The sequence below is a fragment of the Nicotiana tabacum genome, chromosome 7 (genome assembly GCF_000715075.1).
Source record: "Nicotiana tabacum cultivar K326 chromosome 7, ASM71507v2, whole genome shotgun sequence".
NCBI lineage: Eukaryota > Viridiplantae > Streptophyta > Magnoliopsida > Solanales > Solanaceae > Nicotiana > Nicotiana tabacum.
Genome location: NC_134086.1, coordinates 27,923,678 through 27,995,766, shown reverse-complemented (window position 1 = coordinate 27,995,766; position 72,089 = coordinate 27,923,678). Strand labels below are relative to the sequence as shown.

The 72,089-nt window shown below is 37.0% G+C and overlaps 1 protein-coding gene, 1 long non-coding RNA gene and 1 pseudogene across 6 annotated transcripts in view; 1 reads left to right on the top strand and 2 right to left on the bottom strand.

Annotated features, from left to right (window-relative positions):
• The window catches only part of LOC107796307 (DNA mismatch repair protein MSH1, mitochondrial-like), an 18,454-nt gene extending 1,447 nt beyond the window's left edge, over window positions 1-17,007 (bottom strand). For 2 of the 3 annotated variants that reach the window (XR_012711539.1, XM_075257020.1), the window contains exons 1-21: window positions 16,730-17,007; window positions 13,932-14,061; window positions 13,693-13,790; window positions 12,819-12,894; window positions 12,570-12,689; window positions 11,853-11,900; window positions 11,321-11,385; window positions 10,876-10,961; window positions 10,163-10,327; window positions 9,309-9,418; window positions 9,123-9,228; window positions 8,951-9,026; window positions 7,064-7,122; window positions 5,385-5,452; window positions 4,385-4,558; window positions 3,454-3,660; window positions 2,631-2,887; window positions 2,396-2,539; window positions 1,759-1,816; window positions 1,166-1,465; window positions 1-463 (exon numbers count right to left, since the gene is read on the bottom strand). The exon at window positions 1-463 is cut by the window's left edge and continues 263 nt beyond it. Coding sequence is in view for 2 of the 3 variants with exons in the window: in XM_075257020.1 (XP_075113121.1) it covers window positions 1-463; window positions 1,166-1,465; window positions 1,759-1,816; window positions 2,396-2,539; window positions 2,631-2,887; window positions 3,454-3,660; window positions 4,385-4,558; window positions 5,385-5,452; window positions 7,064-7,122; window positions 8,951-9,026; window positions 9,123-9,228; window positions 9,309-9,418; window positions 10,163-10,327; window positions 10,876-10,961; window positions 11,321-11,385; window positions 11,853-11,900; window positions 12,570-12,689; window positions 12,819-12,894; window positions 13,693-13,790; window positions 13,932-14,061; window positions 16,730-16,851 (2,932 nt within the window). In the remaining variant the exon portion in view is untranslated. The remainder of the gene's footprint in view (window positions 464-1,165; window positions 1,466-1,758; window positions 1,817-2,395; window positions 2,540-2,630; window positions 2,888-3,453; window positions 3,661-4,384; window positions 4,559-5,384; window positions 5,453-7,063; window positions 7,123-8,950; window positions 9,027-9,122; window positions 9,229-9,308; window positions 9,419-10,162; window positions 10,328-10,875; window positions 10,962-11,320; window positions 11,386-11,852; window positions 11,901-12,569; window positions 12,690-12,818; window positions 12,895-13,692; window positions 13,791-13,931; window positions 14,062-16,729) is intronic. The other variant, XM_075257021.1, reaches the window with a different exon arrangement.
• A 14,805-nt stretch (window positions 17,008-31,812) lies between these two features.
• LOC107796306 (3-isopropylmalate dehydratase large subunit, chloroplastic-like) lies at window positions 31,813-41,659 on the top strand (annotated as a pseudogene).
• An 11,620-nt stretch (window positions 41,660-53,279) lies between these two features.
• On the bottom strand, window positions 53,280-65,467 carry LOC107796309 (uncharacterized). Of its 3 annotated transcripts, none has more exons than XR_012711537.1 (11): window positions 64,945-65,467; window positions 64,330-64,393; window positions 63,494-63,554; window positions 62,779-62,893; window positions 57,094-58,128; window positions 55,211-56,367; window positions 54,952-55,125; window positions 54,443-54,870; window positions 53,793-54,369; window positions 53,631-53,720; window positions 53,280-53,552 (listed from the first exon to the last, which is right to left on the bottom strand). It is a non-coding gene; the product is annotated as an uncharacterized LOC107796309 (long non-coding RNA). The 3 variants fall into 3 exon arrangements; XR_012711538.1 differs by having other exon boundaries at window positions 53,631-53,708; XR_001650364.2 differs by lacking the exon at window positions 57,094-58,128 and having other exon boundaries at window positions 64,945-65,463.
• Window positions 65,468-72,089: the final 6,622 nt, after the last annotated feature.

Here is a 72,089-nt window from a genome sequence, read left to right as displayed (position 1 = left end):
ATTGGTCAGAGATTTTATCTGTGCTATTGAGGTCAAAATCTGAACAAACAGGTCTTATTTGGTCTTTCTTCTTTGATATCTGATTCACATAAGCTGAATTATACAATTCTTCTGCTCTTCGAATCAATATTTCTGGAATTCCTTCTCTCTGAGCTGTTTCAAATGCTAGACTCTCTTTACAGACCCCATCAATAAGTTTCCAAGTTGGTATTGTTTGATCGTCAACATACTCAGTTCCCATTGCTTTATACACAGTCCTCTTGGTTTTCAGGGGTAAATCAAAAATCCCATGCAAGTGGGTTGATACAATTCCCAAACAACCAATTGCGTCCAGGGTTTCTATAACACTTCCAGCAATACATGTCCCTTTGGCCGTTTCTGTTCCTCGACATATTTCATCTATAAGCACAAGACTTCTTAAAGTGGCACCAGTAACCAGAGAACGAATTTCAGACATTTCAATCTGGGACATGTTAGACAGCTGAGAGTCAGAATATTGCCTTCAGAAAAGCCATGAGACTCTATTATTTCAGTAAGAAAAAGTGAAAACTGATGAACAAAAATACCGACACCTAGAGTCAAGATTATCCACACAAAAGACTGAAATAGCTTCTCTCAGAAAGAACATGTCATAAATGAAACTAACTCCGTTATCACCTATAGATTAATCAAAGAGACATGCAAAAGAAGGTGACTCCATAATTAGGACCAATAAAATAACTAGAAGAGAAATATTACCTTTTTGTATCATAAGAAAACTATAGTTGAAAACCAGAACTGCTATGTACTAAAGATTTTTCTGCCAAGATGACCACAAAAAGTTCTTGTCATACATCCACTATACCAATCAATCTACTCTTCAGGCTGGAGAGGATAAGGAGATAAGCCGCACCGAAAAGTCTAACTAAATAATTCCAGGAATTATCCATCCCTCTTGACCATGGATTACAATCAAATACAACTATTCTTAACAAGCTAAAATCATCAGGAGCAAGCAAATGCATGCAAAGAGTGAAACGCCTAGTTGCTACAATCGCGGGATGCATCATGATACAGCACCTATGTTTTTGTTCTGTTTCCTAATAAAGAACTAGGCCTCTAGCAAATAGGACAAGAAGAAAACCGTCTATGCTATAAATTCAAGAATATGGAACATACAATGTACCTGAAATGAACTTTTTCCATCAGCAGGACTATCATATGATTTCATATGCAGCATAATTGAATCAAAATGAGGAATGACAGCTGATTCAGCTGGAACCATGAATCCACACATTCCTAACAATGCAGCTGCACACAATGATCGCAGCAAGCTTGATTTGCCCCCACCATTTGGACCTGTCAAAAGAAACATTGACTGCATATCTACTGTATTCTGTACACCAGTACCTCGCGTTGCATCAAACCAATAAGGGGATAGACCAATTATCTTCATTCCCATAGTTCCATCAAGTGCCTTTATGTCCTGTATTTTGATGTCATGTAATTGGAATAACACATAAATATACGAATACTTGCCCAAAGAATGAGACCAGTTAGATTTATATTTTTCTCTTTATGCAGTCTTCCACAAAAAGTACCACAGAGCACCAATGCATCAGTCAACACAACCAAATTCTGAAAATGTATTCTCCTGCAACTAGTTCTAGTTGTGAAATTTTTCAAATTCATCTGGTGGATATGTGATGTGTTAATTTTATTCCAACCTTTGGAGGTACTAATATTTAAACACGTCAAAGAAGTACAGATTCTGAGTACCTGACATTTGTTAAATTGTGTAATTGTTGGGAAAACCCAATTCCTTCTTCTCCCTTCGCTGATAAGAAACCAAGATTAAGATTATGAGCTCAATTCAGGGTAAAGGTAAATAAGAAACGTGAAAAAGCGATGCAAAGTTCAAAACACATTCATATTCAGCTCTTCAAAATAAAAGCCTTTCGCCATTGGCAATTGATGAGAAAATTTCAGAAATTTAACAACTTTACTACTTGAACTGGAGTTTATAATTATAATCAAAAATCCATGACGGAATTTATGGATCTTAAGTAAGCATGATAACAAAAATTTAAAATATCTGGAGATGGGACAAATGGCGACTAGCAGCATCACTATGATTCTTTGTGTAGAGAAGTATTAAGTTGTTCATCAGTGCAAAGTCATATTTCTGAAAAGGAACCTTCCACATTATAGACTCATGATCCAGTTGCAAATACAAATGCAAATATCAGAAATAAAGTGAATATAAAATAGATTAGTACACTCTTTAGGGAATTTTAGCCAACAAAAACTAGAAATTGCAGGACCCCACCCCCAAAGGTGTGGAGGGGCAGAGAAGCAGCCCCTAAAGGAAGGGATGAAGAAACTGCTTTTTGATCAGTAGGATGGTGCCACTAACCTCACATGAGAAAATAATGCCTTTGTTATCACAATCAAGACGGACGCAAAGATAAGTATATTGATCTTAGATTGTAATTCAGAAGAAAGTCCCCTTAGCAATTCCAAGACCCTTGATTTTGCCTTAGCACTTGCGTCATGGTACCTGCGAAAGAGATCCAAACAATTATTTAGCGAAGAAAAAGAATTTCATTGTAAGACACAAATCAGCTTCAATGTAAATGTAACATAGGAACCTCGCTATTGCATCTTCCACCCTCATTGTAGTGAACCATTCTTCTCCAACCTTCTTCCCCTTTGAATCTATAGCAGGTCTGAGATGCTTAATTTGTTCTTCACCAGGCGTTCCAGCCCAAACAGTTGGAATAAATCGCTTCCCCTTAAACCATACAGCTTCATGCTCTCGAGCATACAGAATCTCCCCTTTGATTCCTCCAAGGGGGGCCGTAGTGGCCCTTATTCTTGAAACAATAGGCAGGAAATCTTCTGTTATCTAGAAAGAGAATGAAAGCCCACTTAAATATTTGTGAATTTGGTTGTCAAGTTCATTAGTATAAGATTCTTGTGTGCCCCTTTTTCCTTTTTCTTTTCTTTTTTCCTTTTTTTTTTTTTTTGCTTGGCTGGGAGTCTTGGATCCGACATCCACGGTTGCAGCTGCTATAAAGTACAAACTTCTATAGTGTCAAGATCTATTTGGCTGGAGCAATTAAAACTGTTTTTTTTCTGAAAACTTAAATTTTACAGATCACTTGTTTCAGACTCATGATTTCAATCTGGTTAGAACCAACCAGATCAACAATATCTCAGTTAATTCCGCGTCACTATTAAAATGTTACTACCTTGTTTTATTTGTCTATCGATTACCCCAAAATTGTTCATCGATCAGTAAATTCCTAGATAATATTACTGGATTTATCAAAAAGGCTTTTACTTGACGTTGAAAAGCTGACTGCCTTTACAGCAATGTATATCTTAGCTAATGAAAGAGTATTAAAGCGCACACAGATGCACAACTTGTAAATCATTAGGATTGTTGAAGATAAATAAAAAGAGACTCACAGCCAAAGATAAAGCATCTGCAGCCTTGTCTACTTCTGCATATGCTTCCTCCAAATGGATCCTCTTGACACGACCTTTCCATGGCGACTCCATATCTTCAAAAAAATCATTTGGGATGATAGGATAGGAACTTATCTTTTGATCACTTTCACCATGTACAGATATTATTTCACTGATTCTACCAGAAATCTCTCCGCATTCATTCACCTGAAGTAACAACGGGTTAACCTTAATCAGATCTAATATCAAAGCGCCTTTTGCAAGAATGGCAAAAACAAAATCTAAGTCAAATTTGTCAATACCGGAGAAGCTACGAAGAGCACACGGGGCACGTACCTAACTAAAGAGGCAAAAAGTAAAATTGGCATAAACCCTACTTGAGTAGAAAGACTAACAGAAAAAGCAAGAGGCCTGTGCATGTCTCTTACCAGGAAGCTAAACTATGATCAACAAAGTTTACAATTCTAGTATATTCAAGGATTACTACAAACCTCTAATTGCTATTAAACCTATGTATACGCTATGATCCATTGGGTATGTCCCCCAAAAGAAGTATCACGATTTAGTATTCCTTCAATTCTTTTGATGATCTTCATACATTTAAGCTTTCTACCAATCACCTAGAGTTGTAATAGAGTTGACATAAAAGGTTCTTGCCAGGTATAAAAAGTAGACGAGCTATTACAATGTTAAAAGAATTTAAAACCTAATGCAAGAGTCGTTTAAATGACAAGATACATTCTTGCGAGAAAGTTACTAAGCTCATACAATGCAAAAAGCAACAAAAGAAAGGCTGAATGATTCCTGTTCATCTATCCCAAACTGGAATAAACAAGACTATTGCTCTTAAAACATCACTCAATAATTTATATACTGCACAGGAACTCTACATGAGAATTGGATGTGGAATAGAAGCCCCAACATCACTTACTAGAGTATCAAAATCGACTTTTAACCCGGTTGCCACCCAAGTAGGATCCATCAGTGACTCTAAAATAGCACGAAGCTCTGAATTTCTGTACATCTGCAGTATTTCATCGACCACATTCTTTATTTTGCAGAACTCTACATGATTTGCCTCCCTCAACTCAAGCAACTTGACCAGCTGTAAATAGACAACAAAAAATCTCAACAGTAGCATTTACAAACTGAAGCATAGAAGGCTAAGAATTGTTTGAGAAGGAAAAGCAGGAAGAGAAGTTTTTTTTTTTTTTTTTTTTGCTTCTTCTTTTTACACTCTGTTGAAGTTTCCTACCTAGCACAAGGTTTGAAACTCCAAACACATAACATAATGCCAGATCCAACTGCTTATGGAATGAATAGTAGACAGAAGTATCAATGCTGCTATTCTGATGACAAGTTCAGAATAAGTAGACAGAATTAATGGACTTAACATATCTCCTAAAAGCATGGTACATCCAAAAAATTCATTGCAATCATCAGTTTTATTGCATTATTCATAAGGGAAAAGTTTCACACCAATCAAAGTAAAGAGGGTACAACAAGGAAAAGCTCGTCCAGAGATAATAACTCAACAAGAGAAACCAATCTTATTCTGAATCTCAAAGACGAATAAGCAACAAGAAACATGTGATGAATTCAGACGAAATAATCTTGGCGCACAAAGGGCCTCGGAAACTCCAACATTAAGCTCTAACCAGCTACCAATTCATTCCCTTTTAAACTGGGAAAAGAGAGGGCTGAGCAGTCATTGAAATCATAGAGCCTCGGACTTTAATCAAAAGGCATCAGCATTTTATGTAGGCTCTTATTTCATGCAAGAAATCTTACCAAAATAAAACCCAAGTTTACTAGTTAAGATGCAAGATCTTGTTACAGCAAATGAACACAACATCATTGCGAAATATCTGCATATCTACTGAAAATAAGTAAGTTGTGCAGAAGGAATAAATTGAATATTGAAGTACAACCTTTGCACATGAAATACAAGTAAAATCAGGAATTGAACATGTGACACCCATCATAAGTTTGCATGCCTCTGCAAAAGCAAATGAAAATATTAGTGTATAAAAATTAAATGCGCCAGTTATCGGCACTGAAGATAAAAAAAGAAGGCACGGACATATTATCCATATTTGACTCCTCTAGAAATTGCATTGACATTAACAAGTCTCTCTCCTGCCCTCCCCTCTCCACATCAGGGCAAAAGAAAACAATATTAATTATGCCTCAACCCCAAACTAATTGAGGTCGGCTCTATGAACCCTTCAACTTAGCTCCATTTGAAGCATTTCATTCTAATACTTAGTTTTTGTTTTTCACAAATAGGGATTTCTCTGTTACTAGAGGTTCTCTACACTTTTTCCTAACAAAGTTCTTAACAAACTAAAAAGACTTGTGGCAAACGCCAGACTTAGAGTAAGTGTACCGACATGACTAAGTCCTAATCTCAACAAGTTGGGCATTGCCCAAATTAGGGCAAATTAGCCATTGTTCAACCTCTGTGGTCTTAGCTGAAAGTCCGATACCCCTTGTGCTTTAAGAAAACTCGAGCTCAATGGGACCTCAAAGCTTACAGCTAGATCTTAGCTTCACTAAACTGCAAAACTATGGAGCTTCAATTGACTTTATTGAGTCAACTTTTATTTTTGAACTAGTAGTAATAGATTTTTATAAGTCAATAGAGAATATCAAAGAAAAGCATCCACGTGTTTGCTTTAAACATACATATGAGAACAATTTCAGCAAAATATGATCTTCAAAAAGTTTTCTACAAAATAGGACAAACTTTTTGTTTTATAAACTTTTGGTACACCCATAAGGCCCTTAAATTAGCATAAATGATTGAATGCTTTTTGTACAGAACCATGTTTTTATGTAAGTTTTCCACATTGAGTATACCACATGCATACAGGGACTTTCCCGCTGATCAATGAAGTAATGCTTCTCTTTTATAACAACAACAACCACCCAGTGAGTTCCCACAAGTGAGGTCTGGGGAGGGTAGAGTATATGCAAACCTTACCCCTACCCCGGAGAGTAGGGAGGCTGTAATGCTTCTCTTTTATAAAGTAATAAATTTCATTAAAGAAAGGGCAAAAGCGAGCCTGCATACAAGGAGTATACTGAAAAATAGGAAAACTTAGAAAAGTAACACTTTATAAAAGAAACAATTCTTCAAAATCCCAAAGCTTTATCAGTTGTTACAATTTGTGTTATTTGCACGTGAAAACTGAAAGGGGGGGGGGGGCAACTTCTTTAAGTATCATGGATTTAACGCACAAAAAAGAAGGATAAAAAACAATTAGTTAATTAAAACTCTCTTTTTAGAGAACATACTTGCAGAACCCCACTAGTAAGGTTCACCTGTTCAAGAGAAAAGAAGATTCTTATTCTTTGGTTAAGCAAGGAAATAGGAATTATTATAAAATGCAAGAATCATATAGAGCATTACAATCATTGAGACCTAAACAATGTGTGAGAGAAAGAGCACGGTGGGGGCTTCACTCACTATGATGTGACAACAAAACATAGTTAAAGCTGTAAATAAGACCTTAAATTGATCAAATCTATCATGCAGTAATTAGTGAAGTGATTGCCGCCATGAACAGGTGGGAATGCACGAATATCTACACAAGGCATTTCTCACCTTGAAGTTTTGAAGCAATCTCATAGGCCGGTGGATTTAAAAGAAGATCCCTAACATACCTGATAGAAACAATATCACAGACATCATGAATACCAGAACGACAATAAATTTAAAAAGGACATTATAAAAAGTAAATGAACCATCCAAAAAATGATACAAGTTAGACAAAAAAGATATATGTTAACTACTAGCAGGAATAAATAATCACTTCAACGTAGCATTCAAACAAAATTCAGTATTCGGCAGGTCGTAACCGCTGAAAGAAGAGGAGTTATTGACCTGAAAACTTTCTCTAAAGAAATACTAAGTGGGATGTACAGTTTAAAATGAGGCCTAATTGAAATTAGTCACATGTATTAAGCAACAAAAATCAGAAGGAATACTCCATTTCTGTCTGTGTTTGTTAGGGGTCGTTTGGTAGGAGGTATTAGAAAAAATAATGCAAGCATTAGTTGTGTGCATTACTAATACCTTGTTTGGTACATTTTTTCAACTTGTATATAACTAATGCTTGTATTAGTTATACATCATACTTGGTATTAACCTGTGTATAAGTAATGCATAGAAAACCATGACATTAGTAATACCAAGGGTGTTAATGCATGCATTAGCATAGTTGAAGACAAAATTGTCCTTGAAGTTCCTTAAAGCTAGATAATATGGAGAGCATTTTTTTTAAAAACTACTTTCCTTAAAATTATACAATGCATTAAAAATTTTAATTCATCACACCAAACAGTAGATAAGAAATAATATCTGCATAACTAATGCTTGCATTACTAACCCATGCATTACTAATACACCTTATTCCGCACTATTCTTATACACCCTACCAAACGACCCCTTAGGGGTTACATCTCTCTTGTAGCTTGGATAGAGTCTACTATATCGATGAAGTGGGGGATGTAACAAATATAAGTTTTACCTGTGTTCCTTGAAGTATTATCCTAACCACATAAAGAATAGAAACAATCTTTTGGGGCGATTCAAGGATGATGAGTATATAGCACTAACCCATATCCAATGTATGCAGTCTACAAAATCAGCTTACAGCAATGGAGTAAGCTACTCGTCAAGTGTTCACGTAATTTAAAAGCAGCTTACTAGAAATAGAAAGGATTGACTCGTCGCTATTACCATGGAGCAAGGAGGAAGAATTACAAGTGGGGGAACAGAGCTACACAAAACTAGGCAAAGAGCTATGTGGTATGACACAAGGCAATCTCTAGAATATATAGGAGATCACATCCATGTAAGTATGTAAAATTAAAATCATCAGTATTACTTTCGGCAGATTAAAGAAAAAACAGATTCCAAACTGAAAACAAAAAGGAACATTATTTCTTTATTCTTTTCTAACTAAAACACCCAGACCACAGATCAATTCTTTGAACCCCATGTACCCTTTTCCTCCTTAAACTTAACAGTTACCTCCCACTCTCTGACACCTCCCCCCCCAACCCCCCCCCCCCAAGTATCCTTCTGTCAAGCTAAACCATGAAAATAAGAGAACCTGTAAATTTTCAGAGATTGTGAAGTACCTATACATATGGACCTCTATACAACAAAAACATAAGTATCAGGTCGGATAAATAAATTTGAGTTCTTAAGGAGCTATAGGTTTTCAATGTCAAACAGAATCGGTCATTGTCTAATGCTGCTGTATAGAACAGTGATCCCAACACCTTTGCTGCTGACAGTTCTGTCGCTGAGACAAGGATATTGTTTGGAGCAAAAATTATAGCAGCACACATACAAAAATATTTCCTGCCGGTTTATGAGGGGTGGCCGGTGGGGGGCAGGGGGTGTAGGTTTCTAGAGAGAAACGAAGAGAACTCCATGCAGTAAGGCCAGGCAGTTGTTTGCTGAAAAATGATGCTCACTTACAGAACTGGTAGACCATTGCAGTGTGGAGGAAGCAACACCTTTAATAAACATGGAATTCCTTCGGTTGGAATAGCACCTAAAGTTAACAAACCCCAGAAAGTGATGTTTTAGCCTAGGGTGACACCACCAGACAGTGACAAAATGCAACTGAAATGAATAATTTAAGCATTACCAATTTGTGTGGCGGTTCCAAGGTGTAAAGGACGGGGCCTATTTTCTGAAACAACAGTGACATTTCTAAATGTAATGTCATCATCGAGACCATAAAGCTCTTTTACCTGAAATTTCATTACTTTTCATGTAGTTCAAACTGAAGTAACAGGTTGTGTCACAAAAAATGAAATGATCTGAAGCAAACCTTGAACAAAAGCTCATCGATAGGATTGCCATCCAACCATTCATGCTGTCTAGCATTACATTCTCCCCACAAAAGCCCACCTTCACCAAACTCCCCCCAACGTGATGTTCCTGAGAGGAAACCCTCCAGCAAAATGAAGGACTGAATAACAATTACATATATAAATAGAGTAAATTCTGAAATTTGAACTACTATATCTCCACCTCCATTTCACAAATTTTGCTAACACACATGAATATTTCTCGCTACTTCAAGTGCCCTAATTGTCTCTATAAGAAAAAGATTGAAAGTAATTACGCGGCAGTTGCTCCATTAAAATATATAAATAGAGTAAGTTCTGAAATTTGAACTACTATATCTCCACTTCCATTTCACAAATTTTGTTAACACCCATGAATACTTCTCCATACTTCAAGTGCCCCAATTGTTTGTATAAGAAAAAGATTGAAAGTAACCCATTCAGGTTTTCTGTGTCGATTAGCTAGTAGAATCAGTAGGGTAGGTTGTCATACATTGACAAGTAGGCAGTTGGAAGTGAAATTCTATAAAACTGGTGGGAAGAAGAAGTGGCTATATTTGTAAAAAAAATTGAACTGTGGCTAAATTTTAAGTACAGGCTAACAAAGTGGCGATAGCATATAAAAATGGCCAATCAAATTGTTCTCCTGCAGTGACACGGTGAACTGATCTCTCTATCTCAAAATTTAACCTCACCCACATTATATCCAAACAGATATATGCAGCTAAAATTAGAATGTCCGAGTATGTTGGTATTAGCCTATTAGATCCCTTACATAAGCCACTTTGCCCCCTAATTAGCAATGATAAAAAACAAAAAAGAGTGATCTGCAAACCTGAAGTATTGTTCCTCAATGAATTATGCAAAAACAAATGATGGCATCGACAAGTACGAAGCTTGGTAACTAAGGCTTCTTCAGTTAGGCCATCCTCCACAGAGTAAGTCTTCATAGTCTCATAAACTGAGATAACGCAATACCCCTTCGCTGAACGGGATATTCCTGTATCCACCAAATAAGAACTCTTAGTTTGTGATTTGCAAATGAAATTTCTTAATCTTTATAACTAATAACTATGAGATGCTAACAAGCCAAAAAAAATCTTTTTAACTTAAATGGTCAAGCAGCAGTCACTCGTCAGTAGAAATGTAGAGAACTTCTAGAGTAGGAAAGCTCTGAATTATCAAATTTTGGATTGAAATGGGTCCATATGGAGCAAAATAGATAGTGATGATTCATATAACCGACTCTAATTAGCTTGGAATTGAGAGTAGTAGTTGTTGTAGTGGTCAAGCAATAATGACAGGGAAAGCTGGAACTTATATTGGCAGGGAAGAAAATATTGATAAACACAAGGCCAACATTACGAATACTGGTAATGATAAGAAGTCAGGCCTGGAAGTAAACAATTTACGATTAGAATCAATGACTCTGTTCTTGCAAAATCATTTGTGTAAAAACATTGGTTCCATAAATGCACCCATTATTTAGCTTCAATACTAAATAGCAAGAGAAACCAATCTATGCAAGAATAATTTGCTTTGCCATACCAACAACAGGCATTGGTTCTGGAAAATCAAGATCTTGATCATCTCCAACAAGGCCAAAAACATAGGGACTGCCTGGATGCGCATGCCTGAAATATTGAAAACAAGTCAATTGTAAGTTGCCACAGGTTAGGACTGTCCAGCATCGTTTTCTAATAAATAAAAAAGTCAGTGCTGAGGGTCTTATGAATATTTAAGATACTTTGGTTTATGCTAGCATGCTGAAAAGCTTAACTTCTTTTTTCAGAAAAAGAGTTAAGCTATTCAGCATGCTAGCATAAATGCTTAACTTGCATTTCTCACAACTAATATTTTTGCATCATCGACATTTATTAGATTCACCTGTACATTGAAAGATCCAAGAGATATAAACGTTTAAAACTGTATAATATCACCCAGAAAGGAAATTGTACTTATCAGAAACCTTGAGCTATTCACAAGTAATTACCCTGATATAAATCTGCTTTTACGAGCACGAGCTTGAGTTGGACCCTGAACTTCCTCCACGACACACTACAAATATAAACATGCCACAGCTGTACAAATTATTATTTCTGTTTTAGTGCATGACTAAAAGGAAGTGATTGACAAAGAGGCTGCGGAAGTAATGTGTAGAAAAAAGATAGAGGGAATGAAGTAAGAAGATATCAAGACAAGTGGTAGAACATCATTAGAAATTAGTGCTTCAAGAAATTAATCAGTTTATAAGTTCACTAGTAAAAGACAACAGTTTTAAGAGAAAAGGCCAACTCTTACAACAACAACATATCTAGTATGATCCCACAAGTGGGATCCGGGGAGGATGGGGTGTACGCAGACCTTACCCCTACGTTGTGTGAGGTAGATACAAGCCAACTCTTACAAATTCATTAAACATATCAATAAAAATTACCATTCCATCCTCTCATGTATTAAAATATATAGAGGAACACAAAAAGGATAATGAAAGTTCCAACAGAATGTTTGGGGATGGCACAAACCACAGAGAAGCCATTACGTGTGAGGTCATCCAATGTCTGCCTTAGATTCTGCAGAAAGAACAAAAAAATGACAAAGTTTACCGACAAAGAGTGAAACTGAGAGAGTATGAACACAGAATAAGAGAAAACAAATAACAAAAAGTCTATCTTAAAAATACAACGTAAGGAATACAGGAGGAACTAGGCATACTCTACTGGCAGTTTTCTCGAGCATTATTATGTAGGAAGATAACAGAATAAGTAAAAGGGATTCTCCATCAACGAACTTCAAAAAGAAGGAAGCATTTATACTTGAAAGTAATTAAAAAGGAAAAAAGGAAGGGGGAAAAAATGAGAAAATCAGACGATCTCCCTATTTCTTTGGCATATTATCAGCTTAGACATATTTAAAAGCTTCTTTACCCTTTTAAAAGAGGTAAAGAAAACAAATCCAGCTTCAAGCTCAGCTTCTACATGGTCAGAAACAAGATATCCTTAAGGGAACAAAATTTGGTTCACAAGAGAAATTAGTTCTGAAACCTACGTTAGCATGGAGGTCCATTCATGCAAAATATGTGACGAACAAACTTTTTAAACGGAAAACTTAATTCAACCTTTCCTTTCCTGAGGGCCGAAAACTAGTGGCCTCCAAATTCTTGGAGTTACCTGTCTTAAACTATCTATGATTTCCACAGAAAAATTGAAAATATATATATAAACAGAAAATGAAACCAGTACCACAACTGGACAACCAGCTTTCGGTATACTATCTGAACGTAGGCCACCAAATGGATTTAATCCAGCATATTCCACAAGAATACAAGCATCGAATCCAATTGCTTCATAAAAATCGCCCACCTGGAAAGTCAGAGAATAACAAGAGGCACTCATCATTGACTTTGAGTAGAGTCCTCATAGATTGAGGAACTGATACATGACTATCAAGCACATGTAAAAGAAGAGTAAATGAAAGCTGTAAAATCATACTCTGCAAAGTAAAACTTCACGCGGAAATTTTGACTTGAACTGCAACATCTCCCAGTTAAGCGTTCCATCTTTAAGACTGATAAATATACGAGGTAGCCTTTATTACAAACTTAAGAAATATGGGACAAATAATAGACAAACAAAGACAAGCGGAGACATAAGCATATGTATATATGTATATTTTTATTTGTCGGTGTGTAGATCGGACAGTTAATAGTTTGTATGGATTGTTTTGCTTCTTGGTACGGTCGACCTTGGATGCTACCCAAGAAGCAAAAAAAAAATCTGTTACAAAATGTTTTTTGACGAATTTTTGAGCAGCCTGGATTCTTTTGCTTTTCAGCAGGGTTCCCTAAGCCATGTCAAACAGGAAATAATATCGTTACGGGTTTTTGTGCAATTTGCAAAGCCTAACCATCATTTAGCGCATTATGATTAATATATTTATGTCCATGTGAATATAGCCAGAAAATTCAGCTAAAAATATTGAAATACGTAGATACTGCAGTTTGCACTTTGTGGAGTTCACAAGTCAACAACTCACTTCTGACAGGATTATATCTATATGAGGATATTAGACCAAGAATGTGCAAATACAAAAAAAATATCAGCAAGGAAAGACAAGGAGATCTTAAAGAAATCTAAGACTCTTCTCAGCAGAGCTTCAGATTCCAATTCATAGAGGAACAAACAAAGTAATACAGAAAACCTACACATGTTAGATTAATGGACTAACACCTGTAGGTGAGCTTTATGGAAAAAAAAAAAAGAGATTCTCCCAGAACCCTTGATTAAACTCTTCTCTAAGTTGGAACAAAAACTAATGTGAAAACTGCATAAAGGAAGGATCAACAGACAACTTGAAAGAACTGACCTTCCGTTTCTCAAATTTGTATCCACACCGAGCAAGTTACAATATGTAAGCCTCTTAACCAGTAGAACAGAAGAAGGCTTTCTCAAGAATTCCATCCTCTACAAACATAAAGTCATGGTGGCAGAACATTATACGATAATTAAACTCTTGTTTACACTTGTTTAAAAAAAGGAAAAGAATCATAGATTTGCATCTCGCAATTATCAATCAACCCAGTCATTGAGAGAAATGTAAACTACCTCTTTCCACCACATAATGTTAACATAGTCTTTTTCCTCTGGAACACCTTTTGGTTGTTTGAGTTTTCTTGCGGTTGTGGTAAACAACTTTCGCTCCTTCAAGCAACATATCCGCTCTCGGCACCTGACACTACACGGGTGAATACAGAAATTGGAAAAAGAACATGTGAATCCAGAAATTTGTCAGCGGTTGTTGATATGAGAGTTTTATGAAATACTGAACTCAAAAGAAAAACCATATTAAGCCTGAAGTTATCTTATCCCAAAGAGTAGAATGATAAATAGGAACTCTCTTAGTCATAAATATATCAAATATGTTCAACTCACAACAACCTGTAGATCAAACACTGTGTGTGCCATCAACCATAAATGGCTGATTATTCCTCTATTTAATGATTTTCAGTTTACCATCAATATTACTAGAAAATACTCTCATCCTCTTTACACCTTAAAACTTTCTACTTTTATTTATTCAGCCCTCAAAATTATCTTTCCATAGACCATTTAAAGAGCACCAAGGTACAGTTTCTATCTGTGATTCAGCCTCAAAGGCTCAAACTGATTAAAGATCCAAATGCAAATTTAAAGAAAGTTTCTACAACTTGTCCAAAATAGGACAGAGGCAGGCTCTAATAATGGATCAATCTCAAACTAGACAGTATCAGAACCACCAGGTTTGCTACCCAAAGGAAAGTTTCGAGATTTATAGCTAAGGAGGGCAAAGCTCCTAATCCCATCGCTTAAAGAGCAAGTTTTTATCTGAAAAACCAAACCCCCACTAGTAGCAAGGATTGCACGGGGTTAGATAAACTCTCACATGCTGATTTCGTGTGGAAGAAATCAATTATATAAGAAGAGAAAGCCATTAGGTATAGTATCCATCTATTTATCTATCTTATTTTATCATGCAACATTGAGCACCAAAATAGAGCTTATTCAAATCTCTAATTAAACATGCTGATTTCGTGTGGAAGAAATCAATTATATAAGAAGAGAAAGCCATTAGCTTTTTATAGTATCCATCTATTTATCTATCTTATTTTTATCATGCAACATTGAGCACCAAAATAGAGATTATTCAAATCTCTAATTAAACGATGCCTCAAGAAGAATCTGAAACTGGTTGTCAGCGGAAGTAGAGCGATAACAAGCAAGCAGAGCACTCACAAAGAAATGGTGTACATGGAAGGAACAAAGCAGTGGTGAGCAACTACTCAAGGAGTGATAACCGATACCCATTTTACATTCCCTTTTTTAAGGCAACAAAGTTAAGAAGTTACCCTTATACAAAAATAAAGCATCGAGTATGGAGTCATGTCAGCTGTAATATAAACTAGGCTATAAAAACAGAGTCTTAAAATGTGGAAAAGAAACTACGCTAAGGAACCCAGAAGCTTGACTAAAAAACGAAGCCAAGAAACAATGCTACTTCTATAGTAGCTCCATCAAATAGGAGAGCAAAGGATTTTTTTTGGGGGGGAAATTTACTTACAAATGAGCCTCTTTTTTTTCTATTTAGAGAGAGAGCGTTTTTGAGTTCTTAGAATGAGACAGCACATTTACAGTTCAATGGCAAAATGAGATTGAAAGGACCACCAAGCCAGCAGATCAAAAAGATTAGTATAAATGTCCTACTCCTGCCTGTCCTTTTTGACAATGAACCCCTATTCAAGCACAACTCTGTTAGGTAACTCGGGGTCAATTTTACATACAAGCCCATCCATATAACCTATCATTTGATGGACGGACCCTCTTGCAGCTCCAACATCCCTTGTGTCTATATGGGAGCTTTTTTTTTAACTAGCTTACTCGAACAGATAGAGCAGATGGTCTAGATACATTACTTTTTCTAGTGCTTCCATGATTGTTCCCCGCGACACAACACTGTGCTATTGAAATGATTCGTCAGTAGAAATGTTCACCGACTAACAATAGTACTATAATTCCTATTTCTATCCATCACTCGTGCTTTTGATCTATCTTCACTCCAGAAAACTAATATGGTCTGTGGTAGCAAAATGTGGAGTCTTAGGCAGAACATGCCGCCCTAACCTGAAAAGTAGCACGACTAAATGCCAATTTAAACAGTGAAATCCAACATTTTTGAAATGAATGACAGCTAATTCACTCAATTTTCTCACATCCAATCACAGAAATGAACTTTCGGGCACGAAAGATCGAAAGCATCAACCTTGACAAGCACACATGGAGCCACTGCTCAAAACCTCTATATCCCCATTCTTGTACTCAAAATAAGCCCAATTGTTTGTTTAAACAACTCGCTGCATTTGGTCATCTTTTAACTTCAGGAGGCAGAAAATCTGAATTCCTTATTAAGCTTCACTCAACTTTCCAATATAAACACACAGAAAAGAATACAAACAAGTAATACTCCTTCTGTCCCAATTATGCGATGCTCTTTCCATTTCCATCTATTCCAAAAAGAATGACATTTTTCTATATTTAGAAACAATTTAATTTTAAGCTTCTCATTTTTACACTTAATGAAATAATAATTTATAGCCACACAAATATATATTCATTTTTTTGTTGAACTCCGTGCCTAGTCAAAAATTAAATTATTCATGAATAGCAGTGGAAAAGCACAGCATTTTCAAACTAGATGACGACTCCTTGCCTTTTGGGCCTCTTTGGCACAACAAATTCCAATACTATCTTTCCTATGGTGATTTCTCCACCACCACCCCCAAAACCAACCCAACTACTACTGACCTTTCTCCTCCACACACATGAGTATGTACATTAAAGCATTAAACTTTAGGCAAGAAAAGACTTACAGAGGAGGTGAAGAGTAAGAGAAGAAGCGGCGGCGAAGTGGGAGTGACGGACGTAGGAAAAGGGAGAGTGACCGCCAACGCGGAACTGAAACGACTACGTTTTTCGCCGTAACCCAACTCATAGTAGTAGTAGAGTGTGTGTGTTTTTTGTTCTTCCCGCCAGAGGGTACCTAAGAAGAAAAGTACTCTGAAGACACTGAAGTGAAGGAAAAGCCCCGAAAGTGGAAACGGCAGCAGTGTCGGAAGGAGGGACTGACTTTATTTTCTTTTATTGTTTCAAAAAAATAGTTTTTTGCTACTCATATTTAAACAACAATTGCATGTATGGTCATTCTTACGGATGTTATTTAGAATTAGTCAATACTTATTTTGTCCTGAAATTTTAAACTAAAAATCTTAATTCAAGACAACTACGAACATTTTTATCCTGAAAAAGTTAAACTAAAAAATTAAAATTCAGAATACATTGATTAATTCCTAAATAACTGTCATTTAGAGTGACTACATGGTATTGTTTCTACAAGTTTTTATGGTACATCATATCTAGTCCAATAGAGCATAATGGATCTATCAATAAAATTTAAATTTGTCTACTATTAAAGGGGAAATGACACACTTACCCACAAAAATAAAATTATTTACACTTATCTACCCATCAAACTAATTTCATTTCCGTACCCATAGTAATTTTTGTGGGGAATTTTCTCTTTTTTCTCCAATTCTTTTCTATTTCTATGTTTCTTTTCTTTTTTTCCCTTTTTTTCTTTCTTTTCTCCTTTTCTTTTTTCTCGTTTTCTTCTTATTTTTTCATTTTTCTCTTTTATTCATTTATTTTTGCCCATATACTATTATTGATATTTTTACCATAACTTATTTCACACTCAAATTTGACTCATTCTTTATTTTTTTCATTTTATTTATCTTCTTTATTTCTTGTTTCTTTTCTAATTCCACGTGATTGCCATGCAAACCTTGATCTCCTTCCCTACAAATATCAGTACACACTCTACCATTAGCAATAACAAAAAAGAAAACTGTAACGACCCGGCCGGTCGTTTCGAGAGTTATAGCCCTGTTTCCCCATTTCCTGCTTCTTCTGTGTTCTTCAGATGTATTTTGACTTATCAGGTTAGTTGGTTAGGGTCCGGAGTGGTTTTGGAGTAAGTTGAGACACTTAGTCTCTTTTGTGAAGGCTTAAGTTGGGAAAGTTAACCAGATGTTGACTTATGTGTAAACGATCTTGAATTAGAATTTTGACGGTTTTGTTAGCTCCATTAGGCGATTTTGAACTTAAAAGCACGTCCGGAATATGATTTGGAGGCTCGTGGTAGAGTTAGGCTTGAATTGGCGAAAGTTAGGAATTTGGCGATTTTGGTCGGCAGTGGAAAATTTGATATCGGGGTCGGAATGGAATTCTAAAAGTTGGAGTAAGTTTGTAGTGTCATTTGTGACGTGCGTGCAAAATTTGGGGCCATTCGAACGTGATGTGATTACATCTTGGATTATGATTTCAGCTTGTTTGGACTTATACATTGTGTGGATGCGAGATTTTGATCTTATAGAAATTCTGGATCAGGGAAATTGGATTCTAAGACTTATGGGCTAGGTTGGATTAAGAAATTTCAGTCGTGTGGTGTTATTAGACCTATATGGGATAGGGTGATGTGGGATCACCCCTAGGTATGTGCACAGTGAGATTATACATCGATTTGATGGCTTTTGGAACAACTCTGGGCACGTTCGAGGATGAACGTTTGTTTAAGAGGGGGAGGATGTAACGACCTGGCCGGTCGTTTCGAGAGTTATAGTCATGTTTCCCCATTTCCTGCTTCTTTTGTGTTCTTCAGCTATATTTTGACTTACCGAGTTAGTTGGCTCAAGTCTAGAGTGGTTTTGGAGTAAGTTGAGACACTTAGTCTCTTTTGTGAAGGCTTAAGTTGGAAAAGTTGACTGGATGCTGACTTATGTGTAAACGACCTCGAATTTGAATTATGATGGTTCTGTTAACTCAGTTAGGTTATTTTGGACTTACAAGCATGTCCGAAATATGATTTGGAGATCCGTGGTAGAATTAGGCTTGAATTAGCGAAAGTTGGGAATTTGGCGATTTTGATCGGTAGTGGAAAATTTGATATCTAGGTCAGAATGAAATTCCGAAAGTTGGAGTAGGTTCGTAATGTCATTTGTGACGTGTGTGCAAAATTGGGGTCATTCGGACGTGTTTTGATAGGTTTCGGTGTCGTTTGTGAAATTTGAAAGTTTAGAAGTTCTTTGGCTTGAATCTGAGGGTAATTTGGTGTTTTGATATTGTTTTGAGTGATTCGAAGGCTCGACTAAGTTTGAATGATGTTATAGGATGTGTTGGTATGTTTGGTTGAGGTCTCGAGGGCCTCGAGATGATTTCAGATGGTTAATAGAGAGTTTAGAATTTGGAAAATGCAGCTGAAGCTGTTGGTTCTATCTTAACCGCACATGTAGAGTGGGAACTGCAGGTGCGAGGTTCGCAGACGCGGATTTGAGGTGCAGGTGCGCAGCTGGATCGCAGGTGCGGCTTGGTCCCCACATCTGCGATAACTGCAGATGCGGTTAGGCGATCGCAGAAGCGGAAATAGACTTTTAATAAAATTTTGCATAAGTGGAAATGGGACCGCATGTGCGGTTTTGTTGGGCATAAAACCCTAGCTCGAGGTTTTGTTCTCCATTTTCGATTTTGAGTTTGAAGAACTCGGGAGAGAGGCGACTTTTTGAAGGATTTCAAGGAGCAACGTTGGGGTAAGTGATTCTAACCTATAATGGTATAAATTTCATGAATCTATGACTTTATTCATCATCTAATTGGGAATTTGAGCTAGAAATTTGGGAATTTAGGGCTTGAAAATTGGAGAGTTTGATTTGAGGATTTGAGGGGCCAAATGGAGTCGGATTTTGATAAATTTCATATTTATGAACTCGTGAGTGAATGAGATTTCTAGTTTTGTGACTTTTGTCGGATTTTGAGACGTGGTCCCGGGGGTCGAGTTTGAACCAATTTTGGGTTCTTGGTCTAATTTGATAGTTTTTCTTGTGGAATTCATTCTTTTAGCACATATTGATGGTATTATACTGGTTGTGAATAGATTCCGAGCATTTGGAGGCCAAGTCGAGGGGCAAGAGCATCGTGGAGTAGAGATTTGATCGGCTTGAGGTAAGTAACGATTGTAAATATAGTTTTAAGGGTATGAAACCCCAAATTTTGTGTCATATGACTATTTTGAGGTGACGCACATGCTATGTGACGGGCGTGTGGGCGTGTGATAACTAGGGATTTTGATGCATTTTATACTCCTTCTTGCTTATGTTTTGATTAGAAATTCGTACAAAATAGTCCCAAAAGGCTCACAAGTTGTGCTTGATTGCAGGTTTGATCGACAAAGTGACAAGATGTCAAAGAGCAGCTCAAAAGGAGTGAAACTTGCACAAGTACCAAGACAAGACAAAACTTAGGTAAAACAGGCCCAATGCGGCTGCACACCATTTTGTGCGGTCCGCACAAGGAGGTTCAGAGAGGTGGCATTCAGGCAAAAAGGGCAATGCGGCCGCACTAGGTTTTGTACGGTCCGCACTAGGATTAATGCGGTCGCACTAGGTTTTGTGCGGTCCACACTAGGATCAATGCGGCCACACTTAATTTAGTGCGGTCCGCAGTAAGAAGGATCAGAGAATGCCAACTTCCGAGTTTCAAGCCAATGCGGTCCGCGCTCCATTTCATGCGGACCGCACTAGAAGCCTCCGCGGCCGTAGTCTATTCTCTGCGGTCCGCAGTGCCTAAGTTCAGAGAGATGGGTTTTCAAGTGCAAAGCCTTAGTGCGGCCGCACACCATTTTGTGTGGTCCGCACTAGCCCCGCAGGGGTATTTTTGTCCATATTTTTCAGCTTAGTATAAATAGCTTCTTTTCCCATTTTTAGGGTATCAGATAGTTTTTAGCTGTAGCTGCGCTCGTGGGTTCAAAGTCTTTAGCTATTTTGGGCAATATTATCTACATTTCAACATTGAATCTTATTGTTTATCTTAATAACTAATTAATATGAGTTGTTCTTCATCTATTTCTTGCTTTTCTTCTTCAATTATGAGTAGCTAAACCTATAAGCTAGGGTTGTGGCTCAACCCTAGTGTGAGTAATTAATGGGTCTTGTGTTTTAGGGCTAGATTGACTATGTGTGTTTTATATTTGGGCTAATTTCATGTTTAATTGTTGAATTAGTGGTTGCAAACACTAGTTTGTGTTTAGTTGACTTGAGCTCTTCTTGAGAAAGAGAGCTTGAGTCTCTGAAATTGGTCCAACAAGGAATTGGGGCGTACTCAAGAGATTGATAGCTCCAATTAAAGGGTTAAACCTCGAGAGAGTAATACCTGACTTGAACCTTGATTGCTTGAGCAAATTTGCATACCCAATTGGTCTTGAGAAAGTCAATTCAGGCAAAATCACTCGAACCACCGAGAGGTGTAGAGTGGGTAAAATCATGCAACGGTTATATCATACTCCCCAAATATGTCAATCATGTCTTAGACTCAAGTATCCGTTAATTGACCACCTAGGCGGAAGTCACTACCCTAGTGCCTTTTAAACTATTTGAACAACCCGTTTTAGTTTAACTCTTAGTTTAATCTAGTTTCATTTACCATTGTAGTTTGATAAAAGTAGAAGTAAAACAAAAAACCCCAAAAATGTATAGAAGTGTAATTTGGAACACATACGCAACTCTAAACTAGATAGATACCCGACTCTAAATTTTGGCTCTCTGTGGAAATCGATCCCAACCCTAAATCGGGTAAAAGCTTCTTCGACCCTTTGTCGCTACTCAATAGTAGTGCAGGGTAGGCTTCGATCAACTTTTTGGCGCCATTGCGGGGGAGCTAACGGTTTTGGCTTAGTTAGTTGTGTATTGTTCTTATTTCCTTCTTTGTTACTAACTTGTTTGTGTCATAACTCAGGTACCAAATGGCAGCGAACAACGCTAATGACCCTCTTGAAAATGTGATTGCGGGGCAGGAGGTAGATGATGTCGGAGATGATGAGGTGCCTCTTGTACCTCAAGGACAACGTAGAGGCCGATAGGCCAATGCAAATGATAATAACAATATTCCAGACCCTCCTCTGCCACCTCCAAGAGTGGCTCTTAGAGTGCTTCCGAACCAAGGCTATGCAAGTGCTATTGTCCCACCCCGAATTCGGGCGGGCAATTTTCAAATAACCAATATGATGTTGACTTTACTAGAGCAGCGTGGGTACTTCACGGGCGCTGCAAATCAAAATGCTTACAAACATCTCAAGGGGTTCGTGGATACATGTTGGGGGAGAAAGCAAACTAATGTGTCCAAGGATGCTCTCCGGTTAAGACTCTTCCCATTCTCACTTAGGGGGTAGGAATTAGCAAACTAATGCGACTGTATGAAGTTTGAAAAATGGAGGAATTTAAGTTTCATTATTATAGGAAGGGGTTTATAGAGAATTACTTTGTGTGGACTAATCATGGAGAGATCGATGGTAGCCGTGGGATATTTCATAACATGGTTGTTGGTGAAAGTAGTATGTCAGTGGAGAATACAAATCTTGATTCTAGAATTCAGGATATGGTTGCGGATGCTTTTGGGATGCACTTCGGGGGTTAGCCAATGAAAATGTTGAACAAACTTCTAATGATGATGCAAAACATTTTTATGAACAGTTAGAGGAAGCTAGTCGTCCACTACGTGAAGGAAGTTCGCACTCTGAGCTGTCTATTGCAGTTAGATTACTAAGTATCAAATCTGATTGGAATATTTCTCAAGCAGCCATGGACTCTTTCATTGACCTTATGAGTGAACTAGTTGACCCTAATATCAGCTTACCTAGTGATTTCTATAAGGCAAAGAGATTGGTTTCTAAGTTAGGGCTTTCGTCAATGAGAATTGATTGTTGTGAAGATGGTTGCATGTTATATTATAAAGATGATGCAACTTTAGACAGTTGTAAATTTTGCGAAAAGCCTCGTTTTAAGAGGCTTCCAGCGGGAATATGGTCGCTATCAAGGCGATGCATTATTTACCTCTTATACCTAGGTTAAAGAGGTTATATGCGTCGATGAGTTCTGCTCCTCATATGAGATGACACTTTGAAAATAGAAGACCACCTGGTGTTATGTGTCATCCTTCAGATGGAGAAGCTTGGAAGCACTTTGATAGGACACATCTAGATTTTGCTAGTGAACCAAGGAACATTCGGTTAGGTCTGCGTGCGGATGGCTTCACGCCTTTTTCTATATCTGTGATACCATATTCATGTTGGCCTGTCGTTCTTACACCTTATAATCTACCACCTGAGTTATGCATGACTAGTCCATTTATATATTCTTAAATTGTATTATCCTCGGTCCACGTAGTCCAAAAAGTTTGATTGATGTATATTTGCAACCTTTGATTGATGAGCTAAAACAATTATGGTTTTGATGGTGTTAAAACATATGACATATCAACCAAGCAGAATTTCAATTTACATGCTAATTTAATGTGGACTATTAACGATTTTCTTGTGTATGGAATGTTGTCTGGGTGGATGACTGCTCGGAAGCTAGCTTTTCCTTACTGCATGGAAAATAGTAAAGCGTTCACTTTGAAACATGGCCGAAAGCAATCATGGTTTGATTGTCATCGTTAATTCTTGCCTCATGATCATGAGTTTAGAAGGATGAAAAATGCATTCAAAAAGAATAAAATGGAATATGATTATCCACCTCCGATACTTTCAGGTGAGGAAATTTGGAGAGGGTCCAAAATTTCAGTAAAGTTACTGAAGCTCCACCTTATAGATTCCCCGGATATGGTGTTACTCATAATTGGATGAAACAGAGTATATTTTGGGAGTTGCCTTATTGGAAGGATAATCTTCTCCGTCACAACCTTGATATCATGCATATTGAGTAGAATTATTTTGAAAATTTATTCAACACAGTGATGGATGTTAAAGGTAAGACAAAGGATAACCAAAAGGCTAGAATGGACTTACAAGAATATTGCAGGCAGCCTGAATTATACTTGTAGACAACAAACAATGGTAAGGTGTTCCAGCCCAAAGCAAGTTAGTCATTCACTTTGGAGTAAAGACGACAAATTTGTGATTGGATTATGAAATTGAAGATGCCTATAGGTTATGCGTCGAATCTTGGAAAAAAAGTAGATATGGAGGTAGGGAAGTTGAGCAATTTGAAAAGTCATGACTGTCATGTTTTCATGGAGACCTTAGTGCCTATTACATTTTGTGGTTTGTCTGAAAGAATCTAGAAACCCATCAAAGAGATTAGTTTATTTTTCAATGACTTGTGTTCTACCACATTAAGGGAAGAAAACCTACTTTGGATGGATCAGAACATTCGTGTAACTTCTAGTAAGATAGAAAAAATATTTCCATGTGGTTTTTTTGATGTGATGGAACACCTTCCAATTCACCTTGTACACGAGGCACGACTTAAAGGGCCTGTTCAATGCAAATAGATGTATCTCTTTGAGAGGTAATATTATAAGTTTGATGTAATTTTCTATTTTATTTGAATGTTCTTGGCTAACATGACATTATGTAGGACAATTGGCAAATGCAAATAATTTGTTAAGCAGAAGAATAGGATTGAAGGATCTATATGCGAAGCTTATTTTGCAAAGAAAACTGCTCATTTTTGTTCTTATTATTTTGAGAGTAACGTGCCATGTTCTAAGAATAGGCCCAATAGGCACATGGTCGAATCCGTGAATGATCCATTATATCCACCAATGTCCATATTCAATCAACCAGACCGATGTTCTAAGGTTGTTAGAAAGAGAAGTTTGAGTGATATGGAGTACAAGTCAGCTACACTTCATGTGTTGCCAAATTGTCCGAAGTTGTACCATTTCTGAAGTAAGTATTGATTTATTAGTTATCAAAATATAAAATTTACTGTGATTACATCTTGATGCAACTACTAAAAATATTTGATGTGTCACAGTCACTTCGTGGGTCAATTTGGCCATGATGCTGTATATACGAGATTTGATACGTGGTTCAAATAATTTGTAAGTTTATCCTGATAATGTTCTAACACTATGTAGGTAAATGATGTTTGTAAGTTATGCTAACTTATGAATTTTTTTAAACACTATGTAGGTAAATAATCCAAATAATGGTGTAAATCAATTTTTGATAGATATATCTTGGGGACCTGGGCTTCAGGTCACAACAATGTCTAAGTACGTAGTGAATGTTTATAAGTTCTATATAGAGGATTGCTCTAAAAATAAAAATAGCAATAACGACAGGGTATGGGTTCAAAGTGGTGATGGCAACCAAGTTAGAGATATTGATTATTATGGTGTGCTCAAAGAAATAATATAACTAGAATATACAAGTTGGCCATATAAGAAATTGATACTCTTTAGATGCAAGTGGTTTGACCCAAATCCAACAAGAGGTACAAGAGTACACAACCAATACAACATAATTGAGGTTAATCATACGAGGGAGTATGATCGCTATGATCCTTTCATAATTGCACATAATGTTAGGCAAGTGTATTATGCTCCTTATCCATTGCGGCAGAATAAGTCCGATTGGTGGGTTATAATAAAAACTAAGCCTGTAGGTAGGGTGGAAGTCGAGAATGTGTTAGACGTTGCATATCAAAACGATATCTCCAGTGTTCACCAAATAGTGGACGATCAGTTAGAAAATGATTTGGAACATCCTGAACGCATATTGGAAGAAATTGATATAAATGAAGTAATAATTATAAAAAATTAGGACGAAGAATTCTCGGACGAGGAACAATACGTCAATGAGCTTTAAAAAGTTGGTTTTTATAGCACTCTCATTTTATAGCTAGTTTCTTATATGTTTCAATCTAAATATGTATTATATTATGCAGATGGCAGGCAAGGGTCAAGGAAACAATGACCCTACTGGTTCTCGGGGTTGAAAAAAGGCTAGGAAGGGAAAGAGGAGGGTAGATAATAATACTCCCTCTTTTCTACCCTCTTCAGAGATGCCTATATCTTATCCTCCACCACACAGCTATACTGAGCTGCCACAGCATCACGAGCCGTACACCTTCATTCAGACACCAGGTCTTCCATCATAGGGCCATAGGACTATACGTCCGACATACAGTCCAACTGCCTCACAACCACATGGATCACAACCATCTGGATCACATCCCTACATATCATAGCCACATGGATTGCATCCATCCATGTCATAGTCACTCGGGTCACAACCATTAGTATCACAACCACTTGGGGTCCATCCAGATATGTCGCAGTCACAGGGATCGCAACCATCTTCATCAACGACTCCATCTATTTCAGACCTTCGCCTGTGAGGTAGTAGCTCTGACCCCCCTACACCATCCACACATGCCTCTGATACACATGCTTCGGACGATGATGATGATGATGGTGACAAGGAAGTGCATTATGATCAATATGGCAGGATCATCATAGTCCCTGAGGGTGATGGGTAAGAGTTATTTGTTATTTTTGCATTTATTGTTTTGTAACATTTTTACTAAGATATTAATGTGTTTTTATTGTTAAATTGCAGATTCATCCCGAGTAATAAGACTACGATAATAATCACCAAAGCCATCAGAAAGCTTTATGATGACCCTTATGCGACTTGGACTGATTTCCCATTCTCGCTGAAGGAGCAAACTTTCAATCAATTTAAGGTATAAATGTTCGTTTAAGCAGTTTAATAATTTATATTTATGATATTTCCATATAATATTCAACTTTTGAAATACATAGAAAGTGTGTATGGGAACACTTCTATAGCGCAAAAGTGGCTGCAAATTTTCATCATAAAGCTCGCAAGCGATTGTCCGATGCTTTCTTCGATGCTAGAAAGAAGAACAAGAAGCCTGACTGGTTACTTCAAAATTTATGGGATGATTTGCAAATGCGATGACTTACCGCAAAGTTCCTAGAGAAAAACGAAAAAGGAAAGAAAGCTCGTACTTCTGAGAAAGGAGGCTCCTTGTACACAGGATGTGCGATCAGCCTAGGGACAATAAAAAGAAGGTTGGTACGTAATTGCTTAAATTATTTTAATTTTCAAAGTATATCTATTCTGTTTATTAACTAAATTAATTTGTTTTTAGGAAAAGAAGTTGGGGCGTCCAATGAACCATGATGAGCTATTCAAGGAGACGCGTATTGTAAAGAAGAAGAAAGAGAAAGATCAAGAAAGGTGGGTCGAGGACCGGGCCTCGATTGTATATGTAAGCTTTCACTTTTCTTTAAGTATTTTAATTTACTTTTATATAAATTTTGAAATACTAATTTAATTTAAATTTTCGTATAGGATCACTACCAAACTAACGTGGAGGAGTTCATCTGCACTCAGCCAGCTGGTGAATCGGGCGAGCCAACCCAACCTTCGGACGAGGATGCTGAAAGAATATGGATGGAGTCTGCTGGCGGTCCAAAATAGGGGAAGGTATACAGGCTTCCTAACAAAAAGTTCTATCTCTATAAGTGTGAAATGCAAGGAATATGGACTTCCTCGCAAGGCAAGCAACTTAATGGGGAGAGCCTCTCCGCTATGTGGGAGACTGTGACAAAGCTCACATCCGAGCTAGAAGCGGCCAAGGAAAGAGAAAGGGTTAGAGATGCTCAATTCCTTGGCATGCAAGCTCAGATCAGAACTCTCCTATCTACTGGAGCTTTTCCGTTGCCCCGGTCTCGTGAGTCATCGCGAGAGGCTCGACCTGCACGTGATCGTTCCTCCCGTCCTCCCCGTGATCGTTCCTCCCGTCCTCCCCGTGATCGTTCTTCCCGTCCTCCACAAGGCCCTTCTCTATACCGTCTTGTAGATGTAAGTTTATCAGACGGTGATGATGATGTTGTACAAAATACTCCTTGAATTTTATATACTTTGAGCTAGACAAATAGAACCAGTTTTGAACTAGTTGTAATAAGTTTTAACTTGGTTTTGGATTTTTATGTTCAATTGAACTTTAATTTGTTAGTTTTAATGTATTTATTGATTGTTATTGTGTTGTTGTTGTTGCTGTTGTTGTTGTTTTATGTTGCTATTAGGTGTATTGGTATGCTGACAGGTGGTGTAGCTGCCAAAACAGGCATTTTATGCCAAAATTAAAACCCAAAAAACCGACCAAAGTTGGTCGGTTTCTAATAGAAAAAAATATTTTTCTGCAAATTACCGACCAAAGTTGGTCGGTAATCAATAAAAAAGAATAAAAAATTTACAATTACCGACCAAAGTTAGTCGGTTAATGAACAAGGAATTCTCAGAGTTGAACATTACCGAGCAACTTTGGTCGGTATTGTTAAATTTTAATTTAAAAAAAATATATATTTTCATTTACCAATCAACTTTGGTCGGTATTTTTTTAAATTTAATAATTAATAAAAAACATAATTTAAATACATCGACCAACTTTGGTTGGTAAAATTAAATTATTGAAATATGTTTCCGGCCAAGGTTGGTCGGTAAATGTTTTAAATTCTTTAAACTTGTCAGATGGTCATTTTAAGCTACCGACCATCAAAACACCGTCCCCACCATAATGGTCGCGTTTTGGTCGGTAATTGGCCATAACCGACCAACGTTGGTCGGTTTTTTTGGTCGGTTTTTAGCGAATTTCTAGTAGTGTGTGCATATATTTTCACATCAGTTAAGCAGTTACATTGAGGACCTGGTTCTTTGAGCAGTTAGTCACACTTTGTTAATCATCAAAACTTCAATACTCAACAAGGTCTCTACAAAAAGCTCGCGCCAAAAGCTTTAAACAGATGGGAGATGTGTGGACAGGTGAAGGTGGTGGTGGTGAAGATTGAAAGGGAAGAAGATATGTTGCTTTTGCAAGAAAGGGCAAAATCACTTATAGCCCGTTTGGCCAAGCTGCAAAAATCAGCTTATTTTGAGAAATGCTTTTTTTCAAAAGTCTTTTTCTCAAAAATAATTTTGGTGAGAAACAACTAATTTAGTTGACGACATAACTGGTGGATTGAAGCTTTTGTAGCGGCAGTCACTTAGCTTTTCTTTTTAACTGAAGAGTGTAAAATCTTTAAGGTCCTTTGCGTTATGGAACTAGAATGAGTAATCATCACCATTATTGGGGGAAGTTGGAAATTCAGCTACTGCGCGCCCTGGTGTTGCAAACTTTTTTTGACGAAAATATTTATTGCTCCTTTAAGCTGCATAACATTTCTAACGTGCAATGCAATTTTAATGAAGTAGAAAAAAAGAAAGTAAAGATCACTAAACTATTCAAATGTGTCAGCAAAGTGAAAACGGGGAAGAAGTAAGCAACATACAGTATGTGCTTCTAATTGCAAATTATATATCAAATCATTGCTTGTGATATATTTTTTGACCTTTTAGCTAAAATCAAGTATGAAATTGTTGCTTGTTCAATTCTTTGTTAGTTGTCACTAGGTTATTCCCCCTCCTTGCGGTATGTAATTTTGGGAGTTAAAACTAAAATACAAGGTTTATAATTAAATTATTTAATATAAAAAAAATATTTTTTAAAATAAGCTAAAAGAAAAGAGTGTCATAAAATTTGGGGTATAGGAGTAACCAAAAGTAATTCTTTATGGGGCAAAATACAAAATTGACTGTACGGTTGACACTAATTTCATTGACTATCCAACTATTTCATATGGACGAAGGAAAAAGTTTTGGCAAATATTAGGGTATCCCATCTTTATAAAAAATCAATCAAAAAGGGATTATCAGTTCCTACTAGACAATTTCAAAAGCAAACTAGCAGGCTGGAAAATAAATTTTTTAATTAGGGCTGGTAGGGCGACTCTAATATGATCTACTTTAAACCAACTTTCTAATCATCTGATGTATTATATAAAATACCTGCTTATATAATTACCTACCTTAATCGATACCAACGAAATTTCCTCTGGGGTACAACACCACAAAAGAAAAAAATTCATTTGGTAAAATGATCCAAGGTTACACAACCTATCCAACAAGGGGGATTAGGTATACAAAACCCAACTATCAAAAATAAAGCACTACATGCAAGTCTTGCATGGAGACTGTTTAATAATCCACATCAACGATGGGCACAAGTGTTATTACATAGTAATTTGCGACCATCTCCTCTCTCCAAAGGCATAGGATCCAATACTTGGCGTAATATTATAAAAGGTTGGTCCTACTGTCGTCTAGGGTACAAGTGGAATCTTAACACTGAACAACATGTTAGGTTTTGGTATGATCCATGGATCCTCTCAAATACCACTCTTCGTAACTACATGGAAGGGCCACTACCACAATATGAGGAGAGGAAATTGGTCTCACATTATTACTACAATAATACCTGGTATTGGGAGAAGTTACCTATGGCTTTACCATCAAGTTTAAAATCTTTAATTGCCAAAATTTACATGCCTACCATACATGTATCACCTGATCAAATTTATTGGGCTCTAACAGACAACGATAATTTTTCCACAAAATCTATCTACAACACCTTAATACAGAATACTCTTTCAACAAGCATACACACATCTCAATCCTATAAGTGAATTTGGAAACTTCATATTCCACCAAAAATAAGTTTCTTCTTATGGTTAATGTGTCATGACAGACTCCCAACAGCAGCATATCTTGCACGACTAGGTATCATTGATTTAGACACATGCCAACAATGTGACACATGCCCGGAAACAATCCTCCATATATTTTGGGAATGTCCTCAGGCTAGACAGCTCTGGACATCTCTAGGCATTCCAATTAATAACCTTACTACTCCTATGACACAATATACCATTCTCAACTGATTGCATCAATTTGTCTACACAGTGTCATCATCAACCCCTAAGAATATTCCATACACAACACTTATTCCATTTGCCATGTGGCAACTTTGGACAGTAAGAAATAAACGATTACTAGAAAAACAAAAATGCACTCTTACAGCTTCTCATATTGTTAAACCAGCTGCTGAATATTACTTTCTTACAAATTCTCCAAAAAAACCTCACCCCCTAACACCTGTGTATATAAAATGGCATCCACCAAATCGGGACGCTTATAAATTAAATATTGATGGATCCTGCTCATCGAGCAAGGGCAAATATGGCATTGGTGGTGTTTTTAGGAATGTACAAAGACATTGGATTATAGGGTTTGCAGGAAGTGCACCAGAAGGCACAACTGTACAAACAGAACTTCTTGCACTTCTCATGGGACTCCAACTTGCTGCACAAATGAAGCTAAAGCCCCTTGTCATTGAAACAGATGCACAAGTACTTATAGGTATGTTTCAATCACCTACAATCCAATATACTAATATTATTAATGACTGCAGGTCGTTACTTCGACAGCTGGATAGTCCACCTCTACAACATATCTACAGAGAGCAAAATGGTGTTGCTGATACCTTAGATACATATAGAGCACTGCATACAAAGGAGCACTGCTTACTTTTTGGAAAACCACCACTTTTTGCTACGCCCTCCTACACACACGATCAACATGACACGTAACAAAGAAGGCTAATTAGGAGTAGCACTACTGCTTCAGTTAAATCACCTTTTGCCTCAAATGTTTTGTGTAATACTAATAGTATATCTAGGAGTGTGCCATCTACTACTACTACTACTATGTTGTCTAGTTTAACTACTACTTCTACTACTAGTCTGTCTAGTTTAACTACTAGTTCTACTACTAGTCTCCCTAGTTTAACTACTAGTTCTACTACTAGTCATGCTACTTTTGTACAAAGGATGCCTTTAATGCATCTACTCAACAAGTGTGTTATATCTTTTATATCTTTTTAAGGTTTATATAATATAACTTATCTTTCCGACCAAAAAAAAAACTATCCAAAAAACAAATATTTTTTTATATGTATATATTTACCGGTTATTTTTTTTAAAATAAGCTAAAACTATATATTTCTCTACTTTATTTTTCTTTCCTGTGTAGGATTTTTTGTTTTATTATAAAAAGCATTAAATTAGAATCAAGAACGAGAAAGAGAAGAAATTCCCCCTTGAATTTTGTCACCTAATGAGTGGGACCCAATCCGGGAGCTGTGTAGACTTAACGGCCATAGCCGCCATTTCACAGCCTAAAAACTGCGCCCATTTTCTTTAATAAAGAGCTTTATCACTGCCCTCAAAAAGAAACTGAAGCTAATTCATACTATCAACAATGGCGTCTTCAGCTGTAGCTTCAAGCTCCACACTTCATGTCATCAACAAGGTTTGTGTATCCACAAGAAATATAGACTTATCAGCCCATAGTCTTAAAAATTTAAATTTCTTGAATTTTGAGTGACCCAATATTTTTATGATTTTTCTGTTATTTGTTGTGCAGAGATGTGGGTCTATCAGCTTTCTCATCACAACCTTCATTTTGCATTCAAACTACCAAGAAGAAAGTGGTTTCCAAGAAAATATTTTCTGTAATGTCACCACAACAGACTGAGCGCAAACCAGCTACCACTGGCTCAGTTGGGTATTTTGATTTGTTTGAAATTTCATTTATTTTGGGAATTTTTTTAATTGTTGCATAATATTGGCATGAGATGAGTTTAAACGGATTAATGGAGTACATGATTAGTGATGATTCATATAACCGTCTCCAATTTGTTCGGAATTGGTGTGTAGTATTTGTTGTTGGAAAAAAGATTTGATTTTGTTACTATTGGAATGAGATGAGTTTAAATGGATTAATGAAGTACATGATTAGTGATGATTCATACATCCGACCCCAACTTGTTTGGGATTGGCGTGTAGTAGGTGTTGTTGGAAAAAGATTTGATTTTGCTAATACTGGAATAAGATGATTTTAAATGGATTAATGGAGTACATGATTAGTGATGATTCATATAGACGACCCCAACTTGTTTGGGATTGGCGTGTAGTAGTTGTTGGAAAAAGATTTGATTTTACATAATATTGGCATAAGATGAGTTTAGACAGATTAATGGAGAACATGATTAGTGATGATTCATATAGCCAACCCCAACTTGTTTGGGATTGGCGTGTAGTAGTTGTTGTTGGAAAAAGTTTTGGTTTTGCATAATATTGGCATGAGATGAGTTTAAACGGATTAATGGAGTAATATGGTCAGTGAAGATCTATATAGTCGACCCTGACTTATTTGTGATTGAAGTGTAGTAGTAGTAGTTGTTGTTGTTGGAAAAAAATTTCATTTTCCCGAGAAAAAAAGATCCAAGCTTGGGGCTTTTACACTGTATTGTTGGAATTCAATTGGGAAGGGCTTAATTTCTTCAAAAAGGACTCTTTTTGTGTTTATGAATTTCTGTTTTCGGTTTCTCAATCTCTAAGTAAGGGATCAAGAATAATCAGGAATAGTAAAGAAATGATGGAGTTATTTTTTTCTGTTTGAAGAACAGGACAGGTGATTTATACATGATTTATTCCATAGTCGAACTAAATATGCACCATTAGATTTTGTTGGGTTGGATTAAATCTGCACTATAGGCGGATCCAGGAATTGAGCTTTATGGGTTCGGGATGTAACTGAATCCACTGACCATTTTGAGTTACCGGGTTCGAAATTTAACGTTTATGTACAGATTTTTTATTGGGTTCAGCTGAACCCTTAGCTTTTATTGTACATTCACCCCTGATTTCCACCACTTCTAATCTTGCTTGACTATTAGTGCTCCACCTTAGTGACCATTTTGAGTCAAATCCCGAAATTAGGTAATTTTTGGGCTTTCTGTTGATTTTTCCCACATGTTTTTTTGATTTTAGTGAATCTTGATTGTGGATTTGTGATAACATTTGTTAGGTTAAGACTGGGATGACTGACTGAGAAGATATTAGCTAGGGCTTCTGACAAGCCTGAAGTTACTCCTGGTGATAATGTGTGGGTCAATGTTGATGTTCTGATGACACATGATATTGGTGGCCCGGCCTCTTTTGGAGTTTTCAAAGAACAGTTTGGACAGAAAGCTAAGGTATTTATTGCTTCTATTAGAGTAACTTATGCATGCTAATATGATCGAGTGTTGCGATTTATCTATTAGTACTTGGTAATTGATAAAACTACATTTCTTTGTATACTTAGAAATGTAAATCAATTATATGCACCAAAATGTCTCTACACATATGATTCCTGATTGTCTGACAATCATTCTTCATGCAATATAAAAATACGTGTATAGAGAGAAGTTTTTGAGCATTATAAACCATCTTTTGCAATGAAATCTTTTTTATAACTACCAACTTATTCGTGCTCGAATCAGTTTAGACTTTGGCTTCTCTCATTAGTTTGAAGCCTGATTAAAGAGTTGAATTGGAATTAGCTGTGAGGTTATAATGGCCTTCAATCGTGTACATGGTCAATTAATATATTTGGTGTTGGTTGATAATTTGATTCCTCTGCCTTATGTCATATTGCAATATGATTTTCTGGTATGGATACCTCACACTTTAGGCTTTGCTTTGAGTAGCTTAACTTTTTCGTTATTGCAAAAGTAGGTCTCTCCGCTCTTGGTTGAAGCAAATAATCACAGTTCATCTGGAAACTTCTCCTTTTCTTTTCCTTTTTGTTCATTGCTTTTAGCCTTTTAGGTATTGGAAGTAGAATTCTTTCCCAAATTTCATATACATGTTCTGGATGATAAAATCAAAGCAACGAGTAACTAGTGTCCGTTTATGTCATTCCTTGTGAAGTTCTCCAATGAACTGAAAACTGTTAAGGCCAGAGTTAACTATATTGAGTAGAGACATGTTTCTCCAAATAAACATGATGTGGCTGTTGCCAATACCATAGGTCTGGAATCCTGAGAAGATTGTAATCATACCTGATCACTACATATTCACGGCTGATGAGCGAGCAAACCGCAATGTGGATGTGTTGAGGTACTACTGCAATGAGCAAAATATTAAGTACTTCTATGACATTAAAGATCGTGGGAACTTCCGGGTACGGTTACGTTCTATATAAAGGTTTGAACTTATTATATGCTTTGCTGCTTCTGTTGTCTGGTGTTAGACCAATGGAAAACTAATATGTGATGTATTCTGTAGGCTAATCCAGATTACAAAGGCGTCTGCCATGTTGCTCTTGCCCAAGAAGGTCACTGCAGACCTGGAGAGGTGAAAATTGTTTGCCAATAATCGTAATATGAAAGTGTCTTACTATGTGCTGGCATATGCTTTTAACTCTGTAAAACTCTTATATTATCAGGTTTTGTTGGGAACAGACACTCATACATGTACCGCCGGAGCATTTGGGCAATTTGCTACAGGAATTGGCACTACAGATGCGGGCTTTGTGTTGGGTACTGGAAAGCTTTTGCTCAAGGTCTGTTGACGCACCCTACGCAGAAACTGTGGTTTAGAATCATTGCAGTGCTGTTTAATTTTTTCTGTAGAGTACTGAAACTTCTTAATTACTTTTAATTTAGAGGAGCACTATCTATGACTATCAATTCTGTTGCCAAAAGTTAAAAGTTCTGTTCTTTAATATGCATTTTTTTTTCCTGATTCAAAATTTAAAGCTGTGACATGCAAAGTACGGTCGTTGACATTTTCCTCTATAAAATTTGGACCTTCATTATTTGTGATTAACAAATGGTGCTGAAACAGTCTTTATTCTCTTCAGAGTCTGTGCTTACTGCATTAATTTTGGATACTGAACTGAGCTCTTTCTCCTTCGCATGATGTTGGGAACCTTATTTGCTTTAAAGCTCAAACTTTCTATCTGTACTTGTTCCATACCTGTAGTTGACACTTTCATATGATATATACCCATTATTTCTCTTTATTTGTACTAAATAAAGGTTCTTCGTGCTAATGGAAATAATATATGAAATTTATATCTGTATGATGTAGGTGCCTCCAACTTTGAGATTTGTCATGGATGGCGAAATGCCAAGTTACTTGCTAGCCAAGGATTTGATTTTGCAAGTAAGTGCTGTTATATATACTCTGTGGCTCATTTCTGTTAGTTGGATGTCTTATATGTGCGCTGCTATCTGTCTGCATTTCTTCTTTCGCTGACTTTGCTAGACCGATAATATTCCAAAATTCACTTGTTGTGTGTTGGTACTTTTCATGTTGCAGATTATTGGTGAAATTTCTGTGTCTGGTGCTACATACAAAACAATGGAGTTCGTTGGCACCACAGTTGAAAGTTTGAGCGTAAGCTTTCTTGATATTTTTGATGAAAATAAGCAGGTATTGTTTTTAAATAGTAACAGCACTCATTGCTCTAATAGATGGAAGAAAGAATGACATTATACAACATGGTTGTTGAAGCTGGTGGAAAGAATGGTGTCATCCCAACCGATAAAACAACTTATGACTATCTCAAGGTAAATGGACCCAAGCCGCGGGTACAAGTTACTTCTTTAGATCCTTCCCGTCCCTCACAGGCTTAATATTATTCAGCACATGCTGTTCACAATCAAAATATCTTAATTGCTTGGTCTAGAGCAGGAAAAAGTTTGCTACTCGAAAGCTAATATGTATTTATTTAATGCTGTCACAGGACAAGACTTCTGTGCCCTATGAACCTGTTTATAGCGATGAAGGAGCCAGGTAATTAAACGCTGTTTATCCTCTTTTCCCGAAGCCATAGTGGTTTCACATCATTCTAATGTGTATTTCCTGTATCTTAGTCTTAATAATATCTTAACTGTCAACTTATTCACGTGCGTGACTTTTGGTGCTTGAAATACCTGTACTTCCAAACTGTATTGCAAAAACAGAAGAAATGTTTATTCACCATGCTTCCTCACAATACATTAAGGTCAAGCTGTGGTACATTCTAGTGGTTCCCATTTGTCAAAATTGTATGTTCAGTGTTATCTTTCCTCATTTGGAATTTCAAATTGATTGTGTTTTTCTTTCTGATATCCTCCGTAATATGCATTCATGTCTCCATTTCTTTCTCTGGAATGTAGGACAACAAAGGTTGGCTCGCTTTCTATATATTACCTTAATGTTATGATCTTGGAAAAATTATGTGGAGCTACTTTACTGGTTTTTATGAATACATCCTTTCTAGTGAATTTTAATCCTCAAGCTTAATAGAAGCTTTTTGGTTGTTATTCTCCAATGTCGTCTATTGAGTCCCACATCGGTTTTGTTGGTCTCCCTATATGATCTTTGGCAATCCTCACCTCATGAGATAGCTTTTGAGGTTGAGTTAGGCACAAGACCCATTTCTTTATTATGGTATCAGAGCCAGACGCATCGCAATTCAGTGTTTACTCGATGTTGGGCCCCCATCTTATATTATCCACGCTCCAGATGTCCAGTCCTGGACATGCCGGGTAGTATTGAGTCCCACATCAATGGAATATGAGTTGGTCTTCTTATATGGTCTTGGCAAATCTTCACCTCCAATTAACTTTTGAGGTTGAGTTAGGCCCAAAGTCCATTTCTTTATCATCGCCATTTTGGCATCTACAATGAATAGGTTTAGTAGGATCAAGTGTACTGATCTTTTTTTTTTTTTTGAGATGAAGTAAGGGAATTTCATTAAATGGCATCAAGAAGATGCATAGCAATAATTACAACATAAAGGTATTGTCTGCTCATATACAAAAACTTGGACAACTAAGGAGCTGACAAAATCCAGAAATAGTTCAACACTAGTTACAGGGGCCTGATTGAACCAAGTAAATAAATTAATTAAACAAGTGGCTTTAAGAGTGTGGTTGGGAGTTGAAATCCCATCAAAACATCTACGGTTCCTTTCATTCCAAATACTCCAAAAAATAGCACCAGGTACCATTGACCAAGTCTTTTTGATGGATTTCCCATCTCTCCAAGAACACCAACTCTCATAAGCTTCCTTGATACTGTTTGGCATAACCCAGGCAAGTCCAAAAACTGATAAAAACATACTCCAAATATCAGCTGCTACTGAACAGTGCAAAAAAAGATGCCTCACACTCTCAAATTCCATCTGGCACATATAACATCTATTCACAGTCGGTATACTCCTTCTGCTAAGATTGTCTTGAGTAAGACAAACTTCATACAATGTTGTCCACATAAAGCCAACTACTTTTGTAGGTAGTTTGGTTTTCCATATAAGCTTCCAAGGCCATTTGTCGATCACTTCCTTATTGGAGCATAGATTGTCATATCCTCTTTTGACAGTATAGGTTCTCTCTTTTGATTCACCCCATTCCAACCTATCCTGCACCTGGGAATTGATATTAGCACCTGATAATTTATTGAGAAAACCCAACAGATCATTCAACAGTTTACAGATCTTTTTTTTGCTAAACATAATCGATTACATTCTCTAGATGGACCTCCTGCACATTCTTTTGCTCTTATACAGCTTCTTAGTAGCAACACATGCAAGTATGGGGGTTCTACTGAACATTTAAGTTTATTTTACCAGTGTTGTATTGAAGAAAAGGTGTCCGATTTCCTCTAAATCATTTCCATGGAAATTAATGAAACTTGAGAACTGAATGAGAAGCAATAGGTATTAATTTCACATGCTTTAATCAAACTAGCAATGGGAAGAAAAAGGGTGAGTCTTAAAGTATCCTTGGTCACTTTTCAGATCCAACATAAATTCAAGAATCAGACTGTAAGCAAAGTAGAATAAGAATACATGAGGGCGTGTGCCAATGTGTTTGCTCAGGGGGATGCAACTTCTTTTTGTTTTTTCCCCTTCTTCTTCATTTTCTAGAATTTGGTCGAATGGTGTTTGATTCTCTTAGTGCGTTTATTTTTTGTAACTTGTTACATAGAATGTTGTATAGCACGGCTACCTTTCGAGATCAGACTATGGCACACAAATAATGGAATCAGGAAAAGAATTACACATCTAGTGTCCAATTTCAAGGACACGGGAATTGTATACACTTCTGTTTATGTTGCTTCATTGTTATAACAACTTCTCGTCTTATCCAAAATCAATATTTTTTAATCATTTATAGGTTCATCAGCATGACTTTTTATGATATATTCTCTTTTTTCATCTCAGATTTCTTAAGGAGTACAGAATTGACATCTCCAAGTTGGAACCTTTAGTGGCTAAGGTTGGTTTTATGGTCTATTCTTTTCCTACTTGTTGAATGCATAACTAGTACTTAAAAGTGTTACGTCATTAATATAATTTGGTATGTTTCTTCTAAGAGATAAGTTGGCAAAAGCTTGAATATGGTCAGTAACATTTTAACCTTTTTCTGTTGCGAAAAATCAACTATGTAGTGTTGCGTGTGGATCTTTAGGATTCTTTCTTCTTGTTTAGTGTTGATTTGTTTGCTCTGAAGCTGTGTTTTGTCTTATACTCTCATTCCAAGTATCATTTGCTTTAAATGTTCAAAATGTTTTCTGCATTTTGCAGCCTCATTCACCTGATAATCATGCTTTGGCAAGAGAATGCAAAGATGTGAAAATCGACAGAGTATATATTGGATCTTGTACTGGTGGGAAAACAGAGGACTTCATGGCTGCAGCAAAAGTTTTTCTAGCTTCGGTAAGATGTTTACTCCTCTTTTCTAAGTCTAACAATGTAATCTTTTATTTGGCCCTGTCTCAGCAGTCATCTATCTTCGAGAGTTAGTGGCTGTTTATTTTTCCGGTTCCATGACAAGTATTTGAAACAACCCCGTCAGTTACCTAGTAGGTTTGACATGAGAAAATGGTTTACCCTATTGCTGGCACCCGTTTAGTGAAAATGTTTCTGAAGTACTCAAATATTACGGGTTTCTACTGCTGACAGATGACTATAATGCTGTTGCCAACCACCAGTGTTGCCTGCCTGCAGCCATATAACAATCTTTTTCTTTTATTCAGAATGTGGAAAAGAATAATTTTGATCCAGAAGCAACTGGAAAGTATTCTTTGGTGTGTAGTAATTGGTCAAATGATGTTACCACTCACATTTAGATCCAACAATCTATTACTTGAATGGGGAGCCTTGGAGCAACGGTTAAGTTGTCTCCGTGTGACCTATAGGTCACGGGTTCGAGCAGTGGAATCAACCACTAATGTTTGTATCAGGTTGCCTACATTACAACCCCTTGGGTGCGGCCCTTCCCCAGAACCTGCCCTTTAATCTATTACTTGAACGCTAGATGTTTCAGCCGTACCTGTTTATGCTTGTGCAATTAATAGCCAAAACCCACGTTGGTATCTCCTTTAGTGTTGTACTCCTCTGGTAGAGAATTTGATGTGCATGCTGCAATGTTGCACTCCGTCTTAGTGCACATATCTTATGTGAAAGTCAAAGCTTCTTCTTTCTTTAGATTTGTGGTAAACTATACAAGCAGGTGAAAAAAACAAAATGATGTTTCACATTCTTGTGCAAAGATTCTACATGTTCCCGCTAATCTTTTCTATGCGGCATGTTTGCTTCTTTTTTTTTTTTTAGCAGATCATTGATTCTGCTAGGAGACTACTGTAGTTCTCACATTGCGCGATTAAGTTCTTGTCATGTTTTATGATGGAATAAGACTCAGAATCCATGGAATGAATCGTCCATTACTTTTTTTATGGTTTCCTTCTTCTTTTAAATGTGAACTGCAATAAAAATGAGCTTAATCAGGGCATCCAGTCAAGCAGTTTAAATTAGATCTTTTCCGGCTAAGCAAATGACTGTGGCTTGTGTAGGGAAAGAAAATAAAAGTTCCGACATTCTTGGTTCCTGCTACTCAAAAGGTTTGTAATATTTATCGATTAATACTAGCCTGCTACGACGATGTCAATGTAGACCGAACTGTATGATGCAAATATTTGAAAATGTTTTAGGTGTGGATGGACATATATACTCTTCCCGTTCCAGGATCTGCTGGTAAAACATGTTCCCAGATTTATCAGGAAGCAGGTTGTGAAACACCTGCTAGTCCTAGTTGTGCGGCTTGTCTGGGCGGCCCTCAAGACACTTACGCACGCTTGAATGAACCTAAGGTAAGCTTTTAATAATCTCATGTGAATTGTACTTTTCATTAACATGCTCCCACCGTACGCCAAGTTTGTTAATTGTTATATATGAATAGTTAATTAGTGATTAATATGCCAACCACCGTAAAGCTTTTTTGACTCTGATATTACAAGTAAACGTTGTTGGCTCGTCTTGAAGAAATGCGGATACTCATAGTGTATTCTTTATAGAGCAGGAATATATTAGTGAGCTGAAGCCGAACCTTACAAGCTGATTGCTGTATCTGGGATAACGTTTGTTTTTAAGCTAATTATAATGGTGTCATAGGAGGGGAGCCTTGGCGTAACTGGTAAAGTTGCTGCCATGTGACCGGGACACGGGTTCGAGCCGTGCAAACAGCCTCTTGCAGAAATGCAGAGTAAAGCTGCGTACAATAGACTCTTGTGGTCCGGCCCTTCGCTGGACCCCCCGACATAGCGGAAGCTTAATACAGCGGGCTGCCCTTTTTTATAATGGTGACATAACGTGGACTCTTTTTGCCACTTTATGCTAAATATTTTTTCAGTAACCTGATTAAAGTGAGAGCAATCATAGAATCGTAGGAATAAAAGATCAATTTTGCTACAATGTAGGTATTTACACTGACTATATGAGTTATTATTTTTCAGGTCTGTGTCTCGACCACAAACAGGAACTTCTCAGGTAGAATGGGGCACGTTGAAGGCCAGATATATCTTGCATCCCCATATACAGCTGCAGCATCAGCATTAACTGGCAAAGTCACTGATCCTAGAGAGTTTTTGATGTGAAGTTCTTGCGAGTAATTCGTTCTCAAATTTGGACAATATACTACTGTATGCTATTAGGAGAGAGCTTAAGCTCTTGCTTTTGATGTTATGGTATTCCATTAAAGGGGGGCTGTTTTTCTGTTTTTCAATTTTTTGGTTTTTACATTTCGGAACTTGAATAAGGATTCCCTTCTAATTTTTGTCGTCTTTTGTTGTACTACAGAATCTTGATAGTTAATGCGATGAGAATAATATAATTACTTGAGGTATATTCTGGTTCAAGCTCCTGTAAGCTCAAATGAACAATGTTTGGTGTGGTTTTTTGCTAGTTATGCAGAAACTAAGAGAATCAAGAAATGACAATGCGGTAACTTAGAACTTCAAAAAGTCCTGGCTGATTTTTATTTTTATTTTTTTAACTAGGGAACCACAATCGTTACCCTCGGGGTGCGCACAGAGTAAACCCCGCTTCTATGCCACAAGGTAAACCTCGCTCCAGTGCCACAGGGAAACCACGCTCCTGTGGCACAGGGTAAACCACACTCCTGTGTAATAGCTCGCAAAGCACACGTGAAGGTAAACTACACTAGGTCTGGCTGAAAAAGTTATTACTATGGATATACAAAGTCAACTTATTTCCATTTGATGGAATAACTGAATAAAGCCTTAGGGAAACAAAAGATTGATTTCGAGCACATCCATGAATAGACAAAGTGAATTCGAAACAGGGATAGAAAGGATAACCCACAACTTCAAAATTAAAAATTTATTTTGGGATAGGATGTTTCTTATTTCTTTCTGGATTTCCCTTTAAAGAGAATTATGGTCAATCCTTAACTTGTTTGAAAAATTAAAGACAAAAAGAGGATTTTGCAAATTTGCACGGGAATTTTTTTGCGAACAAGAAATTTATGCGGTGCCTGGTGGATGGTAGAAAGTACCCGGTTGGAGGTTCTAGGTATCCCGGTTGAACAGTTGAGGTGAGCGCAAAAGAGAGATGGAGCCACGATTTAAAACATATGAGTTCAGGATTCTAGTATATTTAAGTTATTGGTTCTAAATTAATAATTTGTAGATGAATTTCTTAAGACAAATACAGAATTTGAACCAAAATTACTAGGTTCGGCCATACCCGTATCTCGGTCTCTAGCTCCGCCATTGTGCGCAAAGTGGCCAAATACCACCATCATAAAAAAAAATCGTGCATGGTGTAAAGCTATATTAGAGGATTTTGGATTTCTTGTGTATATGTTATTCTTTGTTTAACCATTCAATCTTAAACTATGTTAGTTTGTTATAACTAATGGTTGATCATAGGATAATCAGTTTGAGGTTTAAGGTGAAAGGAAGATTGCAAGAAAATGTCAGCGTAACTCACATACAGTGACAACTTGGCTTCTGGCAATTGTTTAAGATTGAAAATGTCAGAGGATAATCAATTGTTTAGTGTCGCCTCTTTAGAATTACGCTCATTGGCAAGGAAAAGTATGCCTTAGAGCCTTGATGACAATACTGAAGCACATACTAAGCGAGGGGAAGCGTTCAATATGTTTTGAGTCTCGTTTCAGGGCTTGAGCGTGCTTTAAGCGCGCCTTTGATACCATTGGACTTAAATCTACTGTCATTGCGGTCGCCTTAGTGCTGGACCTTTCTATGCTGCAAGAAGTAGGAACCATTTTTATTTTATTTCCTCTGCCTAATTTCTAATAGCCTCCTACAAATCAACCCATTTGGCAAAGCTGCCCACCATATAAGATTTTAAGAAATTCTTCCTCTTGTAAGTGTGTTCGACTAAAGGTGTGAAAATCGGTTCTTTTACATCTTCAAGTCTCCGGCAAGGCTCTCCCAGCTCCAACACTGACCATCCAAGCCGTGTTTTTTTTTGGTAGATTATCTTTTGTTTTTTTCCTTTCTAGTTGTTTCACTAACTTAGCCTTTTCAGATCTTGATTTGATGGCGCGACGCAATATGTATGTAAGTTGGTAATAAGAAACTTGGAGTTGTACTTGATCAAGAAAAAAAAACCCTGAAGTTTGTTTACCCTAAAAAATGGATAATAATTGAATTTATATGTGATTTTAAGGCTATGCGGATTTATTCAATACAAATGATAAATGACGTTAGATTAAATAGATAAAAGACGTGATAAATTGTTAAACCAATAAGGAGAGTGATCTCGGACTTAGTATCGGCTTAGCGAAGTGCCTGCCTTTGATTCTGGGCTCACACTAATGAAGGACTGATGAACAAAAGCAAGAACTTTGAATAATAGAGAGAATAATAGTATATTGCTTTGATATGCGTGTTACAACGTGTTTAATGAACAGTTAGTTTCCCCTTTATATAGTAGGGGAATTTCACCCTATGTACAATTTTAAAAAAGGATAAAAAAATTTCTTTATGCTAATCACTGATTCACTGCTGATACGGGTCGAGATTTATGCCGTGACATCCGGTTGGGCACGGATGTCACGACTCTTTGTTAGTCGTGTTCGGCCATTTAGTAATGCTCTCCGAAGTTGAGGGATTCGAATCGAACCCGGGAAATGTGGCCCGGATGCTTCCGAGGGCGAATGTTTTGCTTGATCCCCGATGCGAGAGCTTTTTCGCCCAGACTCCAATTCCTTATGATCACGTTCTAGTACCGTTTGTCTTACCAGAAAACCGAGATGTTCAACGGGCTCGATTTCACCCGTATATAGATAGTCCCCTCGTTTCTTAGAAAGGAGGTTTACCAAAACGACGACAAACGACAAATGTTTTTCACCTCCTTCTTTAATACGCCGCAGTTGAAACGACAAAGAAGCCGAAACTTCCCGTTGTCGCGTTGTTCTGACTCCGAACACGTGTCAGCCATCGGCAGGTCACCTCTGAATGCGAAGTGTCACGAAACCTTTATAAAAGTTCATTTTTCACCGTTTGACCAAGCTTCTACCCTCGTTTCTTAGAGTTGTTACTTACCTTCTTCATACTTCCATATTTTTACCTCCGTTCTTCAAAATCTCTCAGCAATTTCCGGGTTTTTACCTAGTCTTTACTCAAATCAGCACACTTGACACTTCATTTTTCAGAACGTTTTCTTAGACCTTTCGAGCTTTTTCAGATAACAATGGCTAAAACATCCAAATATGTTCCTCAACAAGTCGTTTCTTCTTCTTCTTCCCAATCGACCGCTGAAATCTAGGCGGTCACTCCTGATATAGTCATCCTCGAGACGTCTGCTCCTAGCGCGGCTACCGATGAACCGGTTCTCAAGCGTCCCTTGAAAATGTTCATCCCCGAGGGCTGCTCAGTCGCAGATGACTTTAAGGTCGAAAAGCCCTCATCGGTGTAGGGCCGGGGTTAACGAGTATCAAGGTATATATGCTCCATTATCGTAGACGTTCTTCCCATGGTCCGAGATGACTGCAACTGGGCGGGTAAGGACGTAGTAGTCCCCTGGCCTGAGGACACCATCACTACCCATGTGGAGGGGTATCTAAGTGTTTACACTTATCCCTTCACATTGAGCCTGGTGGACCCAGTTATCTTTGACTTCTGCAAGAGGTACGAAGTATACCTCGGTCAGATCCACCCGTTGCTATGAAAGATCGTGATCCTCCTTCGTTACTTCGTGAACAAGACCGAATCCCATCAGTTCACCATCGATTACCTACTCCGCCTATACAGTCCCCGAATCTTCCGAGGGGGACTAATAAAGCTCACACGCGGGCCAGCAAAGCCCCATTCTCGAGTATTTATGAGGACAGGGACCGGGGCTGGCAGTGATGCTTCATTCGAGTGAAGATCGAAGACTTGATTCCCTCCGAGTTCATGCTATTCCCCGATAGCTGGAATGCATCTTGTAAGTACAATTTCCCTTTTGAACGCAATTTTACATTCATCTCCTTTTTTCTCACTAGTGCTTGTGGTGGTGCAACCGTCGCTCAAGTCCCAAATGTTATCCCTTGGCTCAAAGAGTGGGTCGAGGGCATTTGTTCATAGATGCCTTATTCCGAACGCACATGGAACTCTCGAGAGGCCAGTAGGAGGTCCGTTGCCATGGTAAGACCCTTCCCCGAATAAGTAACATCGAGCTTTCCCTTTCGCATTGTACTTACTCTCTTTTCTTCACTTTTCTTTTTGTAGGGTTGCCTAAGACCATTGAACTTAAGCCTTCAGGAGGGGACGGGGATGTGTCCTTGTCTGTTGACCCTTCCGCTTTGGGGCAGCTCGGGGCTTCAACAGGGGAAAAGAAGAAAAGGAAGGCTTCGGGCTCTCCGAGCTCAGAGAAGAAGAAGCCAAAGAGAAGGTTGACCCGTAAACCAAAGGAAAGTTCTATCTCTCGAGCACCCGACTCGGACTCGCTTCTTCGGCTCAGGGATGAGCCCGAGGAAGATGATTTTTTCGTGGCCCACGGGCCGACTTCTCCCTAGGAGCAGGAAGATGTTAATGAGGAGATCCATGAGGCCAATCTCCCTCAGACCTGGGAGGTTGATGAGGAGATCGGGGTTGAGACTTCCCAGGATACTGGCTACGCTCCGAATGAGGCGCCCGGTGTAATAGAGATTTCAGGGTCGCCTTCCTATACCGAGTCCATGCTCGAGGAGGCCCCAACAGAGAAGGAGAGGTCTAACGAAGGGGATTGTCCACGCCATGAGCCCCTTCGTTCCTTTTTCGACGCCGTGGACTCGTCTGTCTTGGAAAACTTTTACGGGCTGGGAGACATGGAAGTGCCGAGAAAGGATCTGTCTTTAGAAGTCAGCGGGCTGAACTCGAGCCCAAAGTTAATCAACCAGTTCCCCGCTACAAGTGTGGATCCCGGCTATAAGAGGTCGATAATCATCACTGTCCAGGAGGATGCCCGAGTTTTTTCTGCTCCTGTGGGAGTAGCGAGCTACCTTCGATGCCTGGTGATCGAAGAAGACCAGACAAAAATGAATGAGGTGGACGTTCCGTGTCTGTTCAACGAAGCGCAACAAGCGCTAAATCTGGTAAGGTATCATTATGCTCTTTTGAACTTTGACTTAGTTTTTGATATTTCTCATGTTTTTGGTATTCACCTAGGAGTCTACTGCCATTTAAATGCAAATATGCTAATAACGTAAGAATGGATTTTGTGGATATTTTTCCTTGCAAGTTGTTATTTGATAGCTTGAGGAAGATCAATAAAGAGTTGGCAAGTTCCATCGGTAGTTGTCCTGAAAACTGATTAAGAGCTCGTTTGGATTAGCTGATTTGAAGTAGCTGATAAGCATTATGTGCTGAAAAGCACTTTTAAGTGCTGAAATTGATTTAATAAATAAGCAGTTACATATTTGGGTACAAGTATTGAAATTGATAATAAGTTGTTGCAGTATTTGATAAAAAAGTACCGATAAACTATTTTTCTGTTAAAATGACTTAAATAACCTTAGAACTGTTTACACTTATAAGGGCGTAATTTCTTCAAAATTTTAGATTACAGATCGATTCAAATACAAAATATTCTATTTGTCATTTTATTTTAAACACAATTGTGCTTAGATAATATAATTTTTATAATAGATATAATTTATTTTATGATAAGCATATAATCATAAGTTATAATAATTAATAAATTGACAAAAGTTTTTCACTAAAAAATAAACCTAAATAGGACAAATTATTTGAAGAGAAACAAACATTGTCTTCATCACCACACCACTTAAAAAGCAATATACCACAAATTTAATATGTCCTCATTTATTACATACAGTTCAAAGATAAATACACAATCACATAGATATAAATATGCAAAGGAATAGAGTTTGCTTATCGTAAATAGTTAATGAGAATTGCAGACTTGGGGGGGGGGGGGTTAAATATTTTAAAGAATATTTTGTTCTAAAAGAATATTTTAAAGATAAAATAATAAAAATTTTGGTCAAACTTAAAGTGCTTATAAGCTAGAAATTCATAAGCTGAGGGTGACCAGCTTATGTCTTTTGGCTTATTTTTGACTTATAAGCACTTTTAGTTTTACCAAACACGTGGATAAACCGAAAAGTGCTTAAACCAGCTTATAAGCTTAGCCAAACCTCCTCTAATTGACAAATCTAATAATTGTAGACGTTTCATCCCCCAAATTCTAGAAGGTATACAGCCGCCGAGAGAATTTCCCCCCATTTTCAGAGCTACAAGATTCGAAAACACTAAGTTGTATTTGTGTGAAGTTGCCCACTTAGTCGATTCCTTGATACGTCGATAAACTTGATATTGGGCTGGGCGTGGGGAGGGAGGTTGAAGGATCCAATGTAAGCATTATCATTTAAGTGTGTTCTTCTCCAATAGCCAATTGGGGAAACTTCCAGTAAAATGGTTTTTTGAAAAATCAAGGTATCACAACTTATTTTGGTGGTAAAGAAACCTAGGCAGTTGAAAGTGAGTACAGTTTGACATGGAAAAGACTTCCACTTGGAACATTGGAACCCTAGTACGACTTGCAGTTTCTGGAACTCCAAGGTTGTCGTCAGCATATACTGTTGTGAAGCTTGAATGATTAGCAAAGGCCTCAAATGAAACGAGTCCAGAACCTAACTATGGTTCTTTTTTACTCAAAACACGTTTTTACGTGTTAAAAAAAAGTTATCTTTCTATACAAAATGCGGTTTAGTACTGTGTTTTACTTTAGCGGCCGTTTTCTCCGTTAAGGTAAAATGTGGTATGTAACCGCGCTTTATGTATATCGCGGTAACAAACCGCGTTTTATATAAAGCTGATATGACTTTTATATAAAACGCGATATGTTACCGCGATATACATAAAGCGCGGTTAATACCGCATTTTATATAGAAAAGGGGACCCACCAATAATTCTTCTGCGCTTAACTGACATAATAATAATTCAAATATGTAAAACACTTTTTTAAACCGCATTTTACTTCCAAAAATTTGACCCCCCAGATCCCCCGATTGGGCATTGCCTTATATAAAGGCTTTAAGGGTTTTGAGAATTTCATTCAGAAATACTCCAACTTCGTGATAAATTTTTCTTGTTGTTAAATTCTCAAGCTTTGTTCATAATGTCTGAAGAGCAAAAAGTAAGAGTTTCATTATATTGAGGGGGGGAGTGAGGTTGTGGTGGTGAATAACTCAGTGAGCTAGTTCATCTCCACTGTATTATGTTAAGCTGCCACTTTCAATTGCAGTACGATAGACTTGTATTGTTGTTATGAAATAAAATGAGATTGACCTATAGTTCGGTGAATCTTAAAATACCCGGAAGATATTCGTATTCTATGACTTCGCAAGCGTTTGCTTGTTATTCTGAGTTTAGCATCGAAGACGATGAAACTCTGAGAGATTTTTTGGGGATCCCGGATGAATATAGGGAATTTATTGTAATAAAATTATTGGAAATGTACGTCAAGGCTGAAGACGTTAGCAATAATGAGATTGCGCAAAGGAGGGATAACCATCAATCATTGGGTGGTTATTCTGGAGCAGTTTTAGCCCAACAGGTTCCAGTTGAAAGTGTTTGGCCAAATCTTAACTTATCTCCGCGGGCGAATGAGGAGCGAAGAAATAATTTCTCTCATACTTTACATAATCCACAAGACAACTGGTAAACTTCAATTTTCTTTTCTGTTACAATTTTTTGTTCAATTGAATTTGTATTAACACTCATATATTCTACAGAGGGTACCTTCTGGATATGAATTTTACAAGTTATGACCCCACGCCCAGTTGGAATATGCGTAGTTCTGGCGTGTTGGATCACGGTGGTCCATCCGGGAGTCATCCCCAATAGGAAAATGTCCATCATGGAATGTCAACACAGTACGACTTGTAAGTGAAGTGATATAGCTATATGTAAAGTATTTTTTAATTTGAGTAGCTTATCATTTTGTTCTTTTTGTGCAGTGAAAACGAGCAACTTGATAGTCCTGACCTCACTCAGTTGCCCGTAGACGACGTATTTACTCGTGATTTGGCAGATGCACAAAGTCAGAAAGATAATAGTGATTATGACAACAATGCCGATGAATCAGGAGATGATACACCCTTCCCTGACGAGGGTGATGATGAGGAGGAAGTGAATGTCGAACCTGAGCTGACGAGGGAGCATGCTCCTCCTTCTCCCATTAGACCAAGAGTGTACGAGTCTCACGTGTCGTTTCATCAGCGGAATATTCCCTACCTTGATAATTTACCAGGTATGCTGGATGTGGATACCCTCACAAGGGATCTTGACGAAATTCGGTCAGCAATGTGAGATGAGTCTAGACCAACGGTGTTGGCAAAGGGCATGTATTTTCTCGATACAGCTCGCCTATCCAGGGCTTATAAAATGTACAGTGTAAGAGAGTGTCGTGAGATGACAGTAAGGGAGTCAACTCCGGAGGTATACAAGGTCATATGTCGTAGATACTTTATGGGTTATAACTGGATGTTGCATGCGAGCAAGAAGGAACTAGGATTGTGAAAAGTGGGTAAATATATTCCCGTACACGTTTGTGAAATTGACACGTTCAATGAGAATCACTTCAACTTTGATGTTGACTTGATTTCTCTTGTCTTGATTCCACTCTTGGAAGTGTCCATTAGGTACAAGATCAAAGAGTCTATTACATCCGTCCACCAGAAATATGGGTGTACTATTACAAAAGAAAGGCATATCTCGGACGCAAACGTGCATTTGAAATTATTTATGGTGATTGGGATAAGTTATTTTCATCTCTACCCAGGTACATGGCCGCACTGAAACATTTTAACCCAGGGACTATTGTTGAATGGAGGTATGAGCGGAGTCCAGGAATACCGGAATATATTTTCAACTATGTGTTCTGGTCATTTAAACCAGCAATTGATGGTTTTGTGCATTGCCGTTCGGTAATTTCCATAAACGGTACTCATGTCTATGGAAAGTATGATATTAAGCTTTTGATTGCAGTTGCAGTAGATGCCAATGGACAAATATTTCCACTAGCTTTTGCTTTTGTGCCAATGAAAGCGAAGAGACGTGGACCCTTTTTTGGAACCACTTGAAGTAGCACGTTGTCAAACATCGTTCATGTATTTGTCTAATATCTGATCGACATAGTGGTATTTTAAGTTTTGTACGGCATTTGCCCCAATGACAGGAACTCTATGCATACCATCGTTACTGTGTGAGGCACATGAAGGCCAATTTCCAAAAGAAATATCCCGACAAGGCCTTGCATGATTTAATGTGGATGGCTGCAACTGAGCACCAGCAGTGCAAATTCACGAGGCGCATAGAATTGATCCGGCTGTTAAACAAAAGAGCCTATAATTGGTTGATGAGACATGAGCTTCACAAGTAGACATTGCATGTTGATGGTGGCAGACGATAGGGAGCCCTGACAACAAATGTGTCGGAGTCATTCAATGAGTTATTGAAGTCTGCACGTGGGTTTCCTGTCACTGCCATGGTCCGGATGATATTCAAACAGATTGCGGAGAGGTTTGTTAAAAGGCATAGAGTTGCATCGGAATTGATGGACATGGTGTTGAATTTATGCTAATACCGATGAGAAGATTTGAGAAATATAGGAGGCGAGCACATTAGCATTCATATTTACAGCATGATCACGACCGGGGTATTTTTGAAGTTCACACCGCTATTCGCGGACATCGGGGGAATAATCTACAGACCGTAAATGAAGCCAGCAGGTTGTGTTCATGTGGGCATCTACCACATGTCGTGCGCACATGACATGAAGTGCTTTCAACAAGTTGGTTTTGGGGCAACCAACTATATTGATAGACAATACAGTGATGTTGCATACGTAAACACATATAGTGGGCAGTTGCAGTCATTGGGTGTTGAGCATTATTGCCTGCTGGAACCATTTAAAATGTTGTATAACAAGGACTATTTGCGCAAGCTACAAGTGCAGAAGAGAAACGCGTATACAGAACCAAATGGATGTTGGTGATATCGTTTATGCGCGTAAATGTGGCATATGCTTGCAAACAGGACACGACCGTCATAAATGTCCTTCAGCTGGTCTGGGTGGCGGTGGTAATACAGCTCCTGGTACAAGTTCGTCGAATGTACCCAACTATCAAGGATACACCTAGTGTTTTGTTTTCGTAATATTTTTTGTAATAAGTGTCTGTACTTGTTTATGTTGCAATATCTATCAAATAAAATTATGTTCCACAGTCTTGTTACCTCTTTTCATATTTAACTTTTTTCAGTTGGTGTTAGTAAAGAAGACCAATATGAATATTGAAATTGCATAACATAATACTTCAAGAGGAAAAACACAACAATCATAACTAAAGAAACATACATGAAAATAAAAGATAATAAAAGGATAAATCAAGACAAACACATCCTAGTACCAAGTAAAAAACGGATTAGTACAAATAGGATATTCGTCTCCCTTCACGTCCACATTGAAGATAACACGTAGTGGTGTAACATCAACCAACGTAAATTTGATGACGAAACCTCGAATGATAAAATTCACCAACACAAACAGACTCCAACCTACCTTGAACCTTCTTTGATCACCAACGCTCATAATTACATACCACTCTTTGCCACGATTGTGAAGATACGCGTGTTCTAATGTTGGAGGAAGATGCTTGCTGATTTTTCTCAGAATATACTTAAAAAAAAAAGCATTACTATTAAATTTCGAAAAATATGAAACTAAATAAAGATATACAATACTGATATATACATATTTTCTGGAGTTTAATGCACATAATAATTTACCAGATCGTGGTTGTCGACGCATGAATCAGTCATAACCACTTCAAATGTTGGAGGATTCTCTTCTTCACTATCACTGCTAGTAGAAGAGTAAGCATCATTTCTAGTAGAAGAGTAAGATAGGGCTCCTTTGGTAGAGGAAGAGTCATCCATAGTTTAGGGTTTGAGATGTGAGTGTGTTTTATATTTTGAGTGTGAGTATGTGAGTGTGTTTTATGTTTTGAGTATGTGACTATATATATAGGGACACGTCAATATGCATATCCTGGTTAAATACTATGTTTTGTGTCAACATGTATATCGCAATTGAATACTATATTTTGTGTGTTGTCTTGTCGGTCTGAAAAGCTGACCGACTACGAAAAAGCTGTTTTGTTTCAGAAAAAGTCAATATGCATATCGCGGTTAAATACTAAGATTTGTGTCAACATGTATATCGCGGTTGAATACTAGGTTTTGTGTGTTGTCTTGTCAGTCTGAAAAGCTGACTTACTGCAAAAAAGCTGTTTTGTTTCAGAAAAAGTCAATATGCATATCGCGGTTAAATACTACGTTTTGTGTCAACATGTATATTGCGGTTGAATACTACGTTTTGTATGTTGTCTTGCCTATAAATGACGGGCGCATTCTATTTATTTTTTACGCTTAACAATAACCAATACAATAGCAAATATTTGCATAAAAGCAAGGTTTTTTTTACGCTTTACCAAATGTCTGAACCCCTTTATGTACCAAGGTGCAAGTGCGAAAAAAATACATGATGCAAGACTGTTGGGATGATGGTGAAGCTGGACGCCACTACTGGACGTGTATGAACAAGTTTTATAGGGTTCCCGATGAACCTGTTTGCAATTTTGAGGTATGGATTGATGAACCCTGTCACCAGGAATACTACAAAGACAAGTTGCAGCATCTTCATTATTTGTGTTTGAAACAGTGGGAATGAGAGCGACAATATAAACGAGAAGCTGCGGAGTTTAAGGAGAAACTCAAAGAGGTGGAAGAAAAAAGAATAAGTTGGAAGAAAAATTTAAGTGGTTGGAGCAGAGAATACTAGGCGGTGGTGACTAAACAATGATGAGTTGAGCATAGTAGTGTATCTTTATATTTCCTGTGTCATGTGTTTTCATTAGTTGTACTAAATTTAAGTTATGTTAAGTTTGCTATGTTTGTGTTTGTGTTGTAGTGTTAAAATAAAGAAGAAACGGGGTACACTATGTAAGCATAATAAAGTTATTGTTATTATTTACAAAATATATTATTTACATAAAATACAAAAAAAAATCAATGTGTCCCACAGCATGTGTGCTTCAATGCAGCCTCTAGCCTGAGGCGCATCCCCTAGCGCTCGGGTACACTATCAGGATCATCCTCATCACGTCGCCTCTTTATATGAGGATGCGCTGCAATATGATCGTCAGTAGGGCTGGTAGGAACGGTAGAAGGGGTCGTCGGTCCATCAGCAACCTACAAAACAATTAGTAAGCTTAGTATATGAAAATATATATTAGTAATGTACGTGTTAAGTCAAAAATATTTTCTTACCATGGTCTCGTCGGACTCCTGAATATAAGCATCTATTTTCTCCTGCTCAGCATCACACATAGTGGTCTCCGTGACGGGCTGGGATGAAGCCTTAATAAATAAATTTTATGGCGAATCAATGAGATCACAACAAATTAAAATACAATAGTAATACAAACATACCTGCGCATGTGATAAATCCACAGCACCCGTCGACGATGAGCGAAAACTCAGCCGGCCAATCCTCAGATGTGGTCGATGGACCTAAAAAGAACTGCTCTATATCTGCGGTGAAGCTCATGCCCGTGATCAACAACGGATCTAATGGGGTCACCTGCGATGCTGGCAGCTCCAACTGAAGGCTGTATGACGGCATGCTGCTGGGAGGCTCATCTTGCTGAGGGATGCAACCCAGCAGATCAGCCCCAAGATCCTCATCAGGTGCCTCAACATGTGCCAGAACGCCCCCTTGCTGGGGACCTCCTCCTCGCCGGCCCCTACGTCCCCGTGGGGCACCCCTGCCTCGTAGGGCACCCCTGCCTCGTCCCCTCTATCGTGCTACGGGCCTACCCTTATGGTAGTTCTCTGGCACCATATAAGCAGGGACGTGATCTAAGCTCTGTCCCTGTCTGGCTCAAAGCAGTGTCCAGGCAGCCAGCTCCGTAAACTGTCGGTTATACTCTTGCAAAGCGGCCGCAGGACCACCGGCATGCTACTGCATCTGCAGTCCCAACTGGTGTACTAAATGTAGACCAATATCCTGCACAACATGTAAAAATATAAATTACAGAACACTATATCACAATTATAAGTAAGAATACCAAATAATATACCAGTGCCTCGTGCCTCCCGGCGTATGGAATGTACCAACTGCCAGCTCGATGGTTGGGATTCCTGACGAAAAGTTAGGTAACGCCGCGGTACCAGGGCAGATACTCATGCTCAGCATCCTCCAGAGTCGGTGGAGGGGGCGGAATCAACTCTAATCGCTGATCCCAAGTAAAAATCTGATCTTGCAGCCATGCCAAATATGCGTCGTCCACTCTGTGACGATTATCCCGCTGGTAATGTGTGGCTTCCCAGGTGGGCGTTGTCGGTACGAGCTGCTACCTGCCAAACTGGCGAAGTACTCGCTCGGTGGCATGATACTCCACAATATCAAGGAAGGACAACGGGACAGAAGAGGCCCAAATATCACGGTTGGCTGAGCAACAATCGGCAAGCCAGCAATCAAAGCGTCGTTGTATGGCATCCAGATGAACTATTAAGGAAGAACACAAAATGTCAGTATACGCAACTTCTATTTGAAGCAATGACAAGTAAAACTTAGATATACATTTACCTGTGCGCCATCCAACAAATCCAAAATATCCCTGCACAATGACAGATTATGCCGAGCTTCGTACTCGCGCATATGTCCCCGCCGGCATACCCACCTCCTAGCTAGAGGGAGCAACTCTGGATCTAATGGTGGTAGAGGTGGCTACAAAGGCAGGAACCGCTCCCAGGACAAAACCTAACATAAAAAAGTTATCGTAAAAGTTAAGATATATTTTTACTAGTTATGTTAAAATGAATAGAGTATTCGACTATGTTGTCACCTGTAGTAGCGGCAAGAATCCAGCAATCTCACGCTGGGTGCCCATGCTCACCCGGCACATACATCTGTACAAGTAGGCGAGAATAGCAGAGCCCCAACTATACTAGGGTAAATCAGCTAGCCGCTCAAGATGATGGAGAAATCTCAAGCTGACTAGGTTTCCCGAAGTGTTCGGGAATAAGACCCCTCCAAATAACAGTAGTAGCAGCAACCTCGTATACCGGTCAACGCGATCATCTGGTGTAGCGCCATCGATTTGAGGATGCAATGCCTCCAACCACAGTCGAATAGTCGTCAACAAAAAACAACTGGTCCCATGTAGTACATCTCATCCTCTGGCCGGAAACCGGCGAGCTGCTGCAGCAAGTGCAAGAACTGCACACGTGTCATGTCTCTCATGCCTACCGACAGAGAAACATGCAGCCCATATAACACCTCCATATCCTCCAGTGTGATGGTGGCCTCGCCAATGGACAGGTGGAATGTGTGCGTCTCCGGTCGCCACTACTCTATAAGGGCCATGATCAAAGACCAATCGAGTTGCAGCCGCCCGATCTCAATCAATCTGTAAAAACATGTGTCCCACATGTGCGCGATACACGGTCATGGAGATCTCTGTCAGGCAGAAAGTCCCACATATCGTCCAGTCTCCTGGCGCGGAGAGTATCAATCTTCTATATAAAACGCGATTTGTAACCGCGCTTTATGTATATCGCGGTAACAGACCGCGTTTTATATAAAAGTCATATCAGCTTTATATAAAACTGGTCTGTTACTGCGATACATAAAGCGCAGTTACACACCGCATTTTACCCTAACGGAGAAAACGGCCGTTAAGATAAAACGCGATACTAAACCGCGTTTTGTATAGAAAGGTAACTTTTTTAAACACATAAAAATGTGTTTTGGGTCAAAAATAACCATAGTTAGGTTCTGGACTCCAAATGAAACTGGGATTTCAAAGTTGTTCCCAGAAATAGAAAGAAATTCACGAGATGTGAGTTTGGAAAGTGGAGATAGTGCAATATTTCCGGTGAACCAATTATTAGAGATATCAATAAGTGTTAGAGATGTCAAGTTTCCCAGACAAGAGGAAGAATCCATGAAATTTATTATCATTGAGTGTGAGCTCCTGGAGGTTTTCAAGACCACACTAATCTGCAAAATAGCAATCAACAAAAAAACATTACTTTATCAACAAAAAAAATATCTGCAGAAGAGTAATCAACAAATACTTAAAGAAATGAAGTCGGAATGGGGAGAATCATAAAATCAATTTTATACACACATGTTCTGCACAGGATTTTCTTTGCAAAATTACCTATATGTAATAGAGTTCCAGTGAAATCACAATTGGACATGGACAATTTCTTCAGACAAGTCACAATTCCTACTTGGTTTAATCTCAAGATTAATGCCCCTCATTATGTTTACAAGCCTACATCAAAGCTCATTCCAGCTTCTATTCCATCAAAGTTGAATCTATCATATACATAACATTTTGAATGTCCAAACTCTCTAATTCCTCCAGCAGACCAGGTTTGCTTAACCTTTTCCTTAAAACATTCACATTATTTACATCTGTATAACAACTTAGGGACTGCTGGCGGTTCAACTCGAAAGGAGTTTTCTGTGAAACTTTCTTTAGGCAAATCTCACATTAAACTGGGAGGGAAAGGTTAGGAGCCATTAAAGGCGGGTTCAGGAATTAAACTGTCGAGTGACTATTGTCTCTGTATGATTATTGTCCTTAAAGTATAGGCTCTTGACATATGGAAATGTTGGTGAAAATACAATTACAGTTGAAAAATAAAATGAAGAAAATAAAATATCTTAAGGCTGAGGCGCAGATATCTCGCTCTCTTTAAGGAGATTCAAGCTTACTTCAACAAAGTCTTCACTGGTCCAGCAGTAATCTTCTTGACTTGTCTCCCCCAGGATATAACAGCCCGATCACGTCGTATGACTCGAACAAACTCTGAACAAGTTGTCGAGTCCAAAGCTCCACCAAAATGAATATCTTCCTTCAACAAAAGTAAAAACTATCTTCTTCTTTTTTCACAACTTTAATCTCACTTCATTGAAATACTCTCAATTATTTTTCACATACCACAATATGGAAGAAAGACTCCTATTTATAGGTGTAGAAATTCTTCCTTGAATTAAATTGGAAGAAAGTGGGGTAGTAAGTTATAAAATCATGGAGAACATAGGAGAAGAGTTACAAAAGAGTTAAGGTCATTTTCTACATCATGGAGTAGTGGGAGTAATGAGAGTTATGACGTATTTTATTTTACTATTAAAATGCTAAAATACTAACATTTCTCCACTCATTTTAATATTAAAATATATAAGAGAGTTTACCAGTTAAAGGAAGACTATTATGCATAATGAAGGTGTGCTCTGCATTGAACCTCCACTTAGCAAAACAACGATCTTTAGGAAAATAAATTATCACTGCTTACACATAATAATCAAGGTATTGACATGGGCTTTATTAGCCAACACATTACGACCTTGTGCTATCCCGGTTTTCATGAGTGTTTTTGAGAACAAGCCCAATTCTTATAGGAAGCGACCTACTTTCACACTCACATAGGTGAAATCTGTCAAGGGTGCTCCTGTAACTTTAACACCCCACTCATACGAGCTACAGATTTTCATTAAGAGTTAATAAAACTCAACCTTGCAAATCATTACAGGATAAATGCACTCACACCATAGGGATAGAACAATAAAAAATAGTGCATTTTAAACCAAGCCATCATATGATTCGTTCTTCCCATTGAACCTGGTTATAGGATCTTTAGTCCCCAGGTTGGGTTTCCTCATATATGACTTATAAGTTTGTGGGTTTCAATCCTATCTCCCTCGATGTGCTCCAGACCCTTTCTCTTGCTAAGGCCTTAGTCAATGGATCTGCAAGATTATCATAAGATTTAACATAATCAACATTAATGGTACCATTTGTCAAATATGATCTCATAGTACTATGTTTTCTCCTTATAGGTCTGGATTTACCGTTGTAATAACGGTTTTGTACTCTACCAATTGCAGCAGTGCTATCACAATGAATCAAAATAGGAGGAATTGGTTTTTCAAAATAAGGAATTTGAAATAATAAATCTCTCAACCAATTCGCTTCCTCACTAGCTGAAGCTAAAGCAATTAGCTCAGCCTCTATGGTAGAGTTAGCAATTATTGTTTGCTTTTTCGATTTCCAACAAATAGCACCACCTTCCAAAGTAAAAATATAACCTGTAGTAGAATAGGAATCACTAGATAAAGTATTCCAATCTGCATCAGAAAAGCCTTCGAGTACAGTAGGATATTTTTATAAAATAAGCCATAGGTTTTTGTACCAAGTAAATACCTCATAACTCTTGTTATGGCATGCCAATGTTCACTACCTGGCTTACTTATAAACCTGCTAAGTACTCCTACTGCGTATGCAATATCAGGCCGAGTACAATCAGTCACATATCTCAAGCTTCCGATTAAGCTAGCATATTCCTTTTGATTTATCACATCATTGTCACTTTGTACAAGAAATAAGTGAACATTTGAATCAAAAGGGGTTACAACATGCTTGTAATCAATAAATTATATTTCGTCAAAAAAATTTCAACATAATGTGACTGGTCAAGGAAAATTCCATCACATGTTCTAGTAATTTTCATTCCAAGAATGAAATTTGCCTCACCCAAATCTTTCATGTCAAAATTGCTACTAAGCATGCTTTTAGATTCTCCAATAACATTCATGTTAGAGCCAAATATTAACAAATCATCAACATAGAGGCAAACAATTACATGTGAATTATTCCAAGACTTATGATAGATGCACTTATCACACTCATTTGATTTAAAATCATTTTCAATCATGCAGAAATCAAACTTTTCATGACATTGCTTAGGTGTATGTTTCAAGCCATATAGGGATTTGGTAAGTTTACACACTTTACTTTCTTGGTCTGCTTCTATAAAACCCTCAGGTTGATCCATATAAATTTCTTCATTTAGGTCCCCATTAAAATAGTTTTTACATCTATTTGATGAATATGGAAATCAAAAATTACAGCAACAACAATTAAAAGTCTAATGGATGTAATTCTAGTTACCGGAAAAAAAGTATCAAAAAATTCTAGGCCTTCTAGTTGCTTAAAACCTTTGGCAACTAACCTAGCTTTATACTTATCAACAGATCCATCCGGTTTTAATTTTTTCTTAAGACCCATTTGCACCCAATTGTTTTACAACCTGATGGTAAATCAACCAACTTCCAAGTTTTATTAGAAGTTAGAGACTCCATTTCATCATTTACAACCTCTTTCCAAAAAATAGCATCAGATGATAATAAAACTTCTTGTAAAGTAAGAGGGTCATTTTCAATATTAAAAACATAAAAATCAAAATCAAAATCTTTTTCTATTCTAGGTCTTTTACTCCGTCTTAACTCAAAAGCATCATTTTCTTTATTTTGCAAAATAGAAGTAGAAGAATTAGGCATAGACAAAAAATTATCTTTATCTCTTTGACCCCCACTATTTTTAGACTCAAATAGAAATTTATTTTCATGAAAAATAACATCACCTGATTCTATTATTATATTCTCTTCAAGATTTAAAAATCTATAGGCTGCACTATTAGAAGCATAACCAAGAAAAACACAAGTGGTAACTTTTTTACCCAATTTTATAATTTTAGGATCCGTTAGCCTAACATAGACTAAACAACCCCAAGCTCTCACATAACCCAAATTTGGCTTGTGATTTTATGGTGTCAATTTTGTTTTCTTATGAGGCACTCTATTCAACACATAACATGTAGTCAAAATAGCTTCACCCCACAAATTTAAAGGTGCATTTGACTCAATAAGCATGGCATTAGTTAACTCTACCAAAGTTCTACTTTTTCTTTCAGCCACACTGTTTGATGCAGTGGAGTAGTTTCATGAATTATTTCCAATGATCTAACAAAAGAATTAAATTCATTAGACTCATATTCACGGCCTCTATCACTTCTAATTTTTTTATTTTTTTTCTACCGAATTAATTTTTAACCTCATGGAGATAATTTTTAAAAGTTTCAAACGCGTCACTTTTATTTTTCATCAAGTAAACATATGTGTACTTAGAGAAATCATCAATAAAAGTAATAAAATATCTATTTGCTCCACGAGTTAAAATTCCTCTATGTTCACAAATATCAGTATGAACTAATTCCAACAATTCCGTTTTTCTTTCAACTTGGAAATAAGGTATTTTAGTTATTTTAGCTTTACTACAAGCCTCACATTTTTCAAAATTCTTTTTAATCATTGGAATTAATCCTAAACTACTCATGATTCCCACATAATGATTATTAATATGACACAAACGAGCATGCCAAAAATTAGTAGAAGAAAGCATATAAACAGAACTAGAAGAAGTTTTATTCATCTTAACATTCAACTTGAACATCCCATCAAATGCATACCCATTACCCATAAAAATACCTTTTTTCACTATTACATATTGATCACTCTCAATATTTTGTTTGAAGCCTACCTTGTTAAGAAGAAAACTAAACATCAAATTTTTTCTCATTGAAGGAGTATAAAGTACGTCTTTCAACGTTAATACTCTTCTTGAAGTAAACTTCAACTCGACCTCTCCCTTTCCAAGCATCTAGGTTGTGTGAGAATCACCAAGCATGATGATTTTGAGCTCCTCAAATGGAGTATACACTTTAAACCAATCTCTATCATAATAAACATGACGGTTTGCTCCAGAATCAGCCCACCATCCATCAACATTTTCTACCATGTTAATGTCTGTTATAACCGCCATAAGTGGCTCTTCGGTAACATTTGCTTGTGGTGTAGGACCACGTTTCCGAAATTTGCAAAATCGAGCAATATGCCCACTCTTGCCACAGACAAAGCATGGTTTCGCAATTTGAACTTGTTGATTCTGTGCTTGGTTGTTTGCACCATTATTCTTTTTGGGAGGTCTACCATAATTTTTCTTAAAAGTCTTCTTCTTCGGCTTCAAAGAAGTATTTTTGTGAGTTTCAGGAGTAATATTATTTGAAGTAGTCACACTTCATTTTTACACACCCGAGGGTATATGGGGAGTTTTTCCAATTAAAATGACATTATTCGAAATGAGATTATTTTATTTATCAGAGTCGCCACTTGTAATAGTTTATTTGGTGTCCCAAGTCACCGGTTTATTTTAAAATCCCAAATAGAGGAAAATTTTATTTTTTAAAGTATGCGAACCAAAAATTCTAGATAAGGAATTTTGTTAACCCGGGAGAAGGTGTTAGGCATTCCCGGGTTCCGTGGTTCTAGCACGGTCGCTTAGTGATTATTACTTGGCTTAAGTTGTCTAATTACTTATTTTTAGGACCTATGTGCATTTATCTTTTGACCGCTTTTAATCACTTGATTTGTTCGTAATTAAAGAATTGCGCGTCAAAAATCATGTCACGCGAACTTGTCCACAATTAATAACGCTTTATTTATTTTATTAAGAAAAGTTTGGTTGAAGTTGTGTGAACGCATCCCTCGGGTTACTTTTAGAATTAAATTCGCAATTATGTTACGCGAATGTATATATAATCACAATGCTAGATTAAGTCGCGCCTAAAGCAAGCTACGAATGTTCGAAGTATTTTTCTATACTAGTTATGAATGCTCCAAGTCTTTTCCATACTAGTTTCGCATTAATATGAGGGCCATAGATTATGGGGTTCAATTGTGGATGACACACCTCAAATTATTTCAAAAGATTTTACTCAACTAAAGCAAACTACAATATTTCTAAGTTAATATTTCTAAGTATTTGAGATTATGTCCGAGAGTTTACGAGATTTATTTGTGGAAATGGAGCAGATTCTGGCCATTCATAAAGGGGAAGCTACTAATCATTAAACACATCCAAATGAAAATCAAATATAATTATGACAGTTCCAGTTTCCAAAAAAAACCAATTCATACCTTAAATTAGTTGGGGCATAGTCTTTATTTTGTTAAAAAAAATATAGAAAAGCTTGTTATAGATAACAACCTATTTAGCATAACGTACCCCTTAAATTATACAATGTCATCTAAAGATGCTTTAAACAGCAAGCGATTCATTCAGATTTTCGTTTATGCAATGATTGCTTTTCAAAGTTCCAAATACCAATTCAATTATTTTTGACCAACCATATGGGTGAAGAAGCTAAATTCCTTGTAATCTGCCATCACTACGGCCATTTCTCATCAACCCTTTTCCTTTATTTATATGTATATGTGTATCTTCTATATTCCATATTGCATCTCTAACAAAGCTATGACCAGAAAATTCAGCCCTTTTCTTATATTAATGATAAATCAAGTAAATTCTTGATCAATCTCATAAACAAGCACCATATTCATCAATTTAACAACTGAAAATTTTCAAGAAAACTTAGCACAATCAGCTGAAACGGCAAACATAATTAACAAACTTCAAACAACAAATTAAACCTGGGAGATGAGATTTGAAAACGAGGATGTTATTTACATAAAGACTGCCACCAAATATATTTTGCAACATACCTTGTAGCTTTGACAACAATCGTGAAATCTCAAAACTATATCACTTGCACAGCTTTCAAGATGAAACTCAGCAGAGCAGTTTCGGCAGAAGCAGCAACAAAATCGAACAGCGGAGCTGAAAATCAAACGAGGACAACTCCAACCTCAAGCAAACACCATGATTTTGATACCAAAAATCGAAATAAAAAAAACATGAAGAAACAGAAGTTTTCTCCTTTTTCGGAGCTCTTTTTTTTTTTTTTTTTTTCTCAGATCTGATTTTGAAGCTTTCTCTTGTTTTTTTTTTCGATTTTTCAAGAAAATTAATGTCACGACCCAATTTAAGATTGTGACCGGCGCTTAGGAGCAAGTGCTCCCAAGTAAGCCTCATCGGTAATTTTACAGAAAATCGGACAGAATTTCCCTTATTTTTGGACCATCCCAAATATTTTTCCTGTCTCAAATCAGCAACCAAACACCCTAATAGCAATTCAAACAATCGACAACTTACTAATTAACCAAAATAGCCTTCACCATTACTAGTCAACCCACTAATAATCAGAAATACTAATTTATCTCCGACTTTGATAATAAAGAATGATACTCGACATAAGACTAATAGCAAAATAATACTCATGACACTAAAAGGATGACTAGGGGGGACTCTATGAATTCAAAGAAAAGACTATAACAATTGATAAAAATCTCCGACCACGCGAACAAGTGCGAGGCTCACCAAGAATTCTCAAACTGTGCGCTCTACTTAACGAAATCCTCGCCTCCGTCAACTGCTGTCTCTGTAAAAAAAAATTCGCGGGGAATGAGGCGCTAGCTCAGTGAGTAATAACACTTAACCACAACCGTTTTTATTTGGGGACAAGTCAGAAAACATGCTAGTATCTCAAACAGATAACATCAAAATGCCCTTTCAGAAACAATAAAAATTTTCAGTCTCATCATGCTTTTCTTGTAGTATAATACCATTAACAGTTCAGTAATAAGTTGGGTAACCACTGTATAATATCGATATTCACATTTGGAAGGTTTCAATGAACGGATCATGTAATCGGTATAATTGTGGACTTCTTCGCAAGAAGTCAAATATAACGGTAGTCCCTACTCGAGGAAAATCGGTAACGGTATGCTAGTTCTACCTTCCCACTAGCGAGGGCTATAACTGTACTCTATAATCGGTAAATACAAGGTGCGCCAGGTCTAACGAACCCACCGTTAGCTACGGGATCCTTCAATGTCTACTCCCATTTATACTTGTCTCTGTAATCCGTATATACTCATAGAAAATATTTTAAAACAATATAGGTCATTTCAGTTCTTATCAAATCATATAAATTCCGTTCAATAACAGTAAATTCAAGTAACGGTAACAGATCTAGTGACAACGAAAATATTTAAAACAACGATAATCTTCTCAAATAGCTATTTCAGTATCATATCAAGTAAAAGACTTGTCCCACATGCAACTCAAAATAATCGGTAACATATTCATATTAAAAATCATGTGTAAATCATGCAAGTTATGAAAACACAAATTGCGGCAAGATTACTACTCACAGTACTCGTGCCGAAATGCCAAATGCTTCACCTCGAGCAATTCGTACAACTTTCTCCAATCAATCTATAATTACATAATATAGATCTCATGTTAATTTCCATGTTTGGGTTAATTCATAGCTACTTTAGAATGCCCAACCCTCAGAGTTTCGTATTTGGTTCTTAATTCGTCGAATTATAATAACCCAACAAATCCCTCATATTCTACTTGGAATATCAAGACCCATTTCAGTATTCCAAGTCTATAGCCAACTATTGAATATTATTACTCCTAACCATGAAAACCATGATTAAATTACCATATGCCATACGTTTGGGACCAAAAATAAGAATTTGGTACTGCCAGAATCGGTTTCGATATGCAATGCAGCACCTATTCTCATTTTAAATTCATGAATTCATTCCTTTGCATAATCATTGTGATCTATTCATGATATAATCATTATAAAGGTAGAGAAATAATCTACTTTCTATAGATTTAGTGTAATACACCCGGTTAGGAACAATCTTACAAATACCCGATTTGCATAACTATCTCATCCCCAAAAGATTCCCCTCATTATTGTCTATTCATTAGCTAACCATTACAAAGATACAAGTATGAATTTCATGTACCTGGTTATGATTTTTCCTCCCCAAAATCCTTCCAATTGTGATAGCCGCAGTAAATCTTTCTAGGGCTCCTTCACGTTAGTTCAGTTTTTCTGATCTATTCTTTTTTTTGTTCTTTCTCTATTATTGAAGACCTAATTTACCCCTTTTTAAAATCTTTGGGGCAGATGTATTGTTATGGGCTTCAGCCCTTTTTGGTCTTAAATTCTTATTATTTTTTTTTTAATTCAAATATAAGTTGTTTACTAAATCCCCCATATGTCCTCATTTAAAATATTGGGGTATAACAATTAAAGATTCCTTCTCAGCTTTCCTGTGCTTGCGTCAGTGAATGAGAGAGTGAGGTTCCGTTGTTTTTGGTTTGGAGAACAGAGGTCTGTTTGGTGATGATGAAGAACGGCGCTTGAGGTTTTTTGGTCTAAGGATCTCTGGTTTGGAGAAAACAAATGAAGAAGAAGAGGAAGTCTCGAGTGTGTTGCGCCGTTTTGTGAAGGGAATTCGGAATCTGGTCTAAGTCTAGGTTTTAATTGAAAGAGGATGGGTTTTGGGTTGATGGGTTCAAGTGTATTTGGGCTGGAGTTAAGTTCGAATTTGGGCTTGGATCTGAGTTAGATTTGGGAAAGAATTGGGCCAATTTGATATAAAGAATTAACCCAAATTCATATTAAAACCCCTTTTTTCAATTACCTCTTTTATTTCTTTTTCCTTCGTTTTTTCTTTTTCTTCTTCTTTAATTAAAAATCCTAAATTAATCTAAATTGTGAAACTAACTAATTATCTAATTATAATAATTACTTGATCCTAAATCAAAAGAGAAAAATCAAAAATCTAAAAATTAAAAGGTAAAAATATAAAATGAGCTATTTTTGTGATTTTCATTTTTAGTAAAGCAAATAATTAACTAATTAATCTAAAGATGTAAAAACAAATCTAAATGCAATGCATGGTATTTTTTTGGCATTTTTCATGATTTTAATAAGAATTAAACGTGCATAAAAATGCAAACAATTAATAACAATCCTACAAAATCCTATAAAATGGTAAATAATTGGAAAAATCTATTTTCCTGGGATTTTATAGGAGTAGTTCGTATAGGAAAAAAATCATATGCTCACAGAAGTAATTAAATTTACCTTTATAGTGATGGGTTGTAGAGTGCTCTCTTCCGATTGCATAAGTGCATCTTGGCCTCTTGCCTCTTCTTCCATGCGAATCCGCATTATCAACGTCTCAAGTGAAGTTTCCTTTTGTTTGTGATGCATAGTTTTTTGAAATTGCTTCCGTGAAGGTGGAAGTTTATCTATTATGCCACAAACAATAAGATTGTCTCCAATTTTAATATCCTCGGACCTGAGCTCTCTAACGATCATTATGAAGTCTTGAGCTTGGTCTACTACAAATTTATTGTCCACCATTTGAAAACGAAAAAATCTGCTAGCAACATATTTTTTTGCACCTGCCTCCTCGGTATCATACTTACTCTGCAATGCTTTCCAAATTTTCTTTGCAGTAGAGTAAGTTCTATCATAATAATCATAAAAATTATCAGATAGACAATTAAGAAGATAATATCGACACTTGTATAAATCATCGTTATATTTTTCAATTTTTTCTTGAAGGGCAATTAGCTCATCATCATTCATGGAGGAGTTGTCTACTTTGCTTGGATTCTTCTCAGTTAAAACGGATTCTTCTCAGTTAAAACGTAAGAGACATTGAGAAGACTCAAATAAAAAAGTATTTTACCCTTCCATCTCTTGAAATGAGTACCATGAATAGCTTGTTGAGATCTCCCACCTTGATATCCGCGGATTTTTCAACTGTAGCCATTTGAATCTCCTTAAAATTGTTGGTGAAAATACAATTACAGTTGAAAAATAAAATGAAGAAAATAAAATATCTTAAGGCTGAAGCGCGGATATCTCGCTCTCTTTAAGGAGATTCAAGCCCATTGCAACAAAGTCTTCACTGGTCCAACAATAATCTTCTTGACTTGTCTCCCCCAAGATACAATAGCCCTATCACGTCGTATGACTCGAACAAACTCTGGACAAGTTGTCGAGTCCAAAGCTCCACCAAGATGAACACCTTCCTTCAACAAAAGTAAAAACTCTCTTCTTCTTTTTTCACAACTTTAACCTCACTTTATTGAAATACTCTCAATTATTTTCACATACCACAATATAAAAGAAAGACTCCTATTTATAAGTGTAGAAATTCTTCCTTGAATTAAATTGGAGAGTCCGTTACTCAAATGGTCACTCAACTATCCCAAATTATCTCCTAAAGTCACTTTTCTTTTGTTTGTAATAACAAAGTCACTGAACTATGCCTATTGCACTCAGAAAGTCACTCAACTAGATTTTCCAAATTTTGGATTGGTAAATACCTATTTTACCCTCTAAATTATAAACATATATCTTCTTTTTACCTTTTTAAAGCTTTTTAATATTATAATTTTTTCCTTTTTAATTTACATTATGGACTTACCTATAGAATAAATAAATAAAATTTATAAATTAAAAAAATAAGAAGTATAGTATTTAAGCATATATAATGTTGGAATAACAGGATAATGAGCATAGTAAACAAAAATAATTAGAATAATTTATTCGTAATAATAATTTTAGTATTAACAACAAAAATTCGAAAAATTATTTGCACAATTCAGAATGAAAGAAAATAAAGGTTGTAAAATATATATTCCATACACGTAATATAAAAATAATTATTTAAATAAAAATATTTTTTATAATATACATTATATATTCTTGAAAATTATGCTCAATTATATTATATATATTCCATGCACGACTTAACATAACATATTTTACCCTATACAGATAGTCCCCTGCTTTCCGGTATTATAACTTTGTGTCGTCGAAAAGTTGGTAGAAACATAATAATATAATTGAGCATACTTTTCAAGAATATATAATGTATATAATAAAAATACCTTTATTTAATTAATTATTTTTATATTACGTGCATGAAATATATATTTTACAACCTTTATTTCTTTCATTCTGAATTGTGTAAATAAATTTTTGAATTTTTGTTGTTAATACTAAAATATTTAAAGAAAATAAAAAGAAGATAAATGTTTATAATTTAGAGGGTAAAATAGGTATTTGACAATCCAAAATTTGGAAAATTTAGTTGAGTGACCTTCTAAGTGAAATAGGCATAGTTCAGTGGAATTGTTATTACAAACGAAAGAAAAGTGACTTTAGGAGATAATTTGGGATAGTTGAGTGACCATTTGAGTAATTGAGAAAGTGGGGTAATACGTTATAAAATCATGGAGAACATGATAGAAGAGTTACAAAAGAGTTATGGCCATTTTCTACATCATGGAGTAGTGAGAATTATGATCATTTTCTACATTATGAAATAATGAGAGTTATGACATATTTTATTTTAATATTAAAATGCTAAAATAATAACAGGAAATACTTGCAATGAAGGCAACAACTTGCTTAAGTTGGAGTTCATAGTATCTATAGCTTAAAGGAAACTTATACATAACCTCTCCTCCCTCTGACGAAAAAAAAAGAAGCTTAAAGGAGACAATACTTATATTTTCTATTATCTTTTGCAGTAGTAACAGAAGATTAGGGGTTAGGAAAAAAAAAAAGATACTGATAGGCACCAAGTGGTGTATCAAAGCTACTGGCACAAACAAGGATAACACTCGACCACCTAACTCTTTATCTTTATTAAAGGGACACACTCCCTGTCATAAATTTTTTCTATTCATAAAACTCAATTTGTTGATTAAGCGTGAAGGAATCCTAATCTTCCCACTAGATGAAAAATACATGATGCTACTTGCCATTTTCTCACTGGATTTCTGCACCATATAATTACACTACTGGTGCTTAATACTATCTTGTCTACTTTGATCAAGAAACCGTACAATTTTATTTTTTTTTAAAAAAAAAAGAAAGACAAAGACTTATCTTTTTACTGTCAAATTCTAATTGGTAAGATCATACTTTATTAATTAATTTAACTTCTCCATTTCAACATTCAACAGCTATCCTAGATTCCTACTCGCCCTTGTATAAAAACTTGCATTGTAAAAAATAATAAACATGCATTTGTACCCCGTGGTAGACGTAGGATTTTCGCTAAGGGGTTAAAAAAACTAAAAAATTAAAAAAAATTGTGCCTGGTGGGAATTAAATCAGTGACCTCACAAAGATTTTGAACTTCCTTAATTACTAATCTATGTCTTTAAATTGTATCAAGAGGATTCAAAACATAATATATAGAGGTAAAAATAAATTTTGACTTATATAGAGGTTATGAACCACCTTCCGCCCCCTAAATCCGCCCTTATTTGTACCCAATGACAAATGTCATGCCAACCAGTAACTAAGATAGAGTTGAAGCTAAGTGAGTTCTCTGCTACTGGCAATGACTTCCTTTTTGGTAAAAAATTACTCGTACAAGATATTTACACCAAACCAATAGATATATGGCATATGTCTTGCGGACTTCAATCATTTAACCATGGTAAATTATATGCATTCTCATCTAATTAAATTAATTAATCATAATGAGTTAATATAGTTTGGTGTAAACATTAACTACTTACCCTTCCTTTTCCATTAGTTCTACTTCTTTTATTAACAAGGTATGAGCTTTCTAGCAAAAATTAGTTCTTTTTTTCAAAAATTTATCAAAACCATGATCCAACTTTATTTCTTCTCTTTTATGTGCAGAATGTAATGCCATTATTTGCTTTCTCTCCTCCGTATCAATTTCCCATTCAAAATTTCAGGAGAAGAAAGTGCACCCTGGTACACTAGGGTTCCGCTATGCATGGGGTCAGGGAAAAGGCTAAACACAAGCACGCATCTTATCTGTAAGGGACCGTTGCCACGGCTCCAACCCGTTACCTACGCCAAAGATCCTCTCCTTTCCTCAAAATTCCAGGAGAAGATTTTCCCAAAAAATGTTTCTGTGATCACACAGCCAAGTGCACGAAAGCCTGCCACCACCGGCTCAGTTGGGTAGTTTCTATAAAAGATCTAAAATAACTTATACCTTTTTTATTTTTGGGGGCTAAAGTTGCAAAATTTTCCCATTATAGTTCATATTGTTTGATTTTTTAGGTCAAGAATTGGATGACTATGACTGAGAAGTTGCTGGCTAAAGCCTCTGAGAAGTGAAGCATAATACAGTCCCGGGTGAGAATTTGTGGGTCAAAGTTGATGTTTTGATGACCAATGATATTACTGGGCCTGGTGTTTGATACGAGAGAGAATAGCTGTGCTTGCGGAGCTTGTACGTGAGGCTTTAGGAAAAGAACCTTACCGTTAAATTGGTTAAGAAGTCAAGCTGCTCAAAGTATTTAGTTAGTATACTTTAGTCCCTTATAAGTTTTAGTCTATAGTTTACGTATTTGTAATTAGGCCCATGAATTATTCTATAGGAATACCTTTTAGTCCACCACGGTAGTTATGGTATTTTGTCCTATAGCAGCTGAGTGGGTGATATATACCTGTAATTATCCTTTACCATTATCAATGAAAATCAAGCTTTCTTTTATCTTGCCCTAGTTTTAGCTTAGCCGGAATAGTTTTCTTCTTCTTCTTCTTCTTCTTCTTCTTCTTCTTCTTCTTCTTCTTCTTCTTCTTCTTCTTCTTCTTCAATCACACATCAGTGGTATCAGAGCACGATCTTGCTCGAAGGATTCATGGCGACAGAAATGTCGGAGGTGATGTCCATCCTTCACAAAATGTTTGTTGACATGGTAAATCTGAATTAGAGACAAGACCAATCTGAAGTTCGACATGAACAAGCCATTCAGAGTTAAGTTTCTGCCATGCGTGAGCTTAAGGAAGCTGTAGCGGCGGGGAAGCGACCTGGGAGAGAAAAAAGTATCAATTCCGGTGAAGGAAATCTGTATTTTCCATCAGATACTCCATTAAGATTTGGGGATCTGATTTCCCCTTTTCCAGCAAGCTCAAGCAACACTCAGCTGAACTCACCTGGTAACCTTCAACCTCAAGGTACTGTTCCATTGCAAACCTCTTCTTCTACAGTAGCAACTATTCTAAATTCTTAAACGAGCAACCCCCTATTAGACCCCCAGTAAAAATCAGTTCCTCTCCCATTCCTGCAACCCAAAACCTGCTAAACGATGGTAATTTGCCCTCACCAGTAACAGCTATGGTGAGCAACTCAACACCTGTGACTTTGGCTCCTAACACCTCCACACAACCCTACCCTCATAACCCAAACTCATCAAACCTACCCTTAGCTTTTCCTAACTATAATATACCTATGGTAGGCATGAGCCATCAAAACCCACAGACCAACTACATGAGGTATCCTATGCCACAGTTTCTTCACCTCTCACCACTGCCTGAACAAGGCAGGAACTACCAAACATACCCACCCTTTAGCCAAGGAACCCCTCTTGGTATGTCATTACCGTATAACTCCTATGCTCAATTCCCACTGTCACACCTCCTTCTTACCTACACCCCACAAAGGGGCATACAAGGGAGTTTTTCCAATTAAAGGACAATCGAAATGGAATTTTATTTAAAGATTCAGAGTCGCCACTTGGGAGATTTGTGGTGTCCCAAGTCACCGGTTGAATCCCGAATCGAGGAAAAGAATGACTCTGTTTAACAGTTTGCGCACCAGAAATCCGGATAAGGAATTCTGTTAACTCGGGAGAAAGTGTTAGGCATTCCCGAGTTCCGTGGTTCTAGCATGGTCGCTCAACTGTCATATTCGGCTTGATTATCTGATTTTATACAATTATGAACCTACATGCAAATTTTAACTATTTACCATTTTTGTTATTATTTATTCAAATAATTGCAACGTCGTGAGAATGCATCTCGAATTGCGCCACACAAATGTACCCGCAATTTTCGATATGTACCGACCTCATTGAGATTTGGATTTGGGTCATATAAATGTGCACCCGAATTTAGGAAGATAACATTATTAAATACGTGCCTAAAGATACTAACGCGTTTGTTATTTTTGAGAAAAAGCCGTAAAGTTCGTTATGCGGCCTGTCTCGAAATCTAAGCATTTAAAATAACTTTCCGTTGAGGCCCCCGTAGTTTGTGTATTCTTGTTTGTCGAGGCTCATCTCATTCATTATTTTTAAAGGA